This window comes from Meriones unguiculatus, chromosome X, assembly GCF_030254825.1.
Source record: "Meriones unguiculatus strain TT.TT164.6M chromosome X, Bangor_MerUng_6.1, whole genome shotgun sequence".
In the NCBI taxonomy this organism is placed as follows: domain Eukaryota; kingdom Metazoa; phylum Chordata; class Mammalia; order Rodentia; family Muridae; genus Meriones; species Meriones unguiculatus.
Window position 1 is genome coordinate 105000354 of NC_083369.1, and position 72089 is coordinate 105072442.

Genomic DNA, 72089 nt, shown 5'->3' on the forward strand with positions numbered 1-72089 from the left:
GTGTAACATTATATGAGTTCATCACATTTTGTGTGGATCATGAGCAGATGTTTGCAGAGCTCCATTCTGATGTGGAATTTCAAACAAAGTTATGTGTTACCTCAGACATTTATCTTTACATTTCTTTGTCTTTGGTACAACTATTTCCCTGCTTATATTTAATCTTTTCTACCTGCTTGACTTTATCCTTAAGATAACATCCATGCTAATGACTATGTGTTTCAATCAAATCATTGCAGGTTTTTCTCACACTATGGCTGTAGTTCTTTAATGCTATCAGGTATTAGTTTCATTGTTCATAAACAGTATCACCTTTTACAAAAAGAAGTGTAGGATAGTAGGACAGAATATACTAAAACTTACTGGTTTGTTTCTCAAATAATAAAGATGTTTCCAAAATGTGTTTATCTCAGTTACAGGTGAAGCATATTTCTTGCTGTAGTAGAGGAAGATTTTAGTCACTATTGCTTTGTACTATTGTGACAGTATACATTATATTATTTTGAACTTGTTTTGGTTCTTCAAATATGTCTTGTATTTTTTTCACCTAGTTCTTTGCACATAATCTATGTGGTCCTGTCTAAGTCTATATGTAATTTTGACATTCTCTGAGAAGTGTGAATGCAGATAAATCTTTCTGTTTTGCAATATTATGTCAGGAGTTTGTTCCTTTTGATAATCATTGTAAAATATTCAATTTATATAAAAAGCTTTAGAGTGTATTTGATGAAAAAAATAAGCAAGTAAAATAATGTTAACATGAAATACACAGTACTATTTTGTAGTGCAGAATGGATGAGGAATGAGCAAATTAAAATGCTTTCCAGAAAATATAACTACGAAGCTTGCACTAAAATAGTGTGGAAAACTACTAGGGAAAAAAGAAGAAGAAACTGCTCTTTATGCTGAGTAAATGTCATGTGTAGGACACAGAAATCTAAAATCATATCATAGAAGTCGTTGTGATAATCTGTTACCACTATAGAGTATATACTATGTGGCAGGCCAAAGGCATCACTGGAAAAATATGTGAGAACACACATTAAGATCAGATTTTACTTTATCAAGCCAACAAAAGTGTGTCACATATTATTTCAAAACAAAAACTCAACTAAGCAAATAAGGAGTTGAAACAGTAACTGCCAGGAGTAGAGAATATGGAAAGACTACAGAATAGAAGGAAACTGCATAGATTGTTTCTGTTTGCCATATGCAGCTATATTCATGTGTTCACATCTCAGACTACTGTAGATTATCAGGACCCCTATGATCCTTAACCCCCAAAATGCTACTGGGTTTTGAAACTGCAGGTGTGTTCTGTGCCTGGAGCTGGCTTCAGGTAAGTGGAGCTGTTGTCACTCTAAGCTGAGCATAATTGGTCCCTATGAGGTCTTTCGGACATCCACTTGGGAGCAGCCATTAAACGTGGGAAACAGGGATGTTCATAAAACTGAGTGGGATATATGATTGATTCTTTGTCACACCATGAACCCTGCTTAGAAAGTGGCATGATTAAACCATTAACTACACATCTGAATAACTTTTATTTCTATCAGTGAAAATGATCAAATTATCAGAACTCAAGAATGACCTTGAAAAGATATTGAGTCACAGTTGATCCAACCCTCAGAAATGGTCAATGTCTGCTTGTTGCCAGCACAGCTGAGTAAGGTGAGATCTTTCCCTCTGTATGTTCAAGAGTATGTGTGGAAGTGGCATAAATGAAAGCTTTGCAGCACAACTCCTGTTAGAATCTAAATTCAGTCATTGGTGAACCTTAGCTCATTTAGCTTACTATAAGAATGCCCAGAGTTCAATGAAATAACTGAAGTCTAATTGCTGAAGATATCAGTAAATTATGAAAAATAATTCTGCTTAATAATGTAATCTTTGAAAGAAATGGTCATTATTATCAATTTGTTACCTTTTTAAGGGACTTTATTAGCCACTTTACATATTTTGACCCAGTTAACATTCTTCTTTTAAGGTAAATGAAAGATCTGGTAAGGTAGTTGCTTTTTTTGTTTGTTTGTTTGTTTTGTTTTTTTTTTCTGGGATCATAAATTCAATATATCTCCAAGCTGAGATTTGATTTCAGGACCATGTGCTGCCAGGCACAATTTTTATAATCCCATTCTGGTATTACCATAAAAATCAAAGATAAGTTTTGTTCATGTTTGTTTTGCTTTTTTATTCTGTAGCTAATGTGAATACTACCCTTAAGCTGACAGAAATGTGGTTTACCGTTTTGGGGCTTCCTTTACTGCTATTATTTAGATGTTGGTGCGTGATTATTTTTTTGTATATATGACATTTTAAAAAGTAATGTCAAAATAATCTCCAGCTTGACTAACTTGAAAAATTGATTACACTTGCCATCTGTGACAGAAATGAAAAGTTTCATCCTGTTTAATTTTCCATTACTTCCAGAAGCAGTTATTAATGCCTCATCACACTCCTTCATCACTACTACATTACGGGAGGAGAAAGATCATGTCACTTTGTTACCATTTGGAGATAAGGAATTTGGATTCTAATAGTATGGTCCTTCTGTTATAGAAATGAAGAGTTATGATTTTTTTATGATTCTCTGACACTCAGCTATGACACTTCATCAATGCCAGCTCAAGACACCATTTTTAGAAATTTTCTATGCCAGTACCATGCAGTTTTTATTACTGTTGCCCTGTAGTACAGCTTGAGATCAGGAATGGAGATACCTCCAGATGATCTGTTGTTGTACAGGATCGTTTTGGAGATTCTGGGTTTTTTGTTTCTCCATATGAAGCTGAGAATCTTTTTTTCAAGGTCTGTAAAGAATTGAGATGGTATTTTGATGGGAATTGCATTGAATCTGTAGATTGCTTTTGACAGTATGGCCATTTTCACAATGTTAATCCTACCAATCCATGAGCACGGGAGATCTTTCCATCTTCTGATATCTTCTTCAATTTCTTTCTTCAGAGACTTGAAGTTTTTCTCAAACAGGTCTTTCACTTGCTTGGTTAGGGTCACACCAAGGTACTTTATGTTATTAGTGGCTATTGTGAAGGGTGTTGTTTCCCTAATTTCTTTCTCAGCCTTTTTGTCTTTGGTATATAGGAAGGCTTCTGATTTCCATTCAATGGAAAAAAGACAGCATCTTCAACAAATGGTGCTGGACCAACTGGATGTCTACATGCAGAAAAATGAAAATAGATCCATATTTATCACCCTGCACAAAACTAAAGTCAAAGTGGATCAAGGACCTCAACATAAAACCAGATACCCTAAATCAATTGGAAAAAAAAGTGGGGAACAGCCTAGAACTCATTGGCACAGGAGACAACTTCCTGAACAGAACACCAACAGCACAGGCTCTAAGAGCAACAATCAATAAATGGGACCTCATGAAACTGAAAAGTTTCTGTAAAGCAAAAGATACCGTCATCAAAACAAAACGACTGCCTACAGATTGGGAAAGAATCTTCACTAACCCTTTATCTGACAGAGGACTAATATCCAGTATATACAAAGAACTAAAGAAGCTGAAAAGCAGCAATCCAAGTAATCCAATTAAAAAATGGGGAACAGAGCTAAACAGAGAATTCTCGACAGAGGAATATCGAATGGCAGAAAAACACTTAAAGAAATGCTCATCCTCATTAGCCATCAGGGAAATGCAAATCAAAACGACCCTGAGATATCACCTTACACCCATCAGAATGGCCAAGATGAAAAACTCAAGCGATAACACATGCTGGAGAGGTTGTGGAGAAAGGGGAACCCTGCTCCACTGCTGGTGGGAATGTAAACTGGTACAACCACTCTGGAAAGCTATCTGGCGCTTTCTAAGACAAATAGGAATAGTGCTTCCTCCAGACCCAGCTATACCACTGCTAGGTATATACCCAAAGTTTGTTCAAGTACACAAAAAGGACACTTGCTCAACCATGTTTATAGCAGCTCTATTTGTAATAGCCAGAACCTGGAAACAACCCAGATGTCCATCAACGGTGGAATGGGTACAGAAATTGTGGTATTTTTATACAATGGAATACTACTCAGCAATCAAAAAGGAGGAAATCATGAAATTTGCAGGCAAATGGTGGGATCTAGAAAAGATCATTCTGAGTGAAATATCCCAGAAGGAGAAAGACAAACATAGGATATACTCACTTATATAGACCTATAAGATATGATAAACATAATGAAATTTATACACCTAAAAAAGATAATCAATTGAGCGGACATGGGGTAAGATGATCAATCCTCATTTAGAAAGACAGATGGGATGTGCATTGAACATATGACAGGAGTCTACTGAGCGCATCTGAAAGACTCTAACTAGCAGTGTTTTCAAAGCAAAGACTCATGACCAAACCTTTGGCAGAGTACAGGGAATCCTAAGAAAGAAGGGGAGTTAGTCTGATGGGGAAAGGATAGGAGCTCCACAAGGACCAAATATATCTGGGCACAGGGTCTTTTCTGAGACTGACATTCAACCAAGGACCATGTATGGACATAACCTAGAACCTCCACTCAGATGTAGCCTGTGGTAGCTCAGTAACCAATTGGTTTCCCAAAGTGAGGGGAACAGGGACTATTTCTAACAGGAACTCGATGACTGGCTCTTTGGTCTCCCCACCCCCGAAGGGAGGAGCAGTCCTGTTAGGCCACAGAGGAGGGCTTTGCAGCCAGTCCTGAAGATACCTGATAAAACAGGATCAGATGAATGGGGAGGAGGTCCCCCCCATCAGTGGACTTGGAAAGGGGCACGGTGGAGATGAGGGAGGGAGGGAGGGAGGGACTGGGAGGGAATGAGGGAGCGGGACACGGCTGGGATACAGAGTTAATAAAATGTAACTGATAAAAAAAAATAAAATAAAAAAGAAAAAAAAAAAAGAAATTTTCTACACAGAACAGAAGGAAATCCCATATTCCTTTGCATATAGTTTTTGCACATCCACGGAGAAGATAACATTTTATATATTATTCCAATGTCATACATTTCCAGTATTATCAGCTCAACTACACATCCAGGCTATACACTGGCTCAGAGCAAAGCTTTATAGTAAAGACCTAACATATGAATTAGGAGTGACTGTGAAAGATTTTTGCAGTTTTCCTTCATTCAGCTTAGAAATTTAATTTCAATGGCAAAGGAGTTTGTAATTCTCTGATATTCCATCCCAACTAAGAAGGGGAACACATTTCATTTCTTGCTGAAATTCCTTTGTACAAAAATCACTTACCACAGTTTCTGCTACTCTTTTCATCATACTACTGACCTTGGAAATAATTATGGTATCAAACAAACAAAAATGTGTGTTCAAGAGGCAGTTACAGGGAAGTTCATATTTCTCTATACAATTTTCCAAGAAAGTCTTACATATCCTTCAATGGTTGTGTCATTCTCAGTATTCTCCTTTATTGAGTAAATTAACTTTTTAAATAGACTATCTAGCAGATGTTTTACAAAAAAAATGTGTTTTATTTTTCCAATAAAACTGATATCAGTATTACTGTACAAATATGGAAACAATATGAAAAACATGGTCATAAAATGATAGTTACAGTGATCATTCATTTACTGGCTGTTGAGCACATGCAATCTCATTAGTAAGCCCTTATATATCTGTATAAAAATTCTTTATACATTCTTTCCCTGTACTGTTTTGTCAGCTTACTAAGCAGGTGCAACAATGGAGAATCAGAGAAAGATAATTTGGAACAATGTTATATAGCTAGTAAAACCTGAATCTAGAATTAAAATCTTAAGCCTTCATTGCCTGTCCATATCACTTTTTGAAAAGAAAAAAAAGAAAAGAAAAAGCCTTGTTCCTAATGACTCAAGGTTGTAACTCAGAAATCATTCTCCATATATGGCTTTATGTCTTTTCACCTCAATAAATTTTCAGGTGTTCATTTCTCCCCTTCTACCAGTTTTTTTTTTTTTCTCTTTTCTGGCCTACCATGAATTTATGGAGAAAACTCAGCTTCTGCTCTTTCTTTCTAAAACTTTAAATCAAACCTTAATCATTCACTTTCTAAAAACACTGAAATGGTTATATATTTCCTCAGCTTCATACTCAATATCCCTGCTACTTTACTTTGATTTTATCCATCCTACCCTTACAATTTATCATCAATCCATGCCTACAATAAAACTAACTTCTTCTCTCATATATTACATCCTCACTACAGTTTCCCCAGCCTTCACTCTTCTTAGTTTCCTAACTCATTCCCATCCACTCCTTCCTTTCCTTTCAAAGAATAGCAAGCCTTTCAGGGATCTTAACCAAACATGGCATATCAAGTTGTAATAAGACTAGGTACCACCCATAATATTAAGACTGGATGGGACAACTCAGTATGAGGAAAAGGGTCCCAAAACAGGCAAAGGTGTCAGAGACAGACTTGCTTCCACTATTAGCTGTCCCACAAGTAGCGAGAGTACACAACCATATCATACGTGCAAAGGACCTAAGTCAGTCTCATGTAGGCTCTTTGGTCAATGGTTCAGTCTTTGAAGGTCCTTTTGAGCACTAGCTAGTTAGCTCCCCTAGTTAACTGATTCTGTGGTCCACTCTCTTGTAGTGTCCTTGATCCCTCTGACACTGCCTAATGTTTGTCTGTGGGTCTTTGCATCTGTTCCTATCAGTTGCTAGATGAAGCCTCTCTGATGACAAATATTCTATGCTTAAGTTTACAAGTATAGCAGAATATCACTAGGAATCATTTCATTGCTGTTTTTAGCCAATCATGGTTGGCTCTATCCTATATCTCTGGACTACACAAGCTTCTGGTTCCTGACCGTCCAAGCAGTATCATGATTTGGCTTCTTGTCATGACATTGGTCTCAGAGTGGACCAGTCATTTCTGTACCACATTTACTCCAGAACATTTTTTTAAAGACAGTAAAAATTATAGGCCAAAGTTTCTGTGGTGCAGTGGTATACCAATTCTTCCACTGGAAGTCTTGCCTGATTACAGAAGATGACTTGTTCTGGCTTCATTTTCTTCTGGTTTTGTTTTGTTTGTTTCTATACTGTTTTGTCGTGTGTGTGTGTATGTGTGTGTGTGTGTGTGTGTGTGTGTGTGTGTGTGAAAATTCTTTACTTACTCATTTTTATCTTTTCATCAATACATTGTTTAGTTCTTTAAATATATTGCTCTTTATGAAGACTTTTCTGAAGGTCAAGGAGCAATTTCTTTTTTAATAGTACTCTTATGTTCATTCTTACAATTGTTGTAACACTGTGGTATAATAAATACACACACACAAAATCTTCTAAGTCCTAAAGGCCACTGAACCCCTTCCTACCTCCATGGTGTGCAGGTGGGTCCAGAGGCCTGGCATACCTAGTAGTAAGAGATCCAAGATTTAAAATTCAAATCTTGGAGCTTCATAACTACGCTCCTGGATACAAGTTTAAACAAAGGAAAAGGCATGTTGAGATATGTACAGCCAGCTTCAGGAAGTAACCAGGCTTGCTACATTCCTTTGTACACTTAAGTGATACCATCTCCTGGCAACCCTTCCAGATGGTCTGGCCAGAACCATTTATGGACTAGGAGCCTAAAATAAGCCAGCAATTTTAAAGGTCAAATTCCCTACCCATTCCTTACCCTAATCATGTAACACAAGGCTTGGAGACCCCCGCTTACCTTTTTTTTGTTGTTTGTTTGTTTGTTTGTTTTCCTTAAAAACCCGTTCCCCTAGACTTCAGGGCCCCACTCCTCTCCTGCTTCGACCAGAAGTTTTGTGACCAAAGCTCGAGCTTGTATTGAATAAACCTTCATGTGTTTGAGGCAGAGTCGATTTCTGATAGTCTTTGGGGGTCTCATGAATTGGGCACAATAGTGAAGTCCAGTGTATGATTAGCTTTCTTTCCTGGAGGCCCCTCACAGTGTCTTTCTCTTTTCTTTTCTTCTTGCTTCTCCAACTCCATCCAATAAATCTATTTAATATAATATCTGCTTTGTGTGTGCCATCATTTTTAAATAAATGCCTGCAAGTTTCCCTTCAGGAAAAACAAAACAAAACTGAAAACAACATCAAAAAAATAGGTCTCCCAGGGATGCTAACCGAACACAGCATACCAACATGCAATAATGCTACATACAACAAAGACAACCCAATAGGGGAAGGAGTACCAAGAGTAGGCAAAAGAGTCAGAGATATGCATAGCGTCTAGTTAAAAGCCATGCAGGCTCCATGATTGCTGCCTCAGTCTCTGTAATCCCCAATGATCCCTGCTTCATTGATTGTGCTTGTCATGCTTTCCTGGTGTCCTTGACCCCTCCGGCACCTACTATCCTTCATCTCCTTCTTCAAGAATGAAGTTTCTAGAGCTTTGTCTAATGTTTGGCCGTGACTCTAATTCCATCAGATGCTGGAGGAAGCCTCTTTGATGATGAGTGGACTAGGCACCAATTAAAATAGTAGAAGTTAGAAAAAAAAAAGAAAAGAAAACGTTTTACAGTCTTTATACTTTACCTTCATAGCTCCTAATAACAATAGCCTTGTGGTTATATTCCTGTTGGAGTATTGTTCTCTTGTAGTGTTAAAAAGCAATTATCGTCTCCATAATTCAGCATATTTTAATGCAAAACTTTGATTGAGGAGTCTTCTCTATAATGTGAACATTGTCCACGGGATTACCTTTAAAATGTCACTAGTTGATGCCTAATTTCAGTACTAATACTATTGTCTATTTTACCCCTTTGCTTTTTCTTAAAAGATAGAAAATGTTTATTTTTTAACTGAAAGTGACAGCAGACCATTAACCTGATAAATATCTTTAATTTCCATAAATGTATTCAGTACTAAAGAAGGCCAGGACTGAAGCATTCTGTTGATAGATTCCAAAATCAATCTTCATTCTTTCAATAGCTAATGAATTCCTCAAGAACACTGAAAATAAAATTTCAAATTAGGAAATACATGATTTGATAATAAAAATACACCTTAGAATTTTCCATAGGAATCTTTTCTTTAGATGTGACAAAGAATTAAATGATATATTTCTGTGCATGAACCAATCTTCTAAAGTGGGCTTATTTCCTTTATTATCTGCCATTGTTCATGAAATAGGAAGCCAGTAAAATAGAACAATCTTGAAATATACTTTTAACACTCTGGAGTTAAGGAAATTATTAAGTCCCATAGAGTTGCTATCTCTAACTCAACTACTCTAACGATTGCTATACTTAGAAAACCATAACCATTATGTAGATATAAAAATATCACAATGCAATGGATTATCACTCTGTTCCTCTATGTATCTGTTACCATGGCTCATATCCATCAGCAATTTTAATTTATTCATTGTAAATACTGATAAAAATATCTTAGTCAGAAAATAAAGGATAGTTTCTATAATCTTTATGCCTCCATTTGAGTTGTTTCTTAGAATCATTGCAGAATAGGTCCTCATCAATTAATGTATTGATAAAAAAATTTGATGGATAAACACAAAACTTTTGTTTATAAACAGTATACATAGAACTTGAAATATAAACAGTATTCAATATGCAAATAATATATAAACTTGATATATAAACTGTATTCAATATTCTGTAAACAATATTCAAGTTTTTGGAATTTTAAGAAAATACAATCATCTTAATGTCATAATTTTAAGTGATGATATGGCAATCTTTAAAATAAAAAGTACATATTTATCACTCATATTTGTATTCATTATTTAGGAAAACAACAGCAAAAAAACACATAAAATATTAGGACTCTGTGTAAAGAGATGTGTTATATGAATGGACAGGGGACAAAAACATGTGAAGAGATGTGAGTATGGAGAAACTATATTGGTTAACTATGAAAATATAGTAAACCTATTTTGTAATAAAATCATACAATAATAATTGTTATAAATAGAGAAGTTGCTATATGATGTGATCCACAAAATTGTCATATACTTCATTCTCCCGTCTTTATCTGGACCTCCTCCTACTTAGAACAGTCACTGCCTTTGACCCTTCTTTTATAGGGTCACATCTTTTATAGCTGACACATTGGTTTTGAAAAGTTTCTTCTGAATAGCCACCTCCATATTCTCTCATGATCTTCTTCTCAAAACATGGTTGAATATTGGCATTCTCCTTCTACTAACTTGATTCAGGTTCATTTGAGTATACTGTATCCCTATACACCTGCCACCAGTATTCTAAGAGAATTTTTAAAAAAATGTCTTTAGCTTCATATATTTAAGATAGGAGATTCAGTTGTGAGAGTTAAATACTGTTTTGTGGTATTACTAGCTAAGCCTAATAGAGACCAAGGTGAATTATTTTTTAATAACTGTAGCCTACTCATTCTAAGGCCTCATCTATCCAAGTCCTTCTATGGTGAAGTTAAATACCACATATGCCCACATGGACAGTTGTTCCAATGGACACATTGGGAAAAAATGAGTTTAATAAATTTTCCTTTTGTTTTCTTAAATAGCAAGTCCTTTATCTATGATGAAGCAATAGCTATTTGAGGATTCAGGCAGCCTTAAAGTAATTAATTATTGCTACAGGTAAGAAAAATGTCTCTAACCAAGGACCATGAATGGATATAACTTAGAACCCTTGCCCAGATATAGCCCATCACAGCTCCGTATCCAAGAGTGATCCCTAGTTAGGGGAACAGGGACTGTCTCAGACATTCAATGGCTGGCTCTTTGACCCCTCTCCCCGAGGGAGGAGCAGCCTTGCTAGGCCACAGAAGAGGACAGACATTGTAGCCAGTCCTGAAGATATCTGATAAGCTAGGATCAGATGGAAGGGGAGGAAGACCTCCCCTATAAGTGGACTTAGAGAGGGGCAGGAAGGAGATGAGGGAGGGACAGTAAAATTGGGAGGGAATGAGGGAGGGGGCTACAGCTGGGATACAAAATAAATAAACTATAATTAATATAAAAAATAATAAAGGAAAAAGAAAAAAATGAATGCTATTGGAATTGTTTGCTTTACTCTTATTTTATCTTAATTAAAATTACTCCAAGAAGATTCAAGAACGTGTTACATGTTATATTTTTTATACTGATAATCATTCATGCAAGACGTTATCATATATTTAATTTTAATTTATGTGTATTGGCATGAGGGTGTCAGATTCCTTGGAACTGGAGTTCCAGACAGTTTTAAGGTGCCATGTTGGTGCTGGGAACCAGAGCCCTTTGGAAGAGCAGACGGTGCTCTTTATGTCTTTCTTAAATGATTTTTTTATAATTTATTCATTATATATCCTGATTGAAGCCCCCCTCCCTCACCTCCTCCCAGTCCCACCCTCCCTCCCTTTTGCTCATTATCCCCTTCCCTTAGTCCACTGAAAGGGGGAGTTCTCCTACTCTAGCCTCTGCCCATAGCTTATCAAGTCTCATCAGGACTACCTGGATCCTCTTCCTCTTTGGCCTGGCAAAGCAACATCCCCAAGGGCAAGTGATTAAAGAGCGGGCAACAAAATGCATGACAGAGGTAGCCCCTGTTCCCCTTACTCAGGAAACAACATGGAGAGTGAGCTGCCAATCACCTACATCTGAGCAGGGGGTCTAGGTCCTCTCTATGCATGGTCTTTTTGTTGGTGCATCAGTCTGTGCAGGATCTCCTGGTCTCAGGCTTTTAGCTTTGTTGGTCTGCTTGTGGGGCTCCTGTCCCTTCTGTGTCCTTCTAACCCCACTTCACTCAAGATTGTCAACAATGCTTCCTGTATCAGCAATTGCTTAGCTCCCCTGACCAAGGTCATCCATAACAACTTTGGCATAGTGGAAGGACTCATGACCACACTCCATGCTATCACTGCTACCTAGAAGACTGTGGATAGCTTCTGGAAAGCTATGGTGTGATGGTTGTGGGGCTGCCTAGAACATCATCTCTGCATTCATTGGTGCTGACAAGGCTGTGGGCAAGGTCAACCAAGAGATGAACAGGAAGATCACTGGCATGGCCTTCTGTGTTCCTACCCCCAACTTGTCTGTTGTGGATCTGACATGTCTATTAGTGAAACCTGCCAAATATAATTACATCAGCAAGCTAGTGAAGCAGACATCTGAGGGTTCAATAAAAGGCATCCTGCGCTACACTGAGGGCCAGGTTGTCTCCTGTAACTTCATCAGTGACTCCCACTCTTCCACCTTTGATGCTGGGGTGGACAAGGCCCTCATTGACAACTTTGTAAAGCTAATTTCCTGGTATGACAATGAATACAGCTATAGCAACAGAGTGGTGACTTCATGGCCTCCAAGGAGTTAGAAGCCTTGGACCATGAGAGCATGAGAGAGTCCTATGGCTGCTTAGGAGTCCCTGTCCCAGTTCAGCCCCTGCCACTGAACATCTCACTCAGTTTCCATCCCAGAACTCCAGAACAGAGAGAGGATAAGAGGGAGCACCACTCTCTTGAATACCATCAATAAAGCTCAGTGCAGCACCCCCCCCAAAAAAAAACCTTCTCATTAAAATAAAACGAAGATCATAGAGCCTGTACTGTAGTCTCCTGTGCCAATGGGGTCAAGGCTCTTCTTCAATTTTTCTTCTAACAGGTTTAGTGTGTCTGGTTTTATGCTGAGGTCTTTGATCCACTTGGATTTTAGTTTTGTCTTGGGTGATAAATATGGATCTACTTATATTTTTGTACATGTAGACCGGCAACATTTGTTAAGATCCTGTCTTTTTTCCATATTATGGTTTGGGCTTCTTTGTCAAAAATTAAGTTTCCATAAGTGTGTAAGTTTATTTCTGGGTCTTAGATTTGATTCCATTGATCTAGCAGTCTGTTTCTATGCCAGTAACATGCCATTATTATTACTGTTGCTCTATAGTACAGCTTGAGATATGGGATGGAGATACCTCCAGATGTTCTTTTTATTTATTATTTTAATTTTTATCATATATTACAATTTATTCAATTTGTATGCTGGCTGTGGCCCACTCCCTCATCTCTTCCCAAGCCACCTTCACTCTCACTTCTCCTCCTATGGCCCTTCCCTAGCCCACAGATAGAGAAGATCCTCCTCTGCTTCTATTTGACCCTAGGTCTCATCAGGACTGATTACGTTGTCATCCTCTGTGGCCTGGCAAGACAATACCCCACGAGGACAGTTATCAGACAATCTGCCATTGAGTTCATGCCAGAGAAAGTCCGTGCTCCCCTAACTAGGGACCCCGCATGGAGACTGAGTAGGGGTTTTAGGTCCTTGCCATACATTGTCCTTGGTTGGGGTATCATTCTCTTCAGGGCCCCTGTGGCTCAGTTTTTATGGCCCCGTTAGTCTCCTCTTGGAGCTCCCTTCCCCTCCAAGTCTTTCTATCTCCCTTTTATTTCATAAGATTCCCTGCACTTTGCCAAAAATTTGGCTATAATTCTCAGCCTCGGCTTCAATACTTCTATCAGTATTGTCTTTCAGAGGCCATCTGCGGTAGGCTCACTTCTGTGGCCTGTCTTCTCCTGCTTCTGCTGTCTACCACGATTCTCATTCTGAATGAGGATTGAGCATGTTCCCTAGAGACTTCCTTGAGGTTTAGCTTATTTAGGAGTATAGGTTTTAGTATATTTATCCTATATTATATGGCTACTATCCACTTATAAGTGAGTATATACCATATGTATATTTCTGCTTCTGAATTACCTCTCTCAAGATGATCTTTTCTAGTTCTCACAATTTCCTTGCAACTTTTCATGATTTCTGAGTAGTATTCCACTGTATCATAATATCTGCATCCACTCCCCCATTGAGGGACATCTAAACCTTTTGCAGCATCGGGCTATTGTGAATACAGCTGTTACAAACATGGATGAGCAAATGTCCTTCTTGTATAGTTATGCATATTTTGGATATATGCCTAGGAGTGGTAGAGTTGGATCTTGAACTAGCAATATTCCTAATTTTTTAAGAAAGTGCCAAATTGATTACCAAAGTAGTTGTACAAGTTTACATTCCCAACAGAAATGGGTTCCCCTTTCTCCAAATTCTCTCCAGCATGTGTTCTCACTTGAATTTTTCATATTAGCCATTATGATTGGTGTAAGGTAAAATTTCAAGGTTGTTTTGATTTGCATCTCCCTGATGACTAAGGATGTTGAACATCGCTTTAATTGTTTCTCTGCCATTCAATATTCCTATATTGATAAATCTCTATTTTGCTCTGTACGCCCTTTTGTATTTTTTTATTTTTTTTGAAATGTCTTATTTTTTTAATTTTATATTTTTCTTATCAGTTATATTTTATTAACTCTGTATCCCAGCCATATCCTGCTCCTTCATTCCCTCCCAACCCCACCCTCACTCCCTCATCTCCACCATGCCCCTTTCCAAGTCCACGGATGGGGGGGGAACTCCTCCCCATTCGTCTGGGCCTGTTTTATCAGATATCTTCAGGACTGGCTGCAAAGCCCTCCTCTGTGGCCTAACAGGGCAGCTCCTCCCTTGGGGGTGGGGAGGCCAAAGAACCAGTCATTGAGTTCCTGTTAGAAATAGTCCTTGTTCCCCTCACTATGGGAAACTGATTGGTTACTGAGCTACCACGGGCTACATCTGAGCAGAGGTTCTAGGTTATATCCATATATGGTCCTTGGTTGAATGTCAGTCTCAGAAAAGACCCTGTGCCCAGATATATTTGGTCTTTGTGGAGCTCCTATCCTTTCCCCATCATACTAACTCCCCTTCTTTCATATGATTCCCTGTACTCTGCTGAAGATTTGGTCATGAATCTTTGTATCTGCTTTGAAAACACTGCTAGTTACAGTCTTTCAGATGCACTCGGTAGACTCCTGTCATACTTTCAATGCACATCCCATCTGTCTTTCTAAATGAGGATTGATCATCTTACCCCATGCCCACTCTCTTGATTATCTTTTTTTAGGTGTATAGATTTCATTATGTTTTTCATATCTTATAGGTCTATATAAGTGAGTATATACCATATTTGTCTTTCTCCTTCTGGGATATTTCACTCAGAATGATCTTTCCTAGATCCCAACATTTGCCTGCAAATTTCATGATTTCCTCCTTTTTGATTGCTGAGTAGTATTCCATTGTGTAAAAATATCACAGTTTCTGTACACATTTCTCCATTGATGGACATCTGGTTTGTTGCCAGGTTCTGGCTATTACAAGTAAAGCTGCTACAAACATGGTTGAGCAAGTATCCCTTCTGTGTACTTGAGCAAAGTTTGGGTATATATCTAGCAGTGGTATAGCTGGGTCTTGAGAAAGCACTATTCCTAATTGTCTGAGAAAGCGCCAAATAGATTTCCAGAGTGGTTGTACCAGTTTACATTCCCACCAGTAGTGGAAGAGGGTTCCCCTTTCTCCACAACCTCTACAGCATGTGTTGTCACTTGAGTTTTTCATCTTGGCCATTCTGATGTGTGTGAGGTGAAATGTCAGGGTCGTTTTGATTTGCATTTCCCTGATGGCTAATGAAGTTGAGCATTTCTTTAAGTGTTTCTCTGCCATTCCATATTCCTCTGTCGAGAATTCTCTGTTTAGCTCTGTTCCCCATTTTTTAATTGGATTACTTAGCGTGCTGCTTTTCAGCTTCTTTAGTTCTTTGTATATACTGGATATTAGTTCTCTATCGGATAAAGGGTTAGTGAAGATTCTTTCCCAATCTGTAGGCAGTTGTTTTGTTTTGATGATGGTGTCCTTTGCTTTATATAAGCTTTTCAGTTTCATGAGGTACCATTTATTGATTGTTGCTCTTAGATCCTGTGCTGTTGGTGTTCTGTTCAGGAAGTTATCTCCTGTGCCAATGAGTTCTAGGCTCTTTCCTAATTTTTCTTCTAACAAATTTAGTGTATCTGGTTTTATGTTGAGGTCTTTGATCCACTTGGACTTTAGTTTTGTGCAGGGTGATAAATATGGATCAATTTTCATTTTTCTGCATGTAGACATCCAGTTGGACCAGCACCATTTGTTGAAGATGCTGTCTTTTTTCCATTGAATGGTTTTGGATTCTTTGTTAAAAATCGAGTATTCATAGGTGTGTGGGTTTATTTCTGGGTCTTCTATGCAGTTCCATTGATCCTCCTTTCTGTTTTTATGCCAATATCATGCAGTTTTTATTACTATTGCTCTGTAGTACAACTTGAGATCAGGGATGGAGATACCTCCATATGATATGTTGTTTTACAGGATTGTTTTGTAGATTCTGGGTTTTTTGTTTCTCCATATGAAGCTGAGAATCTTTTTTTCAAGGTCTGTAAAGAATTGAGTTGGGATTTTGATGGGAATTGCATTGAATCTGTAGGTTGCTTTTGGCAGGATGGCCATTTTCACAATGTTAATCCTACCAATCCATGAACACAGGAGATATTTCCATCTTCTGATATCTTCTTCAATTTCTTTCTTCAGAGACTTGAAGTTTTTCTCAAACAGGTCTTTCACTTACTTGTTTAGTGTCACCCCATGGTACTTTATGTTATTAGTGGCTATTGTGAAGGGTGTTGTTTCCCTAATTTCTTTCTTGGCCCTTTTGTCTTTGGTATATAAGAGGGCCTCTGATTTTTTTTTTTTTTTGAGTTGATTTTGTATCCTGCCACTTTGCTGAAAGTATTTATCAGCTGGAGGCGTTCTCTGGTTGAATTTTTGGGTTTGCTCATATATACTATCCTATCATCTGCAAATAGTGACACTTTGACCTCTTCCTTTCTGATTTGTATCCCTTTGATCTCCTTTAGTTGTCTTATTGCTCTGGCTAGGACTTCAAGTACTATGTTGAAGAGGTATGGAGAGAGTGGGCAGCCTTGTCTTGTCCCTGATTTCAGTGGGATTGATTTAAGTTTCTCTCCATTGAGTTTGATGTTTGGTATAGGCTTGCTGTATATTGCCTTTACTATGTTTAGATATGTGCCTTTTATCCCTGATCTCTCCAAGACTTTAAACATGAATGGGTGTTGGACTTTGTCAAATGCTTTTTCAGCATCTAAGGAGATGATCGTGTGGTTTTTCTCCTTCAGTTTGTTTATGTGGTGAATATGTACATTGATGGATTTTGATATGTTGAACCACCCTTGCATGCCTGGGATGAAGCCTACTTGGTCATGGTGGATGATATCTTTGATATGTTCTTGGATTCGGTTTGCAAGTATTTTATTGAATATTTTCACGTCAATGTTCATAAGAGAGATGGGTCTGAAGTTTTCTTTTTTTGTTGGGTCTTTGTGTGGTTTAAGTATCAGGGTGACTGTTGCTTCATAGAATGAATTTGGTAATGTACCTTCTGCTTCTATTTTGTGGAATAGTTTGAGGAGAATTGGTGTTAACACTTCTTTGAAGGTCTGGTAGAATTCTGAACTGAAACCATCTGGCTCAGGGCTTTTTATGGAGGGGAGACTGTGAATGACTGCTTAAATTTCCTTGGGGGATATAGGGATATTCATTCTTTCTACCTGATCTTGACTTAATGTTGGAAGATGAAATCTATCAAGAAAATGGTCCATTTCACTTAGGTTTGCAAATTTTGTGGCATATAGGCTTTTGTAGTATGACCTAATGATTGTTTGGATTTCCTCAGTGTCCGTAGTTATGTCACCCTTTTCATTTCTGATTTTGCTGATTTGGATAGATTTTCTCTTCTTTTTAGTTAGTTTGGCTAAGGGTTTGTTTATCTTGTTGATTTTCTCAAAGAACCAGCTTTATGTTTCATTGATTTTTTGAATAATTTTATTTGTTTCTAATTGATTAATTTCAGCCCTGAGTTTGATTATTTCCAGCTGTCTGCTCCTTTTGGGTGTATCTGCTTCTTTTTTTTTTCTAGGGTATTCAGTTGGGCCATTAAATTGTTTGTATGTGATGTTACAAATTTCTTCTTGCAGGCATCTAGTGCTATAAATTTTCCTCTGAGCACTGCTTTCAATGTCCCATAAATTTGGGTATGTTGTGCCTTCATTTTCTTTGAATTCTAGGAAGTCTTTAATTTCTTTCTTCATTTCCTCCTTAACCCAGCTGTCATTGAGTAACAAGTTGTTCAGTTTCTATGTGTGTGTCAGCTTTTTTTTAATTTCTGTTGTTGTTGAGGTCCAGCTGTAGTCCATGATGGTCAGATAGAATACAAGGGATTATTTCAATCTTTTTGTATCTGTTAAGGCTTGCTTTATTACCAACTATATGGTCTATTTTGGAGAAGGTTCCACGTGGTGCTGAAAAGAAGGTATACTCTTTTGAGTTTGGATGAAAAGATCTGTAGACGTCTATTAGGTCCATTTGATTTAGGGTCTCTGTAAGTGTTTATATTTCCCTATTTTTTTTTTCTGTCTAGTTGATCTGTCCCTTGGTGAGAGTGGAGTGTTGAAGTCTCCCACTATTAAGGTATTAGGATCAATGTGAGATTTAAGCTTTAATATTGTTTCATTTACGAATGTAGGTGCTCTTGTATTTGGGGCACAGATATTCAAAATTATGATGTCCTCTTGGTGGATTTTTCCTTTGATGAGAATATAGTGGCCTTCCTTATCTTTTTTGATTAACTTGGGTTGAAAGTCTATTTTATTAGATATTAGGATGGCTACTCCAGCTTGTTTTATGGAACCATTTTCTTAAAAAATATTTTTCCAGCCCTTTACTCTGAGGTAGTGTTTATCTTTGTTGCATAGGTGTGTTTCTTGGATGCAACAGAATGTTGGATCCTGTTTCCGCAGCCATTCTGTTAGTCTGTGTCTTTTTAATGGGGAGTTGAGTCCGTTGATGTTTATAGATACTAGTGACCAATAATTGTTACTTACTTTTGATGTGGGGTTGGTGGTGTCACTGAGTTTCATTGCTTGTATTCTTTTGTTTTTTTTTTGTTGTGTAGTTATCTATTTCCTCTGTTTCCTTAGATGTAGTTGTTTTCTTTGGTTTGGAGTTTCCCTTCTAGTAACTTCTGTAGAGCTGGGTTACTATGTAAATATTGTTTAAATTTGGCTTTGTCATGGAATATTTTGAATTCTCCATCTATGTTGATTGAAAGTTTTGCTGGGTATAGTAGTCTGGGTTGGAATCTGTGGTCCCTTAAGGACTGTATGATTTCTGTCCAGGCCCTTCTGGCTTTCACAGTTTCTGTGGAGAAATCTGGTGTGATTCTGATAGGTCTACCTTCATATGTTACTTGGCCTTTTTCCCTTGCTGCTTTTAGAATTTTTTCTTTGTTCTGTAGGTTCAGTGTTTTGACTATGATGTGACGTGACAATTTCTTTTCTGGTCTAGTCTACTTGGTGTTCTGTAGGCCTCTTGTATGTTTATGGCCATCTCCTTCTTTAAGTTGGGAAAGTTTTCTTCTATAATTTTCCTGAAAATATTTTCCGGACCTTTGAGCCTGTTGTCTTCTTTTTCTTCTGCTCCTATTATTCTTAGATTTTGTCTTTTCATGGTGTCCTTGATTTCTTGGATGTTTTGTGTTTGGAACTTTTCTGATTTTATTTTTTCTTTCAGAGATGTGTCAATTTCCGCAAGTGTATCTTCGGCTCCTGAGATTCTTTCTTCAATCTCTTGTATTCTGTTGGTGATGCTTACCTTTGTAGTTCCTGATCTTTTCTCTATGTTCTCCAGCTCCAGGTTTTTCTCCATTTGTGTTTTCTTTATTGATTCTAATTCTGTTTTCATGTCTTGTACCATTTCCTTCATCTGTTTGAATGTGGAGTCCTGCTTTTCAATGACAGCTTCTATTTTTTTTTGTCCGTTTCCTCTCTATGTATCACTAATTGTGCCTCTACTTCGTTGGCTATAATTGCCCGTATTTCTATGAGAGCTTTATTTTTTCTTTATTTGCCTTCATTTGTCTGGACCTTTCTTTGAGAGCTTTGTTCATTTCTTCTTTTTTTGCCTCAATTTTCGTAGTCATTTCTCTGAGAGCTCGATTTGTTTCCTCTTTTTTCATCTCGATTTCTTTGGCTATTTCTCTGAGGGCTTTGTTCAATTCATCCTTATGGGCCTCTAATAGCTGGAGAAACATAGTTTTGAGGTCGTTTTCTTGTATATCTAGTGAATTGAAGTGTCCATTGGTTTGTGGGGTTGCTGGTGAGGTCATCATGTCCTGATTTTTATTGGGTGTGTTCTTAAGTCTGCCTCTAGGCATCTGGTTATTTATAACCCTCATGTTTGTTCCTCGAGTTTGTAGTTCGGGCTATGATTGTCTCTTTCTGTTTTCTGGACTGTTTTTTCAGGAAGATGAGAGAGGTTCACTGATTTTGGAGTGTGTGTTGGGGTTTCAGTTTTGCCTAAGTAAAAAATGTGACACTGGCGCTATTCGCATGTGCTTTTAGTGGGCAAAGTGTGCATGGGCAGATTCTCTAACTATTGCAGTAGCCTGCAGGCCACTATTATGCAGTTCTGTCTGAGATCCAGGGATTGTTTGGCTGGATTACACTGGTGGATACAGAAGGCAGAGGCTTCAATGTTGGGGTCACTTTCCCAAGAATCCCTATGATGCCCATACTAGGGGTGTGGGTGGCAGGGGCCTCAAATGGTTGATTCTGTGGAGAGGCCCTGGGTTTGGGACAAACTCTCCCTAGAAGGCTCACTCACTTTCTTGCGGGACCAGTTGGAATGCACAGGGGTTCCCCTTGCTCTCTACTCTCTGATTTGGTCCTGCTGGGGAGAATGCGCTGGTAAGCTAACAGTCAGCTCTGTGACACAGTGGCCGCAGGTCTCGGTGTCCACCTTTCCTGTGTGCTGCCTCTCTGTCCTTTCCCTCTGCCAGTAGGGGTTATGTTGACTGGTCTGGCTTATCGTGGGAAATAGTTAGGTTGAGTGTTCTCAATCCCAGATCCTGGGCCCAGCTCTCTCTGCCAGAAGCAGCCTCGTGGTAGAACCTATGTTTGTTGATCCCAAGAGAGTACCAGGTAGGGTTGAGTGTCCTCAGATCCAGAGTTGGATTTCTCTGCCAAGGGCTGCTGGGTGAGCTGGAGAGAGGGTGCTGTGTCCTTGGCAGGCTGCCTCTCTCTCCTTCCCCTCTGACCTTCCCCTCTGCTAGGGCAAACTTATGACAGTGCTCTCAGGGGAGTGCTAGAAAGGGTTGGAACTTCTCAGTCTCAATCCTGAGCCGGGGTTTCTCTGCCAAGGGTCGGGGGGCCGCCGGTGATAGGACTTGGTGCTAGACCTTATTGCGCTGGACCCAGGAGAGTCTCAGGACATGTTGAATGACCACAGTCCCAGATCCTGAGCTGAAGTTTGTTTGCTATGAGCAGCTGGAAGCACTGGGGTCCCGGCACTGTGAAGTAGCTGTGCGCCTCTCTTTCCCTCTGCTCCGCCGAGGCAGGGTTATGGTGGCATTTGGGGGAGTGCCCGAAAGGATTGGGTTTTCTCAGCCCCAGTCTCGGGTTGGGGTACAGACAATGTGGTCTGTGGCAGATTCTGCTGGACGCCTCCTGCCTCCTCTGAAGAGAGAGTAGGGATTTTGAGCTGGGCGCACAGCTGCTCTCCGAGCAGCGGGAGCTCAGTTGTGATGGCGGTGGGTACTCATGGTCAGCGAGACCTTCCAGGGAAAGACTGGGTGACCCGTGATCAGTCTCGCAACTTTCCTTCCCCGTGGGGTTTTCTTGAGAATGGGACTCCCAGTCTCTGGCACTCTTGTGTCCACCAATCAGCCTGGGAAAGTGATAGGGACACTCAGGCTTGTGGCTCCAGCCCGGAAACCCAAAGCCTGTGTTACCCGGGATCTCTTCTGGGTTCTGGTTGTGTGGCCCGAGAGTTTACCTGACCGATTCCCATGCTGTGGGAGCCTCCCCTCACCTGGGAAACACGATTGCTGTAGTTTTAGGATCCAGAATTAAGTCTCCTGGTCGCTGCACGGAGAATGTTGTCCAGCTTCTCAGACACAGTGTTCTCCCGGCATCGCCATCTTGCCCCCCCTTTTTATAATTGGATTTCTTGGTTTGTTGATGTTTTACTTCTTAAGTTCTCTATATATTTTTGATATTAGCCCTCTGTCAGATATAGGGTTGGTGAAGATCCTTTCCCAGTCTGTAGGCTGTCATTTTTTCTTTTGTTTTGTTTTTGTTTTTTGACAACAGTGTCTTTTGCTTTACAAAAGCTTTTCAGTTTCATGAGGTCCCATTTATTGATTGTTGCTCTTGTGAACCTGTGATATTGGTGTTCTGTTCAGGAAGTTGTCTCCTGTGCCAATGAGTTCTGGGTTCTTCCTTACTTTTGCTTCTAACCAATTTAATGTGCCTTGTCTTATGTTGAGGTCACTGATCCACTTTGACTTTAGTTTTGTGCAGGGTGATAAATATGGATCTATTTGCATTTTTATACATGTAGACATTGAGTTAGACAAGCACCATTTGTTGTAGATGTTATCTACTTTCCATTTTATTCTTTGCGTTTCATTGTCAAAATTCAAGTATCCATAGTTATGTGGGTTTATTTCTCAATCTTCTACTTGATTCCATTAATCCACCATTCTGTTTCTATGCCAGTACCATGCAGTTTTTATTACTGTTGTTCTATAGTAAAGCTTGATGTCAGGGATGGAGATACCTCCAGACAGTCTCTTACTCTACAGGATTATCTTAGCAATTGTGGGTTTTCTGTTAATCCATATGAAATTTAGAAATAATTGTTCTTTCAAGATCTGTAAAAATTGTGTTTGTATTTTGATGGGAATTGCATTTTATGTTAATACTACTGATCCTTGTGCAAGCCAGATCTTTCCATCGTCTGATATCTTCTTCAATTTCTCCAGAGACTTTTTTTTTTTTAATACAGATATTTCACATGCTTGGTTAGGGTCACACCAAAGTACTTTATATTATTTGTAGCTCTTATAAAAGGTGTTGTTTCCCTAATTTCTTTCTCAGGTCAATTGTCTTTCATATACAGGAGGGCTACTGAGTTTTTGAGTTACTTTTGAATCCAGCCAATATGTTGAAAGTGTTTATCAGCTGAAGGAGTTCTCTGGTTTAAATTTTGGGGTCACTCATGTGTACAGTGATATCTTGGTTTAGCTTTGGTAAATGGAATGTACCAAGAAAATTGTCCATTTCATTTAGGTTTTCAAATTCTGTGGTATATAGGCTTTTGAAATAAGAGCTAATGATTCTTTGAATTTCTTCTGTGTCTTATGTTCCCCTTTTCATTTCTGATTTGGCTATTTTCTCTCTGCCGTTTAATTAGTTTGGCTAAGGGTTTGTCTACCTTGTTGATTTTCTCAAAAAAAAAAAAACTTTGAATTGTTTTATTTGTTTCTAATTTATTGATTTCAGCCCTGAGTTGATTATTTCCAACCTTCTACTGCTCTTGGGTATGTCTGCTTCTTTTTTTTCAAGGGCTTTCAAATGCGCTATTAAGTTGCTTGTAGGGGAAAATTCAAACTTCTTTCAGAAAGCATTTAGTTCTTTGAACTTTCCTCTTAGCACTACTTTCACTGTGTCCCATACTTTATGGTAAGTTGTGCCTTCATTTTTATTGAATTTTAGGAAATCTCTATTTTGTTTTCATTTCTTCCCTTATCCAGTTGTCATTGAGTAGGAATTATTTACTTTCCATGCATGTGTAAGCTTTTTGCCATTTCTGTTGTTGTTGAGTTCTAGTTTTAGGCCATGGTGGTCTGATGGGATACAAGGGATTATTAAAATCTTCTTGTGTCTGTTGAGGCTTGTTTTGTGTCAGACTATATGGTCAGTTTTGGAGAAGGTTCCATGATGTGCTGGAAGAAGGTTTACCTTTTGAGTTTGGGTGAAAGTTTCTGTAGTCATCATTTAGGTCCATTTTATTAAGAACCTCTTTAAGTTTCTTTATTTTCCTATTTAGCTTCTGTGTACATGATATGTCGCTTTTTTATATTATAAAATAACATTTAATTATAAAAAAATCTGACTCAAGGTTCTTTCCAATCCTAATTAGGACTAAATAGAGGTAAATATTCCTGTACTTAACAGTGTCTCTTGGAAATTAAGTTCATATATTTATCTTAATTCATTCTAATTTTTTTCTCTTTTCTTATTTTTATTAGTTCTTCACAACTTCATATATTTTTTGATCCATATTCAACCTCTTTCTCCAAACTACTCCCAGACCTACAACCCAACTTTGTGGGTTTTTTTTTGTGTGTGTGGCTTTTCTCTTCTTTTTTTTTAATTTTTCATCAATTACACTTTATTCATTCTGCATCCCCCCATAAGCCCCTCCCTTCTCCCCTCCCAATCCCACCCTCCCTCCTCCCTCTGCATACATGCCACTCCCCAAGTCCACTGATAGGGGAGGTTCTCCTCTCCTTTCTGATCTTAGTCTATCAGTTCACATCAAAAGTGGCTGCATTGTCCTCTACTATGGCCTGGTAAGGCTGCTCCCCCCTCAGGGGGAGGTGATCAAAGATCAGGCCAGTCAGATTACGTCAGAGGCAGTCCCTCTTCACATTACTATGTAACCCACTTGGACACTGAACTGCCCTGGGCTACATCTGTGCAGGGGTTCTGGGTTATCTCCATGAATAGTCCTTGGTTGGAGTATGAGTCTCTGAGAAGTTCCCTGTGTTCAAATTTTCTTGTTCTGTTGCTCTCTTTGTGGAGACCCTATCCTCTCCAGCTCTTACTATTTCCCAGTTCTTACATAAATTTCCATTCACTCTGCCCAGCAGTTACCCATCAGGCTCAGCATCTGCTTTGATAGTCTGTAGTACAGAGGCTTTCAGAGGCCCTCTGTGGCAGGTTCCTAGGTTGTTTCTTGTTTTCTTCTTCTTCTGATGTCCATCCTCTTTGCCTTTCCCAATGGGGATTGGACATTTTAGTTAGGGTACTCTCTCTTGCTTAGTTTCTTTAGATGCACAGGTTTTAGTGGGTTTGTCCTATGTTGTATGTCTATATGAGTGAGTATATACCATGTGTGTCTTTTTGCTTCTGGGACAACTCACTCAGGATGATCCTTTCCAGATACTACCATTTACCTGCGAATTTCATGATTTCCTTATTTTTCATTGCTGAGTAATATTCCATTGTGTAGATGTACCACAATTTCTGCATCCATTCTTCAGTTGAGGGGCATCTGGGTTGTTTCCAGCTTCTGGCTAGTACAAATAAAGCTGCTACAAACATGGGTGAGGAAATGTCCTTTTTGTGTACTTGAGCCTCTTTTGGATATATGCCCAGGAGTGGTATGGCTGGATCTTGAGGAAGTGCTATTTCTGAGAAAGTGCCATATTGATTTCCAGAGTGGTTGCACCAGTTTATATTCCCACCAGCAGTGGAGAAGGGTTCCCCTTTCTCCACAACCTCTCCAGCATGTGTTGTCACTTGAGTTTTTGATCTTGGCCATTCTCATGAGTGTAAGGTGAAATCTCAGGGTTGTTTTGATTTGCATTTCCCTAATGGCTAATGAGGTTGAGCATTTCTTTAAGTGCTTCTCTGCCATTCCATATTCCTCTGTCGAGAATTCTCTGTTTAGCTCTGTTCCCCATTTTTTAAGTGGATTACTTGGTTTGCTGCTTTTCAGCTTCTTTAGTTCTTTATATATACTGGATATGAGTCCTCTATCAGATAAAGGGTTGATGAAGATTCTTTCCCAATCTGTAGGCGGTCGCTTTGTTTTGATGACGGTGTCCTTTGCTTTGCAGAAGCTTTTCAGTTTCATGAGGTCCCATATATTGATTGTTGCTCTTAGAGCCTGTGGTGTTGGTGTTCTGTTCAAGAAGTTTTCTCCTTTACCAATGAGTTCTAGGGTATTTCCCACATTTTTTTTTCAAGCCGATTTAATGTGTCTGGTTTTATGTTGAGGTCTTTGATCCACTTGGACTTCAGTTTTGTGCAGGGTGATAAGTATGGATCTATTTTCATTTTTCCACATGTAGACATCCAGTTGGACCAGCACCATTTGTTGAAGATGCTATCTTTTTTCCATTGAATGGTTTTGGCGTCTTTGTCAAAGATCAGGTGTCCATAAGTTTGTGGGTTTATTTCTGAGTCTTCTGTTTCGTTCCCTTGATCCATCATTCTGTTTCTATGCCAGTACCATGCAGTTTTTAAAACTGTTGCTCTATAGTACAACTTAAGATCAGGGATGGAGATACCTCCAGAAGATCTTTTATTGTAGAGGATTGTTTTAGCAATTCTGGGTTTCTTGTTATTCCATATGAAGTTGAGAATTTTTCTTTCCAGGTCTGTAAAGAATTGTGTTGGTAATTTGATGAGCATTGCATTGAATCTGTAGGTTGCTTTTGGTAAGATGGCCATTTTTACTATGTTAATCTTGCCAAGCCATGAGCATGGGAGATCTTTCAATCTTCTCATATCTTCTTCTAATTCTTTCTTCAGAGACTTGAAATTTTTTTCATACAAGTCTTTGACTTCCTTAGTTAGGGTTATTCCGAGGTACCGAGACTTTTGATGACCGCTTCTATTTCTTTGGGGGATATAAGACTATTTAATTGATGTACCTGGTCCTGATTCAGCTTTGGTAAGTCAAATCGATCAAGAAAATTGTCCATTTCATTTAGATTTTCAAATTTTGTGGCATATAGACTTTTGAAGTAAGTCCTAATGATTGTTTGGATTTCCTCACTGTCTGTAGTTATATCCCCCTTTTCATTTCTGATTTTGTTGATTTGGGTGGTGTCTTGCTGCCTTTTAGTTAGGTTGGCTAAGGGTTTGTCTATCTTGTTGATTTTCTCAAAGAACCAGCTCTTGGTTTCATTGATTCTTTGAATTGTTTTATTTGTTTCCAATTGATTGATTTCAGCCCTGATTTGGATTATTTCCAGCCGTCGTTCCACTCCTTCTTGGTGTGTCTCCTTCTTCTTTTTCTAGGATTTTTAAGTAAGCCATTAAGGTGCTTGAATGAGCTGTCTCGAATTTCTTCTTGAAGGCACTTAGTGCTATGAACTTTCCTCTTAGCACTGCTTTCATTGTGTCCCACAAGTTTGGGTATGTTGTGTCTTCATTTTCATTGATTTCTAGAAAGACTTTAATTTCTTTCTTTATTTCTTCCCTGACCCAGCTGTCATTTAGTAACAAGTTGTTCAGTTTCCATGTGTGTGTAGGCTTTTTGCTATTTCTGTTATTGTTGAGGTCCAGCTTTATTCCATGGTGATCAGACGGGATACAAGGGATTATTTCAATCTTCTTCTATCTGTTGAGGCTTGCTTTGTGACCCAATATATGGTCTATTTTGGAGAAGGTTCCATGAGGTGCTGAGAAGAAGGTAATTTCTTTTGTTTTGGGGTGTAAAGTTCTGTAAATGTCTGTTAGGTCCATTTGATTCATGACCTCTGTCAGAGACATGGTTTCTTTGTTTAATTTCTGTTTTGTTGACCTGTCCTTTGTTGAGAGTGGGGTGTTGAAGTCTCCCACTATTAATGTGTGGGGATCTATATGTGCTTTAAATTTTATCAATGTTTCTTTAACAAATGTGGGTGCTCTTGTATTTAGGGCATACATGTTCACATTGTGATGTCTTCCTGTTGGAATTTTCCCTTGATGAGTATGAAGTGTCCTTCCCCATCTCTTTTTATTAATTTTGGTTGAAAGTCTATTTTATCAGATATTAGAATGGCTACTCCTGCTTGCTTCTTGGGTCCGTTTGCTTGGAAAGTCGTCTTCCAACCCTTTATGTGCAAGTAATGTCTATCTTTGTGTCTTAGGTGTTTTTCTTGTATGCAACAGATTGCTGGGTTTAGTTTAAGTATCTATTCTGTTAATCTGTGTCTTTTTATTGGAGAGTTGAGTCCATTGATTTTGGGAGAGATTAATGACCAGTGGCTGTTAGATCCCTTGATTTTGATGTTGGCTGTGGTCATCAGGTTGTCTGCTTGGTTGCTTTTTGTTTTACTGAAGTGAGGTTATTTATTTCATGTGTTTTCTTCAATGTAGCTAGTTTTCCTGGGTTGTACTTTCCCTTCTAGAGTCTTCTGTAATGCTGGATTTGTTTGTAGGTATTGTTGAAATTTGTTTTTGTCATTGAATATCTTGTTTTCTCCATCTATGAGGACTGAGAGTTTTGCGGGGTATAGTAGCCTGGGCTGACATCTGTGTTCTCTTAGGGTCTGCATGATATCTGTCCAGGCCCTTCTGGCTTTCACAGTCTCTGTTGAAAAGTCAGGTGTGATTCCAATGGGTTTGCCATTATATGTTACTTGGCCTTTTTCCCTTGCAGCTTTTAAGATTTTTTCTTTGTTCTGTATACTTACTGTTTTGATTATTATGTGGCGGGAAGATTTTCTTTTCTGGTCAAATTTGTTGGGTGTTCTGTAGGCCTCATGTATTCTAATTGGCCTCTCCTTTAGCTTGGGGAAATTTTCTTCAATGATTTTGTTGAAAATATTTTCTGGGCCTTGGAGAAAGGAGTCCTGTTTTTCCTCTATACCTATTATTCTTAGGTTTTGTCTTTTCATATTGTCTTGGATTTCTTGCACAGTCTGTGTCAGGAATTTTTCGGATTTAACATTTTCTTTGACAGATACATCGATTTCTTCCATTGTATCTTCTACACCTGAGATTCTTTCTTCCATCTCTTGTAGTTATGCTTACCTCTGTAGTTCCTGTTTACTTCCCTAGATTCTTCCTTTCCATTATTTCCTCCATTTGTGTTTTCTTTAATTTTTCCAATTTTATCTTCAGGTCTTGAGTTGTTTTGTTTACTTCCTTCACCTGTCTGATTGTACTTTCCTGTTTTTCTTTTAGTTCCTTCAACTCTTTCTTTTATTTCATTCAGTGCTTTAAGCATTTCCTTTCTAAAGGCCATAAACTGTTTGGCTGCAGCTTCCTCTATTTCTTTAAGGATTGCAATATTCTGTTTGAGTTTATCTTCTTCTATGTCTTACGTATCTTATTTGTTTCCTTTGTTATCATCTTCATGAGCATAGTTGTTAGGTCATCTTCTTGGATTTCAGTTATGCTGGGGTGTCCAGGGCTACTTGCCCCTGTGTATGTGGGTTCTGCAGATGCCATATTTCTCTGTCTTTTGTTGCTTGAGCTTTTACGATGGCCTCTACCCATTGTGCTATGTTAGGTGTTTGGGGTTATTTCCTGGGGATCCTGTGGTGGAGAGAATCCCCTTTGCAGAAAGCTGGTTTTTCCTGAAGGATGTCTTCTCAGCTTTTTGGGTATAGTCCTTGGATGGCTGGTGTTTTTTCAGGAGTTGCTCACCTCAGGGATATAGACCTGAGTGGTAACTGTGGTCTTTGTTAGTCGAAAGGGTTCTCCTCTCACCCAGGAAAGTCCTGAGAGCAGCTGCCCTGTTTCTGGGTTTCTTGTTGTAAATTTAATGATCAGCTGCTGTGACCCAGTTGGACATCAGGCGAGCAGCAACTGTTTGTGCCTGTGTCTGGGGCACAGCTGAGTGTTAGCCCCACTGGTCTGCTAGACTGCTAGACTTTTTCTAGGGAAGGATTGGGTGATTTAAGTCAGTACAGTTTCCTTCCTTCCCTGTGGATTCTCTGGAGACACGGACTCCCACTGTCTTTTTTTCCCTGGTGCACACTGCTCAGTGTCCGCCAGCTGGCTGGCAGCAGAAACTGTCTGTGCCTGGAGCACAGCTGAGTGATGGTGGCTCAGTCTCTGTCAGCTGTCTGGTGTGCAGAAACTGCCTGTGTCTGCCTTTGTGGGCTTTGGGATCCTGGGTGCCTCCCTAAGGTGGGTAATTTTCGGGGGACCTTTTCAGGCTGGGGGTGTCAGCTGAGTGCTCTGAGATCAGACCAGCCGTTTCCCTTCCTGTGTGTTTGCACCAGACAGTGAAACTCATTCGCTGGTGCCCTGGTGCCCACAGTTCTATCTCAGGCAGTGAATCAGGCGCGCAGGCAGGCAGGGTTCTGTGCCGGAGCCTGGGTCTTGGGCTCTGGCTCCGGGCTGGCTCCTGCGGTGCCCGTGGAATCTGAGTCTTCCAGGGGATGTCTGGGTGACCTAAGGCGGTCCCAATCGTTTCCTGTATCCTGGGGTTATCTCTCGACTGAAAATTCTAGTCTCTGATAGTGTGGTGCGCACGGTTCAGTCTGGGACCGTGACCAGAGACACTGGCTTGTGGCTCTGGGCTGGAGCTGGGGCTGGCGGCTGGCAGTCAAGCGTCTGGTGGAGCCGGGATCTCTTCCATGGTTTAGCTGGGTGAGTTAAAGCTGATTGAATCCCCTACCGTGGGGTATCCTCTCACCTGGGAAACACAATGACTGTGTTTTATGGCCGCGAGTTCTGATTACTGGTCACTGTGCTGATCCTGCTGCTGCTGCTCAGAATGAGATTCCTCCTGGCGCTGCCATCTTGCCCCTCCCCCCGATATGTCCCCTTTTGAGAGTGGAGTGTTGAAGTCTTCCACTATTAAGGTGTTGGGATTGATGTGTGATTTGAGCTTTAATAATGTTTCATTTACAAATGTTAGGTGCCCTTATATTTGGAGCATAGATGTTCAGAATTGTGATGTCCTCCTGGCAGATTTTTCCTTTGATGAGAATGAAGTGTCCCTACTCAGTTTTTGATTAATTTGGGTTAAAAGTGTATGTTTTTAGATATTAGGATAGATACCCCAACTTGTTTTCTGGGTCCATTTGCTTGAAAAATATTTTTTCCATACCTTTACTCTGAGGTAGTGTTTATCTTTGTTGCAGAGGTGTATTTCTTGGTTGCAGCAGAATGTTGGATCCTGTATCCACAACCATTTTGTTAGTCTGTGTCTTTTTATTGGAGAGTTGAGTCTGTTGATGTTAATAGGTAATAATGACCAATGAATGTTACTTTTAATGTTACCAATGTTAGTTACTTTTATTGTGGAGATGGTGGTGATAGTGTGTTTCTGTGCTTGTTTTCTTTTGATTTTTTGTTGTGAAGTTATCTATATCCTGTGTTTTCTTGGGTCTAGTTGATTAAACATATTGTTTAAGTTTAGTTTTGTCATGGAATATTTTGTTTTCTCCATCTATGTTGATTGAAAGGTTTTTTTTTTTGGTATATTAGTCTTGGTTGTCATCTGAGTCCTCTTAGAGTCTGCATGACATTTGCCCAGCCCCTTCTGGTTTCCATAGTTTCTGTTGAGAAGTCTGGTGTGATTCTGATAGGCCTTCCTTTGTATGTTGGCCTTTTTTCCTTGCTGCTTTTATTATTTTTTTTCTTTGTTCTTTAGATTTAGTGTTTTGAATATTATGTAATGTGAGGAGTTTCTATTTTGGTCTAGTCTATTTGGTGTTATGTAGCCTTCTTGTATGTTTAAGGATATCACTTTCATTAATTTGGGACAATTTTCTTCTGTGATTATTTTGAAAATATTTTCTGAACCTTGGACCCTGGATTTTTCTTTTTCTTCAATTCCTATTATTAGTTTTAATTTAATTTTTGATAATTTATTTATTTTTTTATAAATGGCAGCTTATTCACTTTGTATCCCACCTATAGACCCTTCCCTCAACTGCTCCTCATCCTATCCTCCCTCCCTATTCTCCTCCCATGCCCCTTCCCAAATCCCCTGATATGGAAGATCCTCCTCCCCTTACCTGTAAACCTAGCCTATCAGGTCTCATCAAGACTGGCTTCATTGTATTTCTCTGTGGCCTGGTAGGGCTCCTCCCCCATCATATGAAGGAAGAGGTAGAAAACAGGGAACAGGACAGAAAGCCTATCACAGAGGGCCTTTGAAAGACTCTACCCACCAAGGCATCAAAGCAGATGCTGAGACTCATATTCTTATTATTCTTAAATTTTGTTTTTCCATGGTGTTCTTGATTTCTTGGATGCTTTGAGTTTGGAGACTGTTCATGTTTTACTTTTTCTTTGAGTGATATATCAGTTTCTTCAATTGTTTCTTTAGTGCCTGATATTCTCTCTTTCCTCTATTGTATTCTGTTGGTGATGCATACCTTTGTGGTGCCTGATCTTTATTCTAAGTTCTCCAGCTCCAAGGTTTTCTCTGTTTGTGTTTTTTTTTTTATTGATCCTACTTCTGTTTTCATGTCTTGCAGCATTTCCTTCATCTGTTTAAATGTGGATTCATGTCTTTCCATGATGCAGTCTATTTTTTATTTGTTTCCTCTACATGTGCCTCTATTTGTGTAGCTATATTTGCCTGCATTTATTTGAGAGGTTTGTTCATTTCATCTTTATGTGCCTCTAATATCTAAATAAGCATAGCTTTAAAATCATTTTCCCATGTTTCTGATGAATTAAAGTATCCATTTATTTTGAGGGTTGCTGGTAAAGCTCTGATGTACTGATTTTTGTTGCTTGTGTTCTTATGCCTGCCTCTAGACATCTGATGTCAGTGGCTTTGCTGTTTTTCCTGTAGCTTGTCCTGCAGACTGAGCCTCTCTGTCTCTAGAGTCTGGAATCTGGAGTATTATTCAGGAAGATGAGAGAGGTCCACTGGTTTGAGAGTGTTTGTTGGTGTTTCAGATGCAGCTAAGGGAGGAACTTTGCAGGTGCAAGTGCATAAGCAGAGGGGTCTGCATAGAGGTGTGTCTGCCTGGGAGGGTGAAGTATAAGGGAGGAGCGAGTGCAAATGTACGTAGTGGTGCAGATGCCACTTCCTGTTCATAGGTTCAGTCTAAGTGTGCAGGTGTCCTGAATGGCTCAATGACCAACAAGCCTCTCTCTGTATTGTGCTCCAAGCCCTCAGGTCTATCTAGCTGCACCATCTTGGTTTCAGGAATTGTTTGCATGTATTCCACTGGGAGATCCACAGAACAGGAGCTTCAATGTTGAGAATGCTGTCTCAAGGATCCTTATTTTGCCCATGGCACAAGTGTGGGTGAGAGGGAACTGATGTCTGCCTGCTAGTGCAGAAGGACCCTGAAATGGGGCTCTATAAATACTCTCTCACAGAAGCACTCACTTGCAGGTATGTGTGGAAAGTGAAGAGGGCCCTCAAACTCACTAGAAAGGCTTAAGTTGTAAGATCAGAGAGTCCATAGTTTTGTACACTCAAATTTGGGTTCCCTGATTGGCTGTTAGAGTAAGGAGACACCCTGTACTTGGGGTTATGCACTCACTATTGCTGCAATCCTTGAAGCAGCTTGAAGGTGCAGCTGATAGTTTGCCACTCTCATACCCTGGAGACGTCCATGGGGGTGGGTGGTTGAATTCAATCTGTCCCAGCTCACAGCTTGTCCCCTCTACCCTGGGAATTTTCAGAGTCAATGCTTTGGCTTCAGTTGTCCATCTTCACATCAGGTTTGGAGTTTCAGATCTTCTGCCCTTCAGAAATGGTGGTCACTGTTTGCTGCCATCTTGGAGAGTCTGAAAATCTTTTATTGTAGTGGACTGTTTTAGCTATTCTGAGCCTTTTTTGTTTTGTTTTTCCATATGAAATTGAGGATTGTTCTTTCAAGTTCTGTACAAAATTGTGTTTGTATTTTGATGGGAATTGCATTGAATCCATAGATTGCTTTTCATAAGCTAGTCATTTTCACTATGTTAATTCTGTCAATCCATGAGCATGGGAGAGCTTTCCATCATCGGATATCTTTTTCAATTTCTTCTTCAGAGTCTAGAAGTTTATTTCATAAAGGTCTTTCACTTATTGGTTAGACTTACACCAAGGTACTTTATGTTATTTGTGGGTTTTGTGAAGGGTGTTGTTTCCCTATATTTTTTTCTCAGCTTGTTTGTCTTTTGTATACAGTAAGGCTTCAGATATTTTTAAATTATTTTTATTTTTTATATTAATTACAGTTTATTTACTTTGTATCCCAGCTGTAGCCCCCTCCCACATTCCTTCCCAATCTCACCCTCCCTCCCTTATCTCCTCCCTACCCCTCTCTAAGTCCACTGATATGGGAGGTACTTCTCCCCTTCCATCTAACCCTAGCTTGTCAGGTCTCACCAGGACTGGCTTCAATGTCGTCCTCTGTGGCCTAGACATAAACTCAGTGGCTTCATATGTTTTTAAGTTAATTTATTTATATAGCCACTTTGTTGAAGGTGTTTATCAGTTGAAGGAGTTCTCTGGTAGGAGGACCCTACAAAATACGCTGAATCCTCATCAGAAGGGCAATCAGGATAGACATCAAAAGTAGAAGACAATGGACAGGACAGGAGCCTTCCACAGAGGACTTCTGAAAGACTCTACCCACCAGAATATCAAAGGGGATAATGAGACTCATAGCCAAACTTTGGGCAGAGTGCATGGAATCTTATGTAAGAAGATAGAGATAGAAAGTCCTTGAGGGAAAGGAATTCCACAAGAAGACCATCAGTGTCAAAATTCCTGGGCCCAAGAAGACCTGCAAAGACAGATACTCCAACCAAGGACCATGTGCAGAGAGGACCTAGACCCCATGTTTAGAGCAACCCCATAGGCTGTATAGTTTCGAATTGGGTTCCCTAGTAAGGGGTACAGGGTCTCTGATATGAACTCTGATATGAACTCTTTGATTACCTCCCTTTGGAAGGGGGCATCCTTTCCAGGAGGATGATGCAGCCAGCCTTGATGAAACCTGATAGCCTAGGGTCATATAGAAGGGGAGGACGTCCTCCCCTATCCGGTGACTAAGGAAAGGTCAAAGGGGGAGAAGAATGGGAGCAGGGACTGGCAGTAGATGAGGGAGATAGCTGCTGTGGATATACAAGTGAATAAATTGTAATAAATACATAAAATTGAAAAAAATAAGAAAAGGAAGAAAGAGAATAGAAAGTAATGCAAGATATAACATGGAGAACCCTCTTGTGTACATGGAGTATTGGAGTAAAGAATTATGAAAATGGCTATGTAAACTAAATCTATCAACATGTTCAATTGAATTACTATGAAAATTCCAATGATATTATTCACAGAAGTTGAAAAATACTCACTAATTCATACAGAATCATAAACACCCCCAATATCCACAGAAATCTTGAAAAAAAAAAAAAGAAAAATGTTGGAGATACCATGACTTACCTGAAAATACAACTGAAATCTATTTTTATGAAAGAGAACTAAAAACAAAAAATGTATTGTACTGGCGTACTGGCACAAAAAGATATTCATTCTAGTAAAATAGGTTGAAAGGGTAGAAATATACTCATATGCTACAGTCATCTATTTCTTGACAAAGTGCCAAAATGTATGTTGCAGAATAGATAGCCTATTTAACAAATGCTATTGGTAAAAACAGATATCCACCTGTACAAGATTCAGAGTGGATCACTTTTTAGTGCCTCGTGTGAAATACAGTTAAAATGGTCCAAATCTTAGTGCTGTTCCTAAAATTTTGAAACTGTTAGAAGAAAGCATAAATATTTTAAGTATAGGCTAGAGACAACACTCTGGCAGGTCATAAAATGGCAACTGAGACATGGGATTTCATCAGAGTAAAAGGCTCCTTCTCAGTAAGGAAACAATCGTTCAAATGAGTAATGAGAGTGAAGCAGTAACAGATGCACATATAAAGAAAAGGCCATAAGTGGAAGAATTACTACTTCTCCCCACCCAGGCATTAAGAGTTAGATCTTAACAAATCAAGCTGCCCAATATTATGCTCCTTAAGGCACCACAAAATCTCTTGTAAAAATAAAATGGAAACAGAAAACACACATATGTATGTGTGCACATACACACATAAATGCGCGCGCACACACACACACACACACACACACACACACTCACATATATACACACACATATTTTCCTCCCATGTCTGGGTCCAAAGAGATATACTCAGTGTTCCTAAGACCCTCATATTTATTCCTGAGGGTGAGTTTTTACTGCCTTCTGTTGGATGACTTTAGAAGCATGCTTAAGATCAGAAATGTCATCTCCCTAAACTGCAAAAGAAGGCAAACAGGGTAGTCAGGAGGTGGCTTCTCCCTGTTCCCCATGCTTGTAGTCACTCCAAATACTCTTCATTGGTCTCTATGATGTACACTCTGCCAGCAATGAATGCTCTTTTCTGTTCTTCATGTAATCCCTCCTTTTTCAGTATTGCAGGGTCTGGAACTCTTCATTCTCTCACTGTTAATATGCAGTATTGTCTCTAACATCTTACACACCTTAAAATAAAATTAACTACAACATAAATAATTGTTTGTCTAATGCTCCAAATTATCTCAGCTCAGGATAGCTTCTCTTACCAACTGTATCTCCATTTCCTCATGTATTCCTGCCTCTACTTATCTTTTTATCTGAATAGATATCTCCCTGTGTTTCTGATATAATAGCTGTGTAGGCTCTATGTGTCTGGGTAGCACTATGTATTACTTAACCTCCAACTTCCAATACATAGCTTATATTCATAGGTATTTTGTCTGTGTGTATGTCTGTGTACTACTGGTGTACTTGGTTGCTACAGATGTCATAAGATCTTCTGGGCTGAAGATAAAGATGGCTGATAACCACTAAATGGGTACTGGGAGTTGAACCCAGGTCCTTTGCAAAAGTTATCAGTGCTCTTAACTATTGAACCATCTCTCAAGTGTGAATCATATTTTCATAGAATAATATTTATAGAAATAAGATGTTGATGTATCATTTATTTCACTGTATAGATTCGAATAGAACACTTCTAAATTAAATGATAAAATGGACAGCTACTGTTTGGTGCAAGAAAGAAAGACAGAAAAAAAAAGAAAGAAAGAAAGAAAGAAAGAAAGAAAGAAAGAAAGAAAGAAAGAAAGAAAGAAAGGAAGGAAGAAAAAAGAAAGGAAGGAAGGAAGGAAGGAAGGAAAGAAGGAAAGAAGGAAGGAAAAGAAACTATGTAAAACCATTGGCTTACCAAAAAATATCATCAGATTAAATAACATTTTTCCTCTTTGTCTCAGAAACAGTGGCTTAAAACAATCAAAGGCATCTTGAAACATTTAATTCAGTCTGCTTTTCTTGACTGATATTCTGTAGCATAACTTTCAGTTCACTTCATTACATTAATATGCTATGTATTAAATATATCATTTAGTATATTATATATTATAACATACACAAATATTGATTATAAAATATTAAAATATTAACAGCAAAAGATAGTATGACTACCTTACGAAAATATTACTTCTTGAAATTAGAAATTATTTAAAATAGAGGTAATAAGAACTATGTTTACAGGGTGTTAAAATACAGTGTTACTAAATTGAGTTTGTTTGTAGTTGCTTGTATAGGAAAGAAAAGTAACAGAAATTACCTAAAATTTATGAGTACTTTTAAAATTCTGCACGACATTGCTAATAGCAAATGGTAATAAACAGAAAAACAATTTTTAAAGTGTCAATATATTTTTGTTATTTGCCATCTTTATAAATTTTCTAGTCCTTGTATTATCTCTTCTTACTATAAATATTCATATGCTTATGTAATTTCATATTCACAAATTTGCTTCTCACCTAAAAATTATTAAAGCTTCAGGCATAGTAAAACTTATGCCTATTCCTTCATACACAAATTTATATTTTGTTATAGTTTCATTGAAATTATAGCATGGGTGATGCCTTACTAAAATTACAGCCACTAAATAAATGAAGTGTTAAGATATACCAATGATAAGTATTACCATATTATTAGGTATTATCTATTTTTCATTCAATGCAGCCACTCCTGATGTGATCTGATAGACTAAGATCAGAAGGAAGGAGAGGAGGACCTCCCCTATCAATGGACTTGGGGAGGGGCATGAGTGAAAAAGGGGGAGGGAGGATGGGACAAGAGGGGAGGAAAGAGGGCCTTATGGGGGGATACAAAGTGAATAAACTGTAATTAATAAAGGTAAATAAATTTTAAAAAAGTAAAATCAAATTACTATGAATATTTCTGATATGAATATATTTTTTTCTGCATGTTATTTTCCTTTTAAATGGATAACTGCTGAATTCAAATGCCTCCTGTCCCCTCTTCCTTCTTCTCTGTGTTCTTACCACCCTCTCTCTTTTTCTCATTGTTTTCCTAATTTATGTTCAAAATCGGCTTGGAAATTGCATCTCCATTAATACACTGTCTATAGCATTAAGCAGTAATGTTAAAAAAAATAGTATCCAAGATGGCAGCTCAGGGAGGACACTGTGTCTGACAAGTAGGACAGCAGTGACTGCACAGCAACAAATAGAGCGAACTCTGGGCCTTAAAACACCAATGATTGTGTTTCCCAGGTGAGAGGAAAACCCAAGGTGTGGGAAGCAATCAGGTTCAGGTCACCCAGCTAAACGTCAGAAGAGTTCCCACGTCCCAACAGGCACTTGGTCACCAGCCCAGAGCCACAAGCCTGCATTCTCTGATTACTATACCAGACTGAACTGTGGGCACCACAACACTAGATACTGAGACTTCCAGTTGAGAGACAACACCACAGTGAAGGAAGCAATCTGGAAAAAAACTCAGACTAGCACCAGAAAATGTCTTGTAGTCTGTCCGACCCTCAGCCTACAGCCCAGAGACTTGCCTGTATGCCAGACTCATGGTACCAGACAGAACTGTGCGCCCCAGGGCACTAGAGACTGGGTTTCCCAGGAAGGAGGAAACACCATGGCAAATGAAACATCAGGTCTGATCTTAGGGCACTCATCCAAAAACATGTTTCTACTAAAAAGTTCTCTGGATATATTTGGTCCTTGTGGAGCTCCTATCCTTTCCCCATCAGACTAACTCCCCTTCTTTCTTATGATTCCCTGTACTCTGCCAAAGGTTTGGTCATGAGTCTTTGCTTTGAAAACACTGCTAGTTAGAGTCTTTCAGATGCGCTCAGTAGACTCCTGTCATATGTTCAATGCACATCCCATCTGTCTTTCTAAATGAGGATTGATCATCTTACCCCATGTCCGCTCAATTGATTATCTTTTTTAGGTGTATAGATTTCATTATGTTTATCATATCTTATAGGTCTATATAAGTGAGTATGTCCCATGTTTGTCTTTCAACCAAGGACCATGTATGGATATAACCTAGAACCTCCACTCAGATGTAGCCTGTGGTAGCTCAGTAATCAATTGGTTTCCCAAAGTGAGGGGAACAGGGACTATTTCTAACAGGAACTCAATGACTGGCTCTTTGGTCTCCCCACCCCCGAAGGGAGGAGCAGTCCTGTTAGGCCACAGAGGAGGGCTTTGCAGCCAGTCCTGAAGATACCTGATAAAACAGGATCAGATGAATGGGGAGGAGGTCCCTCCTATCAGTGGACTTGGAAAGGGGCACAGTGGAGATGAGGGAGGGAGGGAGGGAGGGAGGGACTGGGAGGGATTGAGGGATCGGGACACGGCTGGGATACAGAGTTAATAAAATGTAACTTATAAAAAAATAAAAAATAAAAAAATAAAAATAAAAGGTTCTCTGGAAGAGTCCTGGGTTCCTGCAGGCACCCATTCACCAGACAGAGCCAATCGCCAGCACCTTCAAGCTCTAGTTACCAACCCAGACAGAACTGTGGACCCCAAAACACCACAAACTGGATCGCCCTGTTAGGAGGAAACCCCACAATCGGGGAAGCATAAGTTCTGACCTCAGGACACAGAGCTCAAGAAAAGTTTCTGGGTTTCCCCAGGCTTCAGGCTCTAGCCTCCTGCTGCATGTTTGAGTGCTGTACTTGGCTGCCACTGATTTCGGCTTGGGTACTTGGGCAAAGAACTCCAACCTGAGATCAACAGAAGTCTGACAGCCACTGGATCATACCGCAGATACTGCCCCAACGTGTAACCAGTTATCCTTAGTTAAACTGACGAAACTGAGGCTCCCTGATTCTTCAAGAGGGCTGCACCCAGCAAACACAGTGTGAAAGCAGCAGTAGTAGTAGTTCACTAAATTCAGAGCAAAAAACCCAGTGCCAAGGCAGCTGTCTCCAGTAATTCTTCTTGTGAAAGAACAGACCCCCTGACTACCAATGACCACAGTTACCACACAGGTCCATAAAACTGAGGTTAGTTGTGGTAATTCCTGAAAAGCACTGCCATTTGTTTGACCATACCCAAAAAGCTTAGGAGGCATCCTTTAGGAAGAACTATCTCCCTGCCAAGGGGATTCTCCCCAGCCCAGGATTCCAGCAGGTACCAGAAACTAACAGCCAACACCTAAGACAGCCAGATGATAGAGGCCAGTATAAAAGCACAACCAACAAATGCCAAAGCAATATAACATCGCCAGAACCCAGTAGCCCTGGACACCCTAACATAAGTGAATTTCAAGAAGATGACCTTACATCTATGCTTACAAGGAGTATAATGGGGGAAACAAATAAAATGCATAAAGAATAGAGGAAGAGAAAGTCAAACAGATTATGGCTATCCATAAAGAAATACAGGAAGATGCAGCCAAACAGTTTGTGGCCTTCAGATAGGAAAAAATTAAATCACTGAAAGAAATAAAAGAAACAGAGGATGTTCAAACAAACAAGTGAAGGATTTGAAGGAAAAAACAGGAAATATAGTCAGACAGGTGAAGGAAATGAACAAAATGGTTCAAGATCTGAAGATAGAATTGGAAAAATTAAAGAAAACACAAACATAGAAATACAAATCATGGAAAGGGAGAACATGGGGAAGAAAACAGTAAATACAGAGGGAAGCATAACCAAAAGACTACAAGAGATGGAAGAAAGAATCTCAGCTGTGGAAGATACAATGGAAGAATTCAATTTATCCATCAAAGAAAATGATAAATCTAAAAAAATTCCTGACACAAAACACACAAGACATCCAGGAAAATATGAAAAGACAAAATTTAGAATAATAAGAGTCATACTGGGCAGACTGCTCAGACCCTTAACAATCATTTAGCCAATGTAGCTCATGCCTTAGTTGTACATAAAGGAATTAATGCTCAACTAAAAGGAAGCTTGATGGTGTTCAATCAGAGGATTGACCTCGTGCAGGAGCAAATTGATACCCTATGTCAAATTGCTCATCTTGGCTGTCAATGAAAATATGCTGGATTTTGAGTCACTAGCATATAACATGAGAATTTTTCCTGTGCTGCAAATCTGTCTAAACAATTGTCTAGCTATATTTTAGGTAATTGGACTGGAGAATTCGATATTACGATGGAGCAGCTGAGAGTGGCCATTGTCACAGTAAATTCTACCAGAGTGGACGCAGGACTAGCCACAGGATTACCATCATGGATTGCTGCAGCCATGAATCATCTGAAGGAATGGGTGGGCATGGGAGCGTTAGCAGGCCTTCTGGTGTTGGTCTCCTTGGTTTGCCTGTGGTATATATGCAAGATTAGAGTCTCACAACAGTGTGATGCAGCCATGATCATTCAGGCCTTTACAGCCATTGAAGCAGGACATTCTCTGCAAGCATGGTTGGACACCATAAAAAGCTAAAATGTTATGCTCAGGATGCGAGGCTAAGCACTGCACTCAGGGTCAGCCGCTTTGGACCCAGAGAAGAGCATGTCTGTTTGCATGCGGGTTGATGCCCCAGGTCCCGCCTCTGAGAAAAAGGTATTGGTCGGGTCTGATGCTCTTTGGGTGGATGACACCTAAATGAACATCGGTACAAAGTCCCAATTTATTTCTAATATCAGAGATCAGACCTCTACTCTTGCCTGATGCGTCTAAAACAAAAAGGGGGAACTGTAGAGAGCTGCGGAATGCTATGCCTTAAAGATGGAGCTGGTTTCCCGCCTTCCACCTTCCCGATGGTGAGTGCTCTCTGTCACGAACAATTCCACATTTGGCTAAGGATGAGGATCTGGCTTGCTTCCATGTACGTGGACCTATCTGCATTGCCCACGTGGCACGCCTGGGTTGGCTACCCAGAGGCTATTTAAGCTGTGGGCTGGCTTTCCCCAGGGTCCGAGGATTGTTCAAGGTTTCTGAATAAACTGCATTGAAAAAAAAAAAAAAGAAATAAAAAAAAAGGGAAGATGGTCTACTGACAAAAGGGCAGAGACTATCAAGTATAGTTACAATTGCCATTGCTTCATACATGAAAGCAATAAGCAAAGGAACAGTGTGCATTCTGTGGCATTTATAATGTTTTATCCCCATTAGACTGTCCTTAAAGAACTGGAGCATTTGTTTGCCACATGTACACCCCGACTCAGTTTTCTCTTTTATCCTATTATTTAGTTAGGAATGGAGTATATAACAGAGTATTGCATACTTCGAAGATAGACTTCTATTTATCATTAAGGCTTTCAGAAATTTTCAATTCCAAGTATGCAATTAGTAGAAAAATAAATGTGGAATTTAACAACATAAAAAAAAAAAAGAATAGAGGTAAAAAGAAGATTCCTGTCTCCAAGGTCCAGAAAATATTTTCAGTAAAATCAGAGAAGAAATTTTCCACAATTTAAAAGAGATGTCTATAAGCATAAAAGAGGCCTAAAGAACACCAAAAAAGAAAATACTCTGCCCACAAAAAATAGTAAAAGCTGCAAGGAAAAAAGGCCAAGTCACATGTAATGGCAAACCCATCAGAATCATACCTTACTATCAACAGAGACTATGAAAGCCAGAAGGGCCTGGACAGATATTATGCAGACCCTAAATGAAAACAGATAGCAGCGTAGGCTACTATACCAGCAAAACTCTTAGTCATGATAAAGGGTGAAAACAAGATAGTCAATGACAATAATAAACTTAAAAAATACCTACCCACAAATCCAGCCTTACAGAAAACACTAGAAGGAAAAAATACAACCCAAGAAAATTGACGACTGTCAGGAAAACGCAGGAAATAAATAACCACATTACAGCAAAACTAAAAGTAGCCAATCAAACAAACACATTAACACAACCAACATCAAAACATAAGGAACTAACAGCCACTGGTCAAAGATCTCTCTCAACATCAATTGACTCAATTCTCCAATAAAAAGACAGAGACTAACAGAATGGATGCATAAACAAGATCCAACAATATGTTCATACAAGACACATATATCTAAGTCACAAAGGTATACATTACCAGAGAGTAAAGGATTGGAAAATGGTTTCCGAAGCAAATGGTCCCAAGAAGCAAGCATGAGTAGCCATTCTAATATCTAATAAAATAGACTTTCATTCAAAATTAATCAAAAGATATAGAGAAGGTCACTTCACAATCATCAAAGGAAAATTCCACGAAGAAGACATCACAATCCTGAACATCTATGTCCCAAATACAAGGGTACCCACATTTCTAATAGAAACATTAATCAAATTTAAACCACACATAGATCTCCACAAATTAATAGTGGGGGACTTCAACACCCTACTTTCAAAAAGGACAGGTCAACAAAACAGAAATCAAACAAAGAAACAATGACTCTATCAGAGGTTATGAATCAAATGGACCTAATAGACATCCACAGAAACTTTCACCCAAACACAAAACAATTTACCTTCTTCTCAGCACCTCATGGATCCTTCTCCAAAAGAGACCAAATATTTGGTCAGAAAGCAAGCCTCAACAAATGCAAGAGGATAGAAATAATCCCTTGTATCCTATCTGACCACATAGATTAAAGCTGGACCCCAACAACAGTAAAAGTAGCAAAAAGCCTACACACACATGTAAACTGAACAACTCACTACTCAATGACAGCTGGATCAGGGAAGAAATAAAGAAAGAAATTAAAGTCTTTCTAGAATTCAATGAAAATGAAGTTACAACATACCCAAACTTATGGGACACAATGAAAGCAGTGCTAAAATAAAAGTTCATAGCACTTAGTGCCTGAAAGAAGAATTTTGAAACATCTCATTCAAGCAATTTAATGTATCACTTGAAAGCCCTAGGTGGAAAAAAAGAGAAAGAAACAGACACAACCAAGAGGAGTAGAAGGCCAGAAATAATCAAACTCAGGGCTGAAATCAATAAATTGGAAACAAATAAAACAATGCAAGGAATTAATGAAACCAAAAGTTGGTTCTTTCAGAAAATAAACAAGATAGACAAATCCTTAGCCAAACTAAGTAAAAGGCAGAGGGCAACTACCCAAATCAACAAAATCAAATATAATAACGTGGACATAACAACAGACCCTGAGGAAATCCAAACATTCATTAGGTCTTACCTAAAAAGCCTATATGACAAAATTTAAAAATCAGAATAAATGGACAATTTTCTTGAGTGATTACACTTAACAAAGCTGAATCAAAGCAAGTAAATTAATTAAATAGTCATATATAAGGGATATAGGACTATTTAAAACTCCTTAGGAAATAGAAGCTGTCATCAAAATTCTCAGATCCCAAAAATCTGAGGACCAGATGGCTTCAGTGCAGTATTGTACCATAGCTTCAAAGAATAGCTAACACCAATTCTCTTCAAGCTATTACACAAAGTAGAAAGGAAGGATCACTGCAAAACTAATTCTATGAAGCCACAGTCACCTTTGTACCTAAACCTTGCAAAGACGCAAGAAAGAAAGAGAATTTCAGGCCCATCTCCCTTATGAACATTGATGCAAAAATACTCAACAAAATACCTGAAACTGAATCCAACAACATATCAAAGATATCATCCACTATGACTAGGCTTCATCCCAGGTTTACAAAGGTGTACAATATATGGAAAGCTATCAATGTAATCTACCACATAAACAAACTGAAAAAAAAAAAAAACCACACATGATAATCTCCTTAGATGCTGAAAAAGGATTTGACTAAGTCAAACACCCATTCATGTTCTTGGAAGGGATCAGGGATATAACGCAATTACCTAAACATAGAAAAGGCAATATACAGGAAGCATATAGCCAACATCCAATTAAACAGAGAAAAACTTAAAGCAATGCCAATCCCACTGAAATCAGGGACAAGACAATGTTGCCCACTTTCTCCATACCTCTTTAACATAGTACTTGAAGTCCTTGCTAGAGCAAAAAGACAATTAAAGGAGATCAAGGATATTCAATTCAGAAGGAAGACATCAAAGTATCACTATTTGCAGATGATATGATAATATACATGAGTGATGCAAAAAATTCTACCAGGGAACTCCTATAGCTGATAAATACCTTCAGCAAACTGGCTTAGCTGATAAACACCTTCAGCGAAGTGGTTGGATACAAAATTAACTAAAAAAAAAAAAAAAAAAAAAAAAAAAAAAAAAAAAAAAAATCAGTTGACCTCCTGTACAAAAAAGACAAATGGGCTAAGAAATTACCTAGGGAAACAACACCCCTTACAATAGCCACAAAGGACATAAAGTATCTTGGTGTGACTCTAACCAAACAAGTCAAAGACTTATATGAAAATAACTTTCTATCTCTGAAGAAAGAAATAGAAGAGGATATCATATTTTGGAAAGATCTCACATGTTCAGGGCTTGGAAGGATTATCATAGTAAAAATGGCCATCTTACCAAAAGCAATCTGCAGATTCAATGCAATTCCCATCAAAATACCAATACAATTCTTTACAGACCTTGAAAGAAAAATTCTCAACTTCATGTGAAATAACAAGAAACCAAGAATTGATAAAACAATCGTCTTCAATAAAAGATCTTCTGGAGGTATCTGCATCCCTTATATCAAGCTGTTCTAGAGAGCAATAATAGTAAAAAGTGCATGCTACTGGCATAGAAACCAGCTTGTGGATCAATGGAATCAAATAGATGATCCAGAAATAAACCCACACACTTAGAAAAACCTAATTTTTGACAAAGAAGCCAAAACCATATAATGGAAAAAAAGATAGCATCTTCAACAAATGGTGCTGGTCTAACTGGATATCTACATGTAGAAAAATGCAAATAGATCCATACTTAACACCCTGCACAAAACTAAAGTCCAAGTGGATCAAAGACCTCAATATAAAACCAGACACAATAAACTCATTGGCACAAGAGACCACTACCTGAACATAACTCCAACAGCACAGACTCTAAGATCAAAAATCAGTAAATGGGAACTCATGAAAATGAAAAGCTTCTGGAAAGCAAAGGACACTGTCATGAGAACAAAATGACAACATACAGATTGGGAAAGTATCTTCATCAACCTTATATCTGACAGAGACTTAATATCCGGAAGATATAAAGAACTCAAGTAGTTAAACAGCAAAAAATTTAGAAATCCAATTTAAAAATGGGGTACAGAGCTAAACAGAATTCTCAATAGAGAAAATATCGAATGGCAGAGAAACACATAAAAAATACTCAATATCCTTAGCTTTCAAGGGAAATGCAAATCAAATGACCCTGAGATTTCACCTTATACCCATCAGAATGGCTAAGATCAAAAACTCAAGTGACAACACATGCTGGAGAAAGGGGAAACTTCCTCCATTGTTGATGGGAATCTAAACTTGTTCAACCATTTTGGAAACCAATCTGGGTCTTTCTCAGACAATTAGGAATACTGCTACCTCAAGATCTAGCTATACCACTCCTAGTCATCCAAAAAATTTTAAGTCCCTAAAGGACATTTGCTCAACCATGTTCATAGCAGCTTTGTTTATAATAGCCAGAAACTGGAAACAAAGATGTCCCTCAACAGAGGAATGAATACAGAAATAGTGGTACATTTACACAATGGAATACTACTCAACAATTAAAACAAGGAAATCATGGAATTTGCTGGCAATTGAGGTCATCCTGAGTGAGGTATCCAAGAAACAGAAAGACACTGGTGGTATATACTCACTTATATGTGGATATTAGACATATAATATAGGCTAATCATACTAAAATCTGTATACCTAAAGAAGCTAATCAAGAAGGATGATCCTGGATAAAATGCTCAATCTTTATTCAGAAAGGCAAATGGGATGGATATTGGAAGAGGGACAAAACAGAATAAGACAGGAGCTTACCACAGAGGGCCTCTGAAAGACTCTACCCTGCATGGTATCAAAACAGAGGCTGAGACTCATAGCCAAACTTTTTGCAGAGTGCAGGGAATCTTATGAAAGAAGGGAGAGATAGAAAGCCCTGGAGGGGACAGGAGATCCACAAGGAGAGAAAAAAAAAATTGGAGCACAGGGATCTTTTCTCAGACTGATACTCCAACCAAAGATCATTCATGGATATAACCTAGAAACCCTGCCCTGCACAGATATAGCCCTTGGCACCTCAGTGTCCAAGTGAGTTCCCTAGTAATGAGAACAGGGAATGTCTCTGACAGTGGCCCACTCTTAAATCACCTCCCCCTGAGAGGTGTGCACCCTTACTAAGCCACAGAGGAAGACAATGCAGCTACTCCTGATGATACCTGATAGACTAGGTTCAGATGGAAAAGGAGTAGGACCTCTCCTATCAATGGACTGGGGGAAGGGCTTGGGTGTAGAAGATGGAGGAAGAGTGTGATTGGGAAAGGAAGAGGGAGGGGACTACAGTTGGGATTCAAAATGAATAAACAGTAATTAATAAAAATATAAATCAATTTTAAAAAGAAAAAATACCAATTTGGAATTTAAAATATGTCTTTTAACTCTAAAGATAAGAAGGCAACATGCAGGAGCTGATTGTCTTTTTTTTTTCTTTTTTCCTGGGATTGCTTTAAGATCCTAGGTCCTTTACCAGCTAGACTAACTTACTAGTATCTTAATGGTATATTTTAAGCTTGAATCAGAATTTTGATCCTCCTGCTTCTGTGTCTTCAACATATCCCAATAATTTGCCCTGTCTCAACAGTCTTCCTTTTTCTCATAAAGTAGCTTTAAGTGTTTTTAATTATGCTATTAAAAATTCATAACACTTCAAAATTTTTGGAAGTTCTTTTTGTGATCTTACAGATATTCTAAAGTACTATATCAACTTTGGGTCCAGGCATTTTTACTGCCCATATCTCAAGGTTTAGTAATTAAGTTCTCTACATGGTATAGCCAGTTAACTGTGGAACATTGTTTTCAATTGGTTGTAACTTTAGCATCTGAAATTGTACCTTGAATGTAGGGAAAAACACATAAAACCAACAATTTAATATATAATAGTATCATTTACTATCATTCCTATTTTGTCCATATAAATCTAGAATAATAAAAAGGAACTAGGCTGAACAGAAAACTAGAAATAATAGTGAGTAGTATTGACATTAGGAAACAAGAATAACCAAAAAAATTAAATAATGAAATACAAGCTAATGATAATAACAATAGTAGTGATTAATAATAATGATGATAAAAATATAACAATAATTATATAATACATAGCATATTTCAATAATATCTAAATACCTATTACTTAAATATAGATATGGCCTATATGAGTCTGAAAATTCCTTAATTTTAATATTTTTAAAGAAAAATAACTATTAACTAATATAAGGTTTCCTAACTTCTAAATGTTCCCAATTCTGCCTTTAAAATAATTGTTTACATATGTAGTTAATGTTGAACAAAGTTGCTTAGATAACTATTGAATTTTACTAGAGCAGATGATATCTGATAATTTGCTAAAAATGTGATTTTTTTCATGATTTTTCCACATTTTTATTTTTGTTTTTCCTTAATTAATAAAAAACTTGTTAAATTGTTGAATCAATTTGTTTTTGTATACTTGGGAATTTATCTAGCTTGAGTGTATACAGAATTCTTTCCATTTCAGCATTTATATCAATATTATAAGTACTATTCTAAATATGCCTATGATTTTATTTTCTAATTATGATCCTGTGAGTGTTCATTTTAATACAGTGCATTGAACATATTTTAATCCATTTTGTTTAACTTAATTCATTGAACTGTTTGTATATTTCTTTGCTTCCTATTTTATACTAAAGTACTCTCAGAGATGAGACAGTATGGTATACCATATGCCTAGTATGCAAAGATCCCTGGGATCTACTGTACTGTTCATTTTTTTAAACTTCACTTTATTTGGGTTATTTATGCCTCTACCTCTTTTCCACCAACGCTGCAATACTAGGTAGGAGAGAAAAGTTTAGTGGGGGCAGGAAGAACAGATCCCTTTATTTCTCCTGGCTGTTTAGGGTTTATGGATCATTGGGCAATAAACCATTCTCCATCAACTGCAAACATAGCCATCAGTCTCCACCAAGCTGCGGAGCCCCGAAGCATTTCTCTCTGCCTGTCTGCTCCAAACCACCATACCATCCATCTCTGGTCTCTCCAAACTGATACATGATATACACCAACAGACTCTCTTTCTAAATTTATATCCTCAGAGCCCTAGTCCACACCCCTTTCCATGCCATATTTGGCATGCTATTACCAGCTGGCAAAACCCACGCCCCACAAGAGACAATAAACAGATAAGACAATAAACAAACTAAAGCTCAAACTAAAATCCCACACTTGGGATTTAAAAAAGAATTCATATAACATTAATTGAGTTTATAAATAAACTAAAACTTCCATTACAGTCTACCCTCCAAACTAAAAATAACATTCAATAGATTAAGCTTACTTTTTTGTGTATAATGTTTTTCATAAAAATCTGAAATTTTATTTTTAAAATATTTTTAATAATTTATATTTTTTATTAATTACAATTTATTAACCCTGTTTCCCAGCTGTAGCCCCATCCCTTGTTCCCTCCTAATCATACCCTCTCTCCCTCTCTTATTCCCTTGCTACTACCCCAGTCCACTGATAGTTGTGGTCCTCCTCCCCTGCTATCTGACCCTAGCCTATTATCTCTCATCAGGCCTGGCTGCCTTGTATTCCCTTGGGGAAGGTGATCAAAGAACCAGCCATTGAGTTCATGTCAGAGACAGCCCCTGTTCCCCTTACTAGAGAATGAATTTGGTGTCTCAGAAAAGACCCCTGTGCCCAGAATTTTTGGTTATGTTGCTCTCTTTGTGGAGCTCCTTCCCCTCCAGGTCTTTCTATCTCCCCATTCTTTCATAAGATTCCCTGCACTCTGCCCAAAGTTAGGCTATGAGTCTCAGCATCAGCTTTAATACCTTGCTGGATAGAGTCTTTAGAGGCCTTCTCTGGTAGGCTTCTGTCCAGTTTTCTGTTTTATCCCTCGTCTGATATCTATCCCATTTGCCTTTCTGAATGAGGACCCAGGGTCCTCACTAATATTTTGATGGTGATTATTCATAAGTTCAATGAAAGGAGTAGTCATTTTCAATAATCTTACTTTTGTTATCTTGCCAGGCATGATGAACCAAAAGGAGAGATTTTTGTCATAACTGAATAAGTTTACAATGCTAACTTTGGTTAAATTGTAAAAGCACATAAATGTACACATAAATGTGTGGTTTCTCTGTATATTCATTAAATTATTAATCTATTTATGTATTAAAGTATTTTACTTAAAATTTCACTTGATAACAATTTTTATGACCATGAAAATTAATTTATATAAATTTAACAGCCAAAGTAACTGATGAAATTAAAATAAAAATGACATTTAATTCTTTAATAAGACACAGATATGAAGTTACAAAACATAACATATACCAAAATTAGATTTTCCTAAAATTTTAAAAAACCTGAAAAAATAGATTCAGAAAATTTCAAGAAATTCTCTTATTAAATAGATAAAATTATATCTTGTAATTCAAGTTAATGAATTCTATATTCCCATAGTATAATAAAAAATTTGACTTATGGGAGTAACAATAGAAAGAAGGCAAAAAATAGAAATAAAGAAAAAAGAAGAAACAAAGCCTCAGGCTCCATACAATTCATAGAAATACTAATTAGAATCTATCTGTAGAATAATATGTTTAATGAGAAATCTAGGAACTTGAAAAAAAGTGACAAAGGAACAAAAACACCAAAACAAAACAAAATATTTAAACCATTTTATGCTATTTTAAACACCATTATTTTTACTTTATTTTCCTCACACAAGACAACACATTAGTCTGAATAAAAGACTCTCCTTGTCATTAACAAATAACCTGGAAAACACTGCTAGTTTCTCTAGAATTATCAGTTCAGGAGTGGTATTTCTGCTTCACCTCACTATAAATGTTAGAACAATATGCAAGGCAAAATATTTGAAATTAGTTCCTATCCAGAAAAGAAAGCAGAATTCACAAATCCTGGCATGTACATCTTGGCAGTTGTGCTCTATCTCTCTGTTGGCAGCTTTGCCTGGCCCAAGAGGCCAGCCAATGTCTCCAAATTATTGCAGAACCGAGCTGGTGACACTCTATTGTCAAGTACCAAGCTAAGCAGCTCAGACTGGCTAGAATTCTTAGCTTGAGTCTGATCTGTCCACTCACACAATTAAGCAACTCACCAAACTGTGGAGCACAGCCCACTGGATGAAGGAAATGCTTAGAACAGCAAAGTTTGTCTTGTCATCTCTTCTACTATATAAAGTAACCAGGAACCCCACCTAATGACAAGGATTAGTCAATGGCTGACGTGACCTTCATATCTAGCTGCCAAGGCCACTCAACCATACAACATACCACACGACTCAAATGGTAAATACTTTCCATCACCACCTTACAAAGATGCCAAGTTTGGAATCTCAACTGAACCCAGAATCTGGATATTTATACAGCCTTCACAGGAGCATTCATATATAGAACTTGATTTAACAAGGATTAATTGAATGAATATTCTAATAAATTTTGTCATTGATAGGAATATAAACTACAGCTCCATATGACAACATATTTCTTAATTACTTTTCTTGACACTGTTACATAGTAAATAAAGACAAAATTTAAGAGAAAAGAGGATAGTTTGTCTCAACAAAAAGTGGTGGGTGTTTGTGTGTGTGCCACTACATGCCTGTGTGCCTCTGTGTGCCTGTATGTGTGTGTGTGTGTGTGTGTGTGTGTGTGTGTGTGTGTGTGTGAGCATGCACATATAAGCATGCCTTTGGTGGACAGAAGAGGGCATAAGACCTATAGAGCTACAATTATAGGGGTTTGAGAATTGTCTGACATGGCTACTTATAATCAAAATCAGTTTCACTGGATGAGTGGCAAGTGTTCTTAACTACTGTTGTTGGCTAGGCTTAAAAGCTAGTAGTAGACCATGTTGGGAAATAGATTACAATAGGATCAGTTCCTATCTATATAAGAAACATTACCTATCTACCTTTACATGGCAGCTGGACTTGAATGCAGAGAGAACAAACCAGAAGTGGAGCTACTCTCTAATTCTGAACATCCATGTCTGATGCCAGTTAATTCCAATGTCTAAAAAAGTTCTACATTTTTAAAAACATCGTACCACAAGTTAGAGGAACAATCATTGAAATCAAAGTGTGTGTGTGTGTGTGTGTGTGTGTGTGTGTGTGTGTGTGTGTTGGGGGAGGTGTGTTCACGTTCAAATCCTAGCAATAGTATATTTTAAGAACAAGGTCAGTGTCCAGTAAAAGGAATTTCTGAACTATTTTTAAAAACTGGTTTATTTGTTATACTATAGAACTAAGCTCTTGCTCTTATTCTACCCAACCTTAAATTATAAACAATGTTTTTGCTCAAAGAAGGATTTAAAACTTTCTGCCTATGTAAACAACTGGCCATAGAGACTCTTTTATAACTTAAATTGTGAAGATATGTCTCTGTTCATGATATTCTATCAGTAATCAAAAAGGGGATGGGCAAGTAACAATACAAGAAGTAGTGTCAGAGAAACCTGATTATACCAGAAGAAAATAAGGAAGCTGAAATTTATGTGTATAAAACATTAAATAACACTGAATTGTTTCACAGAGAATTCATAACAACGTTCCTAAAGTATAGTTTTCCTAAACTGCAGCATAAAATATAAAACAAGTATGTGAAGAAAATAACACATGAATAAAAATGTGGCAATTTGTATACTTAGATCAGAGTAGACCTTTAACTCAGTACTTTGCAGCAAAAGAATAAAGATCTCTGTGAGTTCAAGGCCAATCTAAAAAACAAAAAAAAAAAAAAACAAAAAAACCACAAGCAAACAAATAAACAAAAAACGGAGAATTTCAAAGTCTACATAGCACTATCCTGTCTTAAAAAAAAAAGTGGATTTCAGCAAAACCTATAAATCACCAAAAATAGTGTGATGACTAGTTTCATTTTTTCTATTTATTTTGTTTTTTGTTTGTTTCTGTTTTTTTTGTTTTGTTTTGTTATTGCTTATTTTCTTTCGTTTTGACTCAGGGTTTCTCTGTGTAGTTTGGATGTCCTGGAACATGCTTTGTAGACCAGGCTGGTCTGAAAATCATGTAGATTGGCCTTACTCTGCCTTCTGAATGTTGGGACTAAAGGTGCGCACTATCATGTCCAACATTGATTTCAGTTTTTAACTTGACATATTCTAGGATCACTTGTAATCTTCTCTGGGATGAAATCTCGTCTTGTTTGCTTTAGCTGTTATGACCGACTCAGCCAGAAAATGTGGTCAGAACCCTTGCCTGGTCTCCAGAACTGGATTGTTTAAAACAGGGTTAAAAATGTGCTCTGAGTAGTAGGCATGCTTGCATTTATTTATGTCTACATTAACCATGAATCTGATGTTACATATTGACATCTTCACTTCTCTGCTATGATAGACTACAATTTTGTGAGTGAAAATAAACCCTCTATCCCTTAAGCTGCTTTGTGCCAGCAAACTTTATCTCAGAAAGAGAAATAAAACTAGTATAGCATAAAAAATAGAGAAGAAGAATATAGCATATCAACTGAAGGATTCATCATGACATCCCACTTCTAGATGAGGCGCTATTAGTAATTTATGATGACTTGGAGAATAGACAATTTTCTTCAGGGATTATGCTAGTGAGTGGCTGCCCATGTTATAGGTAATTCCTCTATACTCATGCATATATAGGTTCATAAAGTAGACTCACTGTTTCTTTTTAAGACTAAATAAAGTTGGGAGGGAAATGGATCAATGAGTGATATAGGAGGAGGGAGTAGTGATCCATGTGGGATGCAGCAATGACACTTGTACTTTACAGGTAACCAACAACACTAATTTTACATAAATCAAGAGGGAGACCATGCCTGGTTTCAGAAACCTAACTACTCAGTGCTAGTGAAGTCGGATACTAGCAGAAAAATCTAAACCCATTACTTAAGAAACCAACATAATCCCTAAGAATTATCTCAGTATCTGTTCCTATACTCAGATATAAGTGTAGTCTTAACACCTCAAAAAGTAACATTTTCTTTCCAACAGACTGAGACTACTACTGAAAACTATATCTAGTCAAAATGTAGTGTTTGGATATGGAGTTTAGTCCTACTGGGCACATCTAGAAAATACTATAACGCTTAAAGCTTGGGGTAAATTACTGTAATAGAGAAAAACTTAAGTGATAGAGGATCAGGGAGTTTTCTGTGAGGATGTATCTTCTGGGAATGTCATAAGCTAAATCCATAAAGTCTCACAATTATCACTTCCTAAATAGATCCAGAGAGCTTAGGTAAAGTGGAGGGCTGTAGGAGGGGCAACTGGAATACCCTGGAAAGGGAAATAGAACACATGTTAAGGATGAACTGGGGACAGATGGGGATAAGAGCTGGAGGAATCAGGTAAGAAGAGAGATAGAAGAAAAGACAGATGGATATTGAGGAACATGTATGGAGTTGTGTGGAAACCTAGTGCAGTGGAAACTTCCTGGAATCTCTGAGTGTGACCCTACTGAGGAGCAGTAAATTGATAAGGACTCTGAACTGGTGATCTTTTGTATCCATCGAAGGCTTCCTGTGGTGGGACTGCACTGAATTCAGTTGAGTTATTGGCCAAGGAGATCCCATAGATATCTCTAAATATCCCAAGCTTATGCTAAGACAGAGGGTTGCTCTTTATAAACTAACAGTGGGACCCCATTGATGATGAAAATATTCACATAGATAATTGAACTTAGAGAGGTCAAATTGTTGTCTACAAGGGGCTTACTGCTAAGTTCTAGTCTCTTTGGCATAAGAAGGTACTGTGCAGGCTATGGTAAGGAAACCTAGACATCAACACAGGCTCAAACCTCTCAAACTACAATCTGTGCCACACACAAGATATGCTGGGGCAAAGATGGCACAGAACTTGGGAGAGTGGCCAACCAATGTCTGATTACCTTGAAGCCCACACCATGCCACAGGAGGAAGCCCATTCCCTACACTTCCTGATTGGCCAGGAACCAGACTAGATCACACAGAGACCTATGACAGAATCAAACATTACTGGAAAAAAATTAATGAAATGATTTTTAATAATATTCTTCTATACTCATAGATTGGTGCCATGTCTAGTTCTCATCACAGAGTCTTCCTCTGTCAGCAGATAGGAATGGGTGCAAAGAACCAGAGCCAGACGTTATGTGGAAAGTGACTCCAAATTGGAAGTCTCCCCCAGATCCCTCCATTAAAAGCTCACGGAACAATGCAGTAGAAGGGGAGAAAGATTGTAGGAGTCAGACAGGATGGAGGACAACAGAAGAACAACTAAGAAGAGTTCATATAGGCTCACAGAATCTGAAGCACAGGACCTGCATAGGTCTGCAACAGATATTCTGCATAATATTCTGTGGCTGTTATTTTGCTGTTTATTGGAAGTGTACAATTATTTTGCCAGCTGTTAAGATGCTATACTTTCTTTTTTTTTTTTTTTCAATGGAGTTTATTCAGGAACCTTGAACAATCTTCTGACCCTGGGGAAAGCCAGTCCACAGCTTAAATAGCCTCTGGGTAGCCAACCCCAGCGTGCCATGTGGGCAATGCAGATAGGTCCACATACACGGAAGCAAGCCAGATCCTCAGCCTTAGCCAAATATGGAGTTTTTTGTGACAGAGAGCACTCACCATCGGGAAGGTAGAAGGAGAAAACAAGCTCCATCTTTAAGGTGCAGCATTCCGCAGCTCTCTACAGTTCCAACTTTTTGTTTTAGACGCATCAGGCAAGAGTAGAGGTCTGATCTCTGATATTAGAAATAAATTGGGACTTTGTACCTATGTTCATTTAGGTGTCATCCACCCAAAGAGCATCAGACCCTATCTGATACCTTTTTCTCAGAGGCGGGACCTGGGGCATCAACCCGCATGCAATCAGACATGCTCTTCTCTGGGTCTAAAGCAGCTAACCCTGAGTGCAGTGCTTAGCCTCACATCCTGAGCATAACATTTTAGCTCCCATGCTTGGGGAGACTGTTCTGCTTCAATGGCTGTAAAGGCCTGAATGATCATGGCTGCATTACGCTGTTGTGAGACCCTAATCTTGCATATACACCACAGGCAAACCAAGGAGACCAACACCAGAAGGCCTGCTAATGCTCCCATGCCTGCCCATTCCTTCAGATGATTCCTGGCTGTAGCAATCCATGATGATAATCCTGTGGCTAGTCCTGCGTCCACTCTGGTAGAATTTACCATGACAATGGCGACTCTCAGCTGCTCCATCGTAGTATCGAATTCTTCAGTCCAATTACCTAAAATATAGCTAGACAATTGTTTAGACAGATTTGCAGCACAGGAAAAATTCTCATCTTGTATGCTAGTGACACAAAGTCCAGCATACTTCCATTGACAGCCAAGTTGAGCGATTTGCCATAGGGTATCAATTTGCTCCTGCACGAGGTCAATCCTCTGATTGAACACCATCAAGCCTCCTTTTAGTTGAGCAATAATTCCTTTTTGTACATCTAAGGCATGAGCTACATAAGTTGCTTGAATGCGCTGTCTCAAATTTCTTCTTGAAGGCACTTAGTGCTATGAATTTTCCTCTTATCACGGCCTTCATTGTGTCCCACAAGTTTGGGTATGTTGTGTCTTCATTTTCATTGAGTTTTAGGAAGATTTTAATTTCTTTCTTATTTCTTCCCTGACCCAGCTATCTTTTAGTAGCAAGTTGTTCAGTTTCCATGTATGTTTAGGCTTTTTGCTATTTCTGTTGTTACTGAGGTCCAGCTTTATTCCATGGTGATCAGACAGAATACAAGGGATTATTTCTATCTTCTTGTATCTGTTGAGGCTTGCTTTGTGACCAACTATGTGGTCTATTTTGGAGAAGGTTCCATGAGGTGCTGAGAAGAAGGTAAATTCTTTTGTGTTTGGGTGTAAGGTTCTGTAAATGTCTGTTAGGTCCTTTGTTTTATGACCTCTGTTAGAGATATTGTTTCTTTGTTTAATTTCTGTTTTGTTGATCTGTCCTTTGTTGAGAGTGGGGTGTTGAAGTCTCCCACTATTAGTGTGTGGGAATCTATGTGTGGTGTAAGTTTTATCAATATTTCTTTCACAAATGTGGGTGCCCTTGTATTTGGGGCATAGATGTTCAGGATTGTGATGTCTTCTTGGTGGAATTTTCCCTTGCTGAGTATGAAGTGTCCTTCCCCATCTCTTTTGATTAATTCTGGTTGAAAGTCTATATTATCAGATATTAGAATGGCTACTCCTGCTTGCTTCTTGCATCCATTTGCTTGAAAAGCCGTCTTCCATCCCTTTACCCTCAGGTAATGTCTATCTTTGTGACTTAGGTGTGTTTCTTGTATACAACAGATTGCTGGGTTTTGTTTACGCATCCATTCTGTTATTTTGTGTCTTTTTATTGGAGAATTAAGTCCATTGATATTGAGAGAGATTAATGACCAGTGGCTGTTGGATCCTTTGAATTTGATGTTGGCTGTGGTCATACGGTTTTGTGCTTGGTTGCTTTTTGTTTTACTGTAGTGGGGTTATTTATTTCCTGTGTTTTCTTGAATATAGCTAGTTTTCTTGGGTTGTATTTTCCCTTCCAGTGTCTTCTGTAATGCTGGATTTGTTGAAATTTGTTTTTGTCATTGAATATCTTGTTTTCTCCTTCTATGAAGACTGAGAGATTTGCCGGGTATAGTAGCCTGGGCTGAAATCTGTGTTCTCTTAGGGTCTGCATGATATCCATCCAGGCCCTTCTGGATTTCATAGTCTCTGTTGAAAAGTCAGGTGTCATTCTAATGGGTTTGCCATGATATGTTACTTGGCCTTTTTCTCTTGCAGCTTTTAGTATTTTTTCTTTGTTCTGTATACTTACGGTTTTGATTATTATGTGGCAGGAAGATTTTTTTTTCTGGTCTAATTTATTGGGTGTTCTCTAGGCCTCTTGAATTCTTATTGGCCTCCCCTTTAAGTTGGGGAAATTTTCCTCAATGATTTTGTTGAATATATTTTCTGAGCGTTGGTGCAGGGAATCTTCTTTTTCCTCTATTTCTATTACTCTTAGGTTTTGTCTTTTTATGTTGTCTTGAATTTCTTGGACGGTCTGTGTCAGGAATTTTTTAGTTTTAACATTTTCTTTGACAGATACATCTATTTCTTCCATTGTATCTTCCACCCCTGAGATTCTTTCTTCCATTTCTTGTAGCCTATTGGTTATGCTAACCTCTGTAGTTCCTGCTTTCTTCCTTAAGTTCTTTCTCTCCACAATTTCTTCCATTCGTGTTTTTTTTTTTTTTTTTTTAATTTTTCCAATTCTATCTTCAGGTCTTGAGCTATTTTGTTGGTTTCCTTCCCCTGTCTGACTGTATTTTCATGTTTTTCTGTCAATTCCTTCAGCTGTTTGTTTGAACAATCCACTGTTTCTTTTATTTCATTCAGTGATTTAAGCATTTCTTCTCTAAAGGCCACAGATTGTTTGGCTGCAGCTTCCTCTATTTCTTTTCCTATTTTATTTGTTTCCTCTGTTATCTTCTTCATGAGCATAGATGTTAGGTCATCTCCTTGAATTTCATTTATGCTGGGGTGTCTAGGGCTATTTGCCCCTGGATAACTGGGTTCTGGAAATGCCATATTGCTCTGGCTTTTGTTGGTTGAACTTTTACACTGTCCTCTACCCATTGGGCTATCTTAGTTGTTTGAATTTAGTTTCTGGTTGTTCCTGGACTCTTGTATTGGAGAGAATCTCTTTGGCAGGAAGATGGTTTTTCCTGAAGGAAACCTTCCCAGCTTTTTGGGTATAGTCCCTGGATGTCTGGTGTTTTTCAGGAGTTGCTACAGCTCACCTCAGGCATAGAGACCTGGGTGGCATCTGTGGTCCTGATTAGTCCAGAGGGCTCTCCTCTCACAGGGAGAAGTCCTGGAGACAGCTTCCCTCCTTCTGGGTTTCTTGCTGTAAATTTAGTGATCAGCTGCTGTAACCTGTGTGTGTCCCGTGGTTTGGTCGGTTTTGTTAGGGATAACTGGTTGCCCCTTGGAACAGTATCTGGGGGTTGATCTCAGAGTTCCCGGTCTTTTGTAGGTCTTCGGTTGGGGCTCTGTGCCCCAGAACCCAAGAGGTAATCTTTTGCGGGTGAGTACTGCTCTGGTGTCTTGGGGCACACAGTTCTGTCTGTAAGGAGTACTTGGTACAAACCATTCCTCTGGGCTGGCGGAGCGTGCGCCCACCTGCTAGTCTGCGGGAGCTGAGTTTCCAATCACTCTGTGCTCCCTGTTTGGGCCCAGATCTGTGATGGCTGGGCGTACTCACCTGTTTGCGATCTGCAGTCTGCTAGACTTTCCCTTGGTGACTCCAGCAGCACGGTTTCTTCCTTCCCTGTGGGGTCCTCTCTGAACAGGGGTTCCCAGTCCCCGTTGTACTGGGGAGCACAGCTTGTCTGTACCACTGAGCTGAGCACGCAGATCTCCGCGTGGCAGGAGCTCAGTTGTTATGGCAGCGGGTACCCACTGTCCTAGAGACCTTCCGGGAAAGACTGGGTGACCCGTGATCAGACTGGCAACTTTGCTTCCCCGTGGGGTTTTCTTGCTACTGGGACTCCCAGTCTCAGGCACCCTTGTGCCCATGGATCAGCCTGGGAAAGTGATTGGGACACCCACGCTTGTGGCTCCAGCCTGGAGACCCAAAGCCCGCATTACCCGGGATTTCTTCCGGGTTCTGGCTGGGTAGCCGTGAGTGGACCCGACAGATTCCCACGCCATGGGAACCTCCCCTCACCTGGGAAACAAGATCGATGTAGTTTCAGCACCCAGAGTTCAGTCTCCTGGTTGCTGCATGCAAAGTACTGTCCTGCTTCTCAGACGGGATGCTCTCCCGGCGCCGCCATCTTGGTTCTGATGCTATACTTTCTAAATAGTATGCTTTATCTAGGCTTGATATGAAGACATTTGTATTGTCTTATTGCCTCTTGTTTTGTTGTGTTTGAGCCTTGCTTTTTACTGAAGGAAAAAGAAGGAGAAGTAGATCTAGTATAGAAGGGAGAAAGGCGAATCTGGGAGGAGTGGAGGGAGGGGAAACTGTGGCCTGGATGCATTATATGAGAAAAGAATCAATTTTAATTAAAAAAGAAAATTCCAGATGAGTCCAAAATTGCTGCGACTAGCATACACCTTATCTGAGGGGCACAGGATCCAAAACCCCGAAATTCCACTTCACAGAACATTCTCCAAAACTGACCAAGCTTCAACAGATACAAGAAGATCAAAATAATCCCTTGTAACCCATCAAACCACTGTGGCCTAAAACTAGACCTCAACAGCAACAGAAATAACAAAAAGCCTACATAGACATGGAAACTAAAACAACTCTCTACTCAATGTCAGCTTGGTCAGGAAAGAATTGAAAAAAAAATAAATACTTCATAAAGTTCAAAGAAAATGAAGCCACAACTTATGCAAACATATGGCACACAATGAAATCAGTACTAAGAAGAAAGTTCATGGCACTAAGTGCCTCCAGAAAGAAGTTTCAGACATCTCATACACCATACATGTAAATTAACTGCATACCTAAAGTACTGAGGGGTGGGGAGAGGAAGCAGACACAACCAAGAGGAGTAAACAATTGGAAAAAATCAAACTCAGAGCTGAATTCAATTAATTAGAAAAAAAAATTCAATGAGTCAATGAAACCAAGAGCTGGTTATTTAAGAAAATCAAAAACATAGACGAAACTTTAGTCGAACTAATTAAAAGGTGGAGAGAAACTATCCAAATAAACAAAATCAGAAATGAAAAGGAGGACATAATGATAGACACTGAGAAAATCCAAACAATCTTTAGGTCTTATTCCAAAAGACTACATGCCACAAAATTTAAAAATCTAAATAAAATGGACAATTTTCTTGATAGATTTTATTTACCAAAATTAAAACAAATACAGGTAAAAGATTAAATAGTCCTATATACCCCAAGGAAATAGAAGCAGTCGTTAAAATATCCCTTCAAAAGGAAAAAAAACAAAACAAAACAAAACAAAAAAAAACAGTGTCAGATGGTTTCTTCAAAGAAGAGCTAACTCCAATTCTCTTAAAACTATTCCACAAATTGGAAAGAGAAGGAATATTATAAAACTCATTTTATGAGTCCACAGTCACCCTGATACCTACACCACACAAAGACCCCCCCCAAAAAAAACACAGAAATTCAGAGCTCTCTTATGAACATTGATGCAAACATACTCAACAAACTACTCACAAACCAAATCCAAGAACACATAAAAGATATGATCCTCTATGACCAAGTAATTTCATCCTAGGTAAGCAGGGGTGGTTCAATATACAGAAATTCATCACTGTAATCCACAATATAAACAAACTGATGGAAGAAAACCACATGATCAATTCCTTAGATGCTGAAAAAGCATTTGACAAAATCCAACACCCATTAATGTTTAATGTCTTGGAGAGATCAGGGATACAGAGCACTTACTTAATAATAGCAAAGACAATATGCAGCAAGCTTATAGCTAACATCAAAGTAAACAGAGAGAAATTTAATCAATCTCACCAAATTCAGGGACAAGGCATGGCTGCCCCTGTCTCCATATCTCTTCAACATAGTATTTAAAATCTTACCTAGAGCAATAAGACAACTATTGGCCAGTCGCGCAATGGATAACCCGTCTGACTACGGATCAGAAGATTCTAGGTTTGACTCCTGGCTGGCTCGACCTGACTTTTCTTATTAATTAATTAAAAAAGAAAAAAGAAGACAACTAAAGGAGATCAAAGAATTACAAAACAGAAAGGAAGAAGAAAGTGTCACTATTTGAAGATGATATCATAGTATACATGAGTGACCTCAATTTCCATTCCTGATCTCAAGCTGTACTGCAGAATGATAGGAATAAAAGTTGCATCGTACTGGCATAGAGACAGAATAGTGGATCAATGGAATTGAATAAAAAGACCCAGAAATTAACCTACACACATAGGCATACTTAGTTTTAACAAAGAAGCCACAACCATACAATGGAAAAAGACAGCATCTTCAACAAATGGTGTGGGTCTAACTGAATATCTACATGAAGAAAAATAAAAATAGATTCATATTTATCACCATGCACAAAACTAATGTCCAAGTGAATCAAAGACCTTAATATAAAACCAGACACACTAAATTTGTTGGAAGATAAAGTGGGGAAGAGCCCAGAACTCATTAGCCGAGGAGACAACTTTCTGAACTAATAAAACAGGATCTAAAATCAACAGTCAATAAATGGGACCTCAAGAAACTGAAAAATTTCTGTAAAGCAAAGGACACTCTCATCAGAACAAATCAACAGCCTACAGACTCAGAAATATCTTCAATAAACCTATATCTGACAAAGGGCTAATGTCCAGAATATATAAAGAACTTAAGTTAAAAAGCAACAAAAAGAACTAAAGAAGTTAAACAGCAAAAAATCAAGTAATCCAAATAAAAAATGGAGTACAGAGCTAAACAGAGAATTCTCAATAAAGGAATATCGAATGGCAGAGAAACACTTAAAGAAATGCTCAACCTCATTAGCCATTAGGGAAATGCAAATTAAAACGACCCTAAGGTATCACCTTACACCCATCAGAATGGCTAAGATCAAAATCTCAAGAGACAACACATGCTGGAGAGGTTGTGGAGAAAGGGGAACCCTCCTCAACTGCTGGTGGGAATATAAACTTGTACAATCACTCTGGAAAGCAATCTGGTGCTTTCTCAGACAACTAGGAATAGCGCCTCCTCAAAATCCAGCTATACCTCTCCTAGGCATATACCTAAAAGTGTCTCAAGTACACAATAAGGACATTTGCTCAATCATGTATGTTGCAGCCATATTTGTAATAGCCAGAAGCTGGAAACAACCCAGATGCTCCTCAGTGGAGGAATGAATGCACAAATTGTGGTGCAGCTACACAATGGAATATTACTCTGCAATAAAAAACAAGGAAATCATGAAATTTGCAGGTAAATGGTGGGATCTGGAAAAGATCATCCTGAGTGAGCTATCCCAGAAGCAGAAAGATGCACATGGTATATACTCACTCATTTAGACATATAATATAGGATAAACCTACTAAAATCTGTAGACCTAAAGAAACTAATCAAGAGGGAACACTCTTGCTAAAGTGCTCAATTCCTATCCATAAAGGCAAAGAGGATTGACATTAGAAGAAGGAGAAAAGAGGGAACAAGTCAGGAGCCTGACACAGAAGCCCTCTGAAAGGCTTTGCCCTGCAGACTATCAATGCAGATGCTGAGACTTATGGGCAACCTTTGAGCATAGTGCAGAGAATCTTATGAAAGAAGTGGGAAACAGTAAGATCTGGAGAGGACAGGAACTCCACAAGGAGAGCAACAAAACCAGAAAATCTGAGCACAGGGTTCTTTTCTAAGACTGATAATCCAACCAAGGACTATGCATGGAGATAACCTAAGACCCCTGCACAGATGTTGCCCATGGCAGTTCAGTATCCAAGTGTGTTCCATTGTAATAGGAACAGAAACTTTCTCTGACATGAACTGATTGGCCTGCTCTTTAATTACCTTCCCGTGAGGGGAAGCAGCATTACCAGGCCACAGAAGAAGACACTGTAACCACTCCTGATGAGACCTATTGGACTAGGATCAGAAGGAAGGAAAAGACCTCCCCTATCAGTAGACTCAGGGAGGGGCATGCATGCAGAGGGTGGAGGAAGGGAGGGATTGGGACAGGAAGAGGGAGGGAACCACAGGGGGGATACAAAGTGAATGAAGAGTAATTAATAAAGAATTTATATATATATATATATATATATAAGATTCTAATAAAACTGATTTCAATAAAGATAAAAAAGCAACAAATCAAGTAATCCAATTTAAAAATGGGATACAGAACTAAACAGAGAATTCTCAATAGAGAAACAGTTAAAATAGAGAAACACTTAAAAAACATGTTCAACATCCTTAGTCATCAGAGAAATGCAAATAAAAAAATGAGATTTTACCTTACACACATCAGGATGGCTAAGATCAATAACACAAGTGAGAACACATGCTGGAGAGGATGTGGAAAAAGGGGAATCCTTCTCTATTATTGGTGGGAATATAAACTTGTACAACCACTTTGGAAATCAATCTGGCACTTTCTCAGATATTTAGGAATACTGCTACCTCATTATCCAGCTATAGTACTCCTAGGTATATATCCAAAATATGCTCAAGGACATTTGTTCAACCATGTTTGTAGAGTATTTTTTTCATGATAGCCAGAATCAGTAAATAACCCAGATGTCCCTCAACTGGGGAATGGATACTAAAATTGTGGTGTATTTACACGGTGGAATACTACTCAGCAATTAAAAACAAGGAAATCATGAAATTTACAGGCAAATGGTGGGAACTAGAAAAGATCATCCTGAGTGAGGTATCTTAGGCGCAGAAAGATACACATAGTATATACTCAGTCCTAAGTGTATATTAGACATATAATATAGGATAAACATATTAAAATATGTACACTTAAAGAAGATAATCAAGAAAGAGGACCCTGTATAAGATGCTCAAACTTTATTCAGAAAGCCAAAGAAGATGGATATTGGAAGAGGGAGGAAACAGGGAAAGGGACAAGAGCCTACCACAGAGGGCCTCTGAAAGAAACTACAGAGCAGGGTATCAAATAAATGTTGAGACTCATATCCAAACTTTGGGCAGAGTGAAGGTAATCTTTTGTAAGAAGGGGAAGAAGAAAGACTTGGAGGGGATAGGAGCTCCACAGGAAGAGCAACAGAACCAAAAATAATCTGGGCCCAAGGTTCTTTTCTTATACTGATACTCCAACAAAGGGCTATGCATGAGGATAACATAGAACCTCTGCACAGATATAGCATATTGCAGTTTAGTTTCCTAGTGAATTTCCCAGTAATGGGAACAGGTTCTGCCTCTGACATGAACTTAGGTTCTGTCTCTTTGAGTACTTTCCCCTGTGGGCAGGAGGGGCCATCTTACCAGTCCACAGAGGAAGACAATGCATCAAGTCCTGACGAGACCTGATAGGCTAGGGTCAGGTGAAAGGGGAGAAGAACCTCCCCTATCAGTGGATTTTGGGAGGGGCATGGGAGGAGAAGAGAATGGTATGATGGGATTGGGACGGGATGAGTGAGGTTACTTCAACAGGGATACAATGTGTATAAGTTGTAATAAATAAAAAAAATACTAATTAAAAATATATACATATATTAAAGACTTTCCCAAAGTATATGTAAGCAAATAGTCTTACAAGTGACAGTTCCTTAAAAAACAATTTACAAACCACTCTTCTCAAAATGACACAGAAAGTATGATCAATTGCAGGTATTTCATTTTATATTTAGGGGGATGATATTTTGCCAGAAGTTTCCACCTTATAAAAGAAAGTCATAATTCCATTTTGAGACAAGAATATTGGAAAAGAAAAAAAAATGTATTCTCATTTACTGTCAAGGGTAGCGACTCCAATAAAGGCAAAATGCACCTATAAGATGGTGAATAGCTTGTGCCCTAGTAGAGTCAGACTGTATATCATTTATTCTTTGCATTCTAGTATTCAGTTACTATACAGATTCATGACCTATTTGTTTTCTGACCTTAAATTTTCCTTCACATATTTTTCTTTTCTAAGTTGATTGGTTTTATTGTCTGCTTAATTTGGGTCCATGCTTACATATTGGGTCCATATTTACATAGATGGTAAAAAACATTAAGTATAATGTCTTTTCAAAGTTAAATTAAAAAGGTATACATTTATATCCAAATTCAAGTGACAAAGAGAAAGATCATAAAGGAAGGATATAGTAGAACACTCACAATATGTAGGGGAAAGGAAGAATTATGGATTAGGTTACTTAAATAGTGACAAGGATAGAATGTTGGACAGAGAAGGTTTGGAGGAGTAAAGTTAATATTAAGGACTTTTGAAAATTTCATATGGAACCCTATTTTATGAGGTATAACCCATATATGCAGACACACACACTAATTTGAGTTAACCAGTACAAGGGGCTATGCTCTATCTGGAAAACATGAGTTGCCACATAAAACCTCAGTACCTCATCCTCAGGTGTTGGTCACATACCTTCTCAAACAATACAGGCTATTGCTACCTTTCTTGATTGTCCACCAGAACTGACAGTAAGATTCTGTTGGTGATGACACTATGAAAATTTGTCACAGGACGCAGAGAAATCAAGTTGGTATAGATAAAAATATTTCCTCCACACTAGCTATATTTCATGATTCTGGAAGATGCTGTGTAGGCTCCTGGAGAAATAAAATGTTCAACAGTGTTAGCCAGCTATGAAAACTTTAAGCTTCAATAATGACCAGCATGGTAAGTTAAATTTATGAATATAATAGTGACATAAATATTATGAGGTAAAATGCCACTGTCTTCTTGGATTTAGGCTGTGATCTACATGAAGAAACATGCAAAAATGCTTAGTACTGTAAATCTGATCCACAACCCATAGTTGGGGAGTTTGTAGACCCCAAATTTGAATCTAATACAATTATTCTACTAAATGGGCAGTGTCAAATGTATTCCTTTCTATCTATGTATTCATGTTAATCTCATACTTAATCAAAAAAATCATTGTGCAGCTAATGGCATCTAATTCAGAAACTTATTAGTGTGCATAGAATATGTGTCAGTGGACTGATGAGCTACAAATGGGACATCTATATCACGTCATCTTCCTAAGGCTTAGGAACCATTAAGAAAGAGCTGAAAATTACAAGAGGTAGAGATTGGTGAAGACAAGAATTAAACTGTATCTTGTAACATGACAGAAACTCGTTACTCTGGAAATCCCAGCAGTCAAGACTGTATGTAAAAGATCAAGTCAAGCAACATTCTAGCATAGTGTGAGAAAGGGTTCATGACCCCCATTTTTAACTAAGGAGCTATATAGACAGAGTTAATGACTTCTAGGAGAAGGAGGGTCAATATTTTGTTGCTGGTGTTTATGTGTGTGTGTATGTTTTAATGTTGTGGTCCCTAGTAATTTGGCCATGCTTCAATGGATGTTCCTAAATGCAGAAATATATGGATAGCACAAACTGAAGTTGAGCAATTAGTTTTTTAAAAGGAAAAATTTGGGTGATTGGTCAGATTTAGAGAACTGCCTGTCAAAAGACAAAAGTCATGAGATATTTGCTCTTATGTTCACATTTATGTAATATGAAAATCCATTAGAGAATATTGGATGAAGATATTCATTTGCTTCCTTTGAGAAAGTAAGCTCCTTTCTTATGTAACAATAACCGTAGTGCTTAAAGACAATCCCTGTGATGTAAGAAAAATCTCTAGCTTAAAACAAATAAATAAATGGAAACAATTTCTTACACCTGAACAGAACCAATTTTTGCCACATATGTGTGATCTTAGAATAAAAAAAAGTTTTATCATTCACTACTACATTTTAGCCTCATGAAAATTTGAACAAAGAACCCAGCAGAGTAGAGAATAGAGTTAAATCATATTTTACAGTCTAAAATATTCTATAATGAATATATGTTATCTTAAATCTTTAATATTTAGATAATTTGTGTTGCTGACTATAAAACTAACATATAGGGCTAGAGATGTGCACATCAACCAATGCTCACATTCACAATCACATATTACCTATGACAATAACAATACCCAGACTTGCAAAGATAGTGTATGCTTTATCAGAATTTAGCTCTTTATGCTGGTAATATTATATCTTTATTCATGTAGAATTGATACATTAGCTCAAATATGCCATATTTAATCACATGGATGTATATGCCTCAATAAATCCACCTAGAAAACTGAATTAAATGAGTTTAATTTATATTTATACATGAGATGGTTCCCTAACAACATATCTCTCCACTCAGGTAATTATATATGAAGAATAATTTGATGTAGCTCTTGCAATAGCTACTCAATAATACAGTAATGCCTCTCATCCAGGCCCATCTTTATATATCTAACTCTTATGTAGCCATATACTTGTAACACACCATTTCATAAATTGAAGCACCCAACAAAATATGTCTATACAAGTTCAAGTTTGATTTAGATATACAATAATCATGTAGGAAGCACTGAACATAAGTATGCTTTAAGGAGGTTAATACCCGAAAATAACTACGTTTTTTGTGAAGGTACAAGGACATATGCCTCTCTAGGTCAGAGCAACATAGCTTCTAGGTTTAGGAACAGAGGAAAGAAAATCTGTGTTATATTACGAGAGGATATTAGTAACCAAAGTCAGGCATTGAGTCAGTAAGTCCATCAATCTGGATGGGAGTCAGTGGAAAGTACCAGACCCAAAGGAAAATAAAATGACAGTGGTTGTATGACATCAATACTGAAGTTTAGAGTCCTTAAGAACATTTGTTGCTCTTCTAGAGGACTCAGATTCAATTCATAGCACACTCAAGGCAGTTCAGAGACATCTGTAACTTTAGTTATTAGGAAATCCATGGGCAGCAGCCACACACATACAAACATACATGCTGGTAAAACACAGAATTATATTACATATATATACACACATACACACATATATACATATATATGTGTAAATATATGTATGTATATGTATATATGTATGTATGTATGTATAGACTGAGGTTTGATTTTAGAGACAAGAAGATCATATGTTAAAGGAAAGAGAAGTGTGAATTTTAAGTGCCCAGAGCTCTCCTTAAGGTCTGCAGCCATGAAACTGGTAAGAGACAGAAAATTTTAAGACCTGAAGACCCAATTCTCTTTAATCCTCCTAAACAAGAGCAAATAACTTTTGCTTTATGGTCTTACAATGTTATTTTATATATGTCTTTAAACAAGCTTCAGGTTATAATGAAATTTCAGATATCTGTATATTTCTAGCAAGTATTTGTAATAATTTATTATGATTATGTCAATATTACTAATGATATTTTCTACATATTTCTTACTTTCCTTGATCTCTGCAATCAACTTGAAAAGATTTTTATATAATTTTAATTGTAAAGTGAATGAGTTGAGGTAGTTATTTAATTACGTTCCTGGATACCATGAGGAAGATATATGTGGTAATGTGTGTTAAAGCCATGGTTGTTCTGCCATAAAATTAAGATTTTATAACAATACGTATAGTTACCAAGCTTGATTTCTTTGTTGACCCCATATGTCCTTTACATGAAATCAGTACTTACCTACGTTTTTATCCAAAGCACTCCAAAAACAGTGTTTATTTTTTAAATTTATATTTAATATTAGCTACAGTTTATTAACTCTGTATCCCAGCTGTATCCTGCTCCCTAATTCCCTCCCAATCCCCCCTCCCCCCCTCATCTTCTCCCTGCCCATTTCCAAGTCCACTGATAGGGGAGGACCTCCTCCCCTTTCATCTGACCCTAGCTTATCAGGTATCTTCAAGCCTGGCTGCAAAGTCCTCCTCTGTGGCCTAGCAGGACTGCTCCTCCCTTGGGGGAGGGAGGTGTCAAAGGGCCAGCCTTTGAGTTCATGTAGCCACAGGATTATCAACATGGATTGTTGCAGCCATGAATCATCTGAAGGAATGGGCGGGCATGGGAGTGTTAGCAGGCCTTCTGGTGTTGGTCTCCTTGGTTTGCCTGTGGTATATATGCAAGATTAGAGTCTCACAACAGTGTGATGCAGCCATGATCATTCAGGCCTTTACAGCCATTGAAGCAGGACATTCTCCCCAAGCATGGTTGGATACCATAAAAAGCTAAAATGATACGCTCAGGATGCGAGGCTAAGCACTGCACTCAGGGTCAGCCGCTTTGGACCCAGAGAAGAGCATGTCTGATTGCATGCGGGTTGATGCCCCAGGTCTCGCCTCTGAGAAAAAGGTATTGGACGGGTCTGATGCTCTTTGGGTGGATGACACCTAAATGAACATCGGTACAAAGTCCCAATTTATTTCTAATATCAGAGATCAGACCTCTACTCTTGCCTGATGCGTCTAAAACAAAAAGGGGGAACTGTAGAGAGCTGCGGAATGCTATGCCTTAAAGATGGAGCTGGTTTCCCGCCTTCCACCTTCCCGATGGTGAGTGCTCTCTGTCACGAACAACTCCACATTTGGCTAAGGCCGAGGATCTGGCTTGCTTCCATGTATGTGGACCTATCTGCATTGCCCCCGTGGCACGCCTGGGTTGGCTACCCAGAGGCTATTTAAGCTGTGGGCTGGCTTTCCTCGGGGTCCGAGGATTGTTCAATGTTCCTGAATAAACTGCATTGAAAAAAAAAAAAAAAAAAAAAAAAAAGATCAGAAAGGAGAGGAGAACCTCCCCTATCAGTGGACTTGGGGAGTGGAATGCATGCAGAGGGAGGAGGGAGGGTGGGATTGGGAGGGGAGGGAGGGGCTTATGGGGGATGCAGAATGAATAAAGTGTAATTGATGAAAAATTAAAAAAAAAAAAAAGAAATTGTCCTTGTTTCCCTTGCTAGGGAATCCACTGGGATACTGAGCTACCATGGGCTACACCTGAGCAGGGGTTCTAGGTTATATCCATGCATGGTCCTTGGTTGGAGATACAGCCTCAAAAAAGACCCCTGTGCCCAGATATATTTGGTCCTTGTGGAGCTCCTGTCCTCTCCAGATCATATTAACTCCCCCTTCTTTCATATGATTCCCTGCACTCTCCCGAAAGTTTGGTTATGAGCTATACCACTCCTAGGCATATATACAAAAGATGCTCAAGTATCCAACAAAGACATTTGCTTAACCATGTTTGTAACAGCTTTATTCATAATAGCCAGAACCTGGAAACAATCCAGATGTCCATCAACGGAGGAATGGATACAGAAATTGTGGTACTTTTACACAATGGAATACTACTCAGCAATTAAAACCAAGGAAATCATGAAATTTTCGGGCAAATGGTGCAATCTAGAAAAGATCATTCTGAGTGAGGTATCCCAGACAGATATACACACACGATATATACTCACTTATAAGTGGGTACTAGTCCTATAAGAGAGGATAAACATACTGAAATCTGTATACCTAAAGAAGATAAAAAAGAAAGAGGATCCTGAGTAAGATGATCAACCCTCAAATAGAAAGACAAATGGGAAGGACATTGGATATAGGAGAAAACAAGTAACAGGACAGGAGCCTACCACAGAGGGCCTCTGAAAGAATCTACCTAGCAGTGTATCAAAGCAGATACTGAGACTCACAGTGTTTATAAGACATAACAAATATACTACACATTTTAGAATGAAGGACTTCTTTTCCTTTTCCTTTTAAAATGTGAAATGTCACATAGCTTATATTTTTATTGATATTTTTGAAATAATTTCCAATTTAAAGGAATCAAGTTCTATTAAATCTAAACAAACCCAAACAACAGTGCTCTTTATAGAAAAACAATCAAACTAAGTGCCTAAATGCAGACAATATTCGTTTCTCTTTATTTTTTTCAATACAGAGCAAATCTTGTTCTTATTCTGCATTTTTATTATTACATTTTTAGCCCACCATCTAATTATTTTTTAAATTCCCCACAATTCATGTTTCTCTAATGTTTTCACACTGTTAGATTTTATGTATGCATTTTAAAGGACTTATAACAAAATCTCTGTTACAATCTTATTGCAAGCAAACACAATACAGAGTTACCCTGTTATTAATGATGACTTCATTGCATGAGGAAGAGCTGACAGCAATCTCAAAACTATGTATTTAGTCAAAGATAATTATATTTACCTTTTTAAACATTTTAAGCATATTTTTGAGATACCAATGTTTATACTGTTTTAGATACTTGCAAGATTTGTTCCATACTGAGAATTGACAAAAATATTTCCCAAACACTTAGATACTACAAATTAAAATTGTTTGAAATATTTGCCTGTCAAACACAAAAATTCCAAAAAATAAAGTCATTAGAATTTTGCCACAAAGGTGCATCAATAAGAATGTAAAAGTGACCCATGAAGGCCATGGGCATGCTGTCTCAGTCTCCATACTTTCATATATGCATCCATAATCCTGATTTAGAGTGCCTTGTTTTCTTGCTGTCTTTCATTCCCTCTGGATCTTACATTCTGTCTGCTTTTTCAGGGTTCTCTGAGCCCTGAGTGGTGGAAATTTTTGGAAATATCCCTTTTGGTTCTGCGTGTTCTGAGGTCTCTCTCTCTCAAGCTCTGGGTCTCTGTGTTTATTTTTATCTACTGCAGGAGGTAGCTTCTCAGATGATTTCTGAGCAAGGGGTATATAATTGATGAATGTATCATAATGTCATTAGGAATAATTTTGTTGATATATTCTTTTAGCAGACCAGTATCATTCGGTTTTACCCTGGGTCACTGGGTTATCTAGTCTCAGTTCCTTGGTCATCCAAGCAGTGTCTGGTATGGTT